Source organism: Larus michahellis, chromosome 1, assembly GCF_964199755.1.
Source record: "Larus michahellis chromosome 1, bLarMic1.1, whole genome shotgun sequence".
In the NCBI taxonomy this organism is placed as follows: Eukaryota; Metazoa; Chordata; class Aves; order Charadriiformes; family Laridae; genus Larus; species Larus michahellis.
Window position 1 is genome coordinate 164,943,923 of NC_133896.1, and position 61,202 is coordinate 165,005,124.

The 61,202-nt window shown below is 42.4% G+C and overlaps 1 protein-coding gene across 1 annotated transcript; it reads right to left on the minus strand.

Moving 5' to 3' along the window:
• Window positions 1–11,696: 11,696 nt before the first annotated feature.
• Window positions 11,697–41,977, minus strand: RAP2A (RAP2A, member of RAS oncogene family). Its single transcript, XM_074562666.1, has 2 exons — window positions 41,623–41,977; window positions 11,697–14,273 (listed from the first exon to the last, which is right to left on the minus strand). The coding sequence occupies exons 1-2, from the start codon at window positions 41,934–41,936 to the stop codon at window positions 14,036–14,038; spliced, it is 552 nt and encodes a 183-aa protein (XP_074418767.1). The 5' UTR covers window positions 41,937–41,977; the 3' UTR covers window positions 11,697–14,035.
• Window positions 41,978–61,202: the final 19,225 nt, after the last annotated feature.

The window sequence follows — 61,202 nt, forward strand, 5'->3', positions numbered from 1 at the left end:
AGGAAGTTGCTTCTAAAAGCCGTGCTCAATCAGGGAAGAGATACACCCTGCAACCTTGCATCCCATCAACACCGACTCAGCGCCGTGAATCTCAATTAGCACCGGCAGTGCTCACAGCAAACATTAAACGAGCATCTCCCAGACTGGGACGACTTGTTCAAAAGCTGTGGGGCGGGGAAAGGAGAGAGCACGTTGTCACTAAACTTATCACCCATTGAAACAGGAGAGAGCGACAGAGTCTGTGAGGGCTTCCATGAAAGCTGCTTTTAGCTTGAAAATATGAGGAGAAAAGGAATGTGGTAAAACTCAAAGCCCAGCTCCTGTCACGCACTTAAAGACACCCCTGATGGCTCTGTTTGAAGGAGGCCAAACAGGGAGGCCATGCTTTGCTGCTTCCCATTTCTAATAATTTTTGTCTGTGGGATAGGTGATGAGCGCGGGCTTTTCATGTGGCCTCAGAGGAGCTTGTACCCACCTTCGTTTAACAAGTTACAAACAGAACCATACTTGGCAGACGAGGCTTTCATCACCAGGCAGCCCCCAGAAGGGCCAAGCGCTGATGCAGATGGGGGAGCAGAGTCCTGGCCACCAGCAGAGAAGGTCCCCCGCGGTTATGGCCGAGGGAGGAGGCCCATGGCTGGGCCTGCCGCCCATGGAGGCAGCCGGAGGCCTCTGTACCTCCGCTGGCCCTGCCATGGTGCTCACCTACACTGGCCAGCTGGGACCTTGCAGCCATTCTGATGTTTCCTCCCCTTTATCTCTTTGTCTTCTCCCCTCAGGCCGGGGCCAAACCCTTCCTCGGGAGGGTTGGTCATGTCTCGCCAGGCCTGGCTTGACAACATCCAAACTCTTTCATGGCCTCATCTGGGAAGACACTTCTGTGTGTGCCATCCTCCTTGCCCAATTCAAAGATGCGCAGGGTCTGAAACAAGATTAAATTTCCTTTTTTTATTATTTTTTTTTTGCTCTCGGAGGCCATTTCAGGCAAACTGATTTTAGTAGGAGATGTCAGCTGGCTTCAGCCTGAAAATGTTTTTTTTTGGAAAAATTTGTTTTAGCAGCTCTAAGAAAGTGTTTCCCTATAGGTACGTGCCAGTGGAAACTGCCTGCTCGAATCACCTCAAAAAGGACCCTTCAAAGCAGCTCTCAGACACAGGCAATTTTGTGGTGAGAACTGGTATTTCAGCTATCGCTTTTGCTTGCCTGTTTAGAAAAGAAAGAGCATTTAGAGGGTTTTTTTGGTGGATTTCTTTGGATTGCCATCGTTTCTGTGGGGGAAGGTCACACGCTGACTTCTCTCCTGTAGCCATTTTCTTATTGCTCCCTCTTCCAGCTGCAAATTTCTCTATCGGTAAGAGCAGTTACCCTTATTACAAACTTTTTTCCACGTTTCTCCTGGGTTTTGCATGACAGCTGAAGTCTGTCTGTGGAATCATCCTTTCCTCAGTCCATTCAGGCTATCCAGTGCACTCATAAGCTGGAGCGCACCATGCTCGTCCCTTAAATAACTGGCTGTAGGAAGATCTGCTGCCCCAGGTGAGGGCTGGAGAGTCCCCGAAGGGGCTCGCTATTCGTCACCACGCTGCCAAACAGACTGGCGAGCTTGCTTGTACACATATAGCCTCCGAGATCAGGTTCACAAAGCATTGCTCCTTTTTTTCCCCTTCTCCCCCACCACTTAAGGATCAGGAAAAGCATTCAGCCTCTTGAACAAAGATATGTGAAAGGCATGAGTTCCCTCATTGCTTCCATCTTTCCCATCCAGCAAACCAGAACGTGAAGACTGCCCCTTCCCAAAAAGCATTTTATATTCCTTCTGATCACTACAGTTGTGAGCAGAAATGTGTAGTTACACACGAACACACCCTTCGTAGTTTATAACAGCCCTTTAAAAATATTTCTAGCCAATTTACTAGGCCTGACCTCCTGTTTCCCTGACATTGCAAAGGCCAGCTCTATTCAGGCTGTCTCCTTCCAGGAGATGATACCCCATTTGAGTGCTTGGAGTGCTTTTTGTCTCTTTTGCCACATCCAGCACTAAAAGGACTGGAGTAGACTTTATGTTTACCCAGACTACTTACAGAAGTACAAGACTTACAGCACTACTTCTTACTTCATTGGGATTTTTCGAACAAGGGAAGAAGAAAGATTGAAGCTCTGAGTTTTTATAACAAACAAAAATAAAACAAACTTACTTTCCTCCCCTGTCGCCTTACACTCTGTATGTGTTGATACACTTAGAAGCAGGGTGGTTTCAAACCCAGTGGTGTTTCAAGTTCCTTTAGTTTCAGAGTTTAGTTTTTTATTGTCATTTATTGTTACTACAGGAGGGAATTTCACTCAGAGACATGAGTCTGGGGATCTCTTTTGCCATGGAGCGCTCCTTTGGGTGAATAACTGTCTCTACAACTTCCTTTTCATAAGCGTGAAATGAGGATGTAACGCATCCATTTTACTCAAGAGTTTAAAGATCATTGCCCGAGAGCATGATACAAATATAGACTATAAACTCAACAAAGAGAAGCCAGAAAAATCATGGTTTTTTGAACAAATTTCATCAGAAAAGATTGTTAGGCCATTAAAACAAGAGGCTAATGATAAAGGTTACATGTTTGTCTGGATAAAGTACCAGTGAAGGGTCTGTTAAGTATCAGCAGAAGAAAGGCTTTCTTATTTCCAGACTTGAACACCACACGTGTGCAAAGGTGTCTCCCTGCTGCAACAGAAAAAAGCTGGGAAGGACAAGTCCTTTGAGATCCTTTGCCTCTGGGGTCCCGAGTTTAACTCACCTTTGAGGCACTCAGTTGATGGAAAAGCAAGTGCTCACCTTTTCCAAAGTCTTTTTACAATAGTTGTGCAGAAGAAAGAAGTCAGAAAAATCAGTCTTAGCTGGAAACTAACTTTGCTTTAACTGAGGATCAACTATTACCTTCTTACAAATGTTCAACAGATATTACCAGGGTATTTTATTTTTTACAGAGTTTTAAGATAGGCCTTCAAAAGCCTGCTTTTACCGTCAGCATCTGACTGGTACTGGCAGAATATTTTAAACGCTGGTGTACTGCAATCAGTAGATGAGGAGCCTTGCTAAGTTTCACTAGATTCTAATTTTGGCTTTTCTGTAGGAGCCTCAGAAACCCTCCGGTCTCCATGACTGTTCAGTTAACTACAGGAAAAACTTCTGTCCTGAGCTCTCAGCTAGTTGCCTCGGTCAGTATCAGGATAGCCAATATTGAGCATTTTGCCCGTGACAGCAGTAAGTTGTACCTATTGAGAGATGGGCAGGTAAGAAATAGCCCATCCTTTGAAGAACCTCAGATATGCTGGTAGAGAGGCATTCAGGCAGAGGGAAAACGCCCTGCACGCTACCCTGACACAAGATGTCCTATCACCTCCTGTGCCATGAGTGACTTGCAGGTGGCCAAGTCCTATTTTGCATGCCCTGAACACCTCTGAGTGGAGAACTGAATTCTGCATCTCGCTTGATATGTCTCTCTGGAGAGGGTCGCCCAAGACTACGATGTACCAATTCCAGCACCAGGACATTTCAGCTCTGGCTTGGACGCAGGGCAGGCATGCCAAGGGCCAGGGCCTGAGCCACCCTGTGAGGTGGTGCGGTCTGCAGCTCGACCACAGGCAGCAGCACACGGGGTTTGTTAAAGCTGTTGTCAGATGTGCAGGAGGCACATCCTGGAGAAAGCCAGCTGGGAATGCACCCACAGTGCAGCATCGCGAGTGTTTCATAGTGCTAGAAACCAACACAAGCAGGACATCACGCTCTGGGGCATCAAGCCGCTTTGCTCTTTGTGCAACTCAGCGAAATTAATGCATCCAAACATCCTAACGAATCTGACAGCGTGGATGCTGAATTACCCCGCCAATACAACTTTGGCAGCATGTTTATCTCGGCCAGTACACAGTTGCTTCATCAATCAGGCAACAGCCAGAGCTTTTGCAGAGTCTGTCCGCACAAAGCCAGTGCAATGGGAGGTCTGCTCCAAGGGGATTAGAGGGGATCTCTGCTTAATTAGTCTAAGAAGCCTGATCTCAAAGATTATTTCTTACACAGAGCAAAAAGAGCTACTGGATGATCTTTGGGTCAGTCAATTACTGCGCGTATTGGGCGATGCAACAGAAAACAGCACCAGTTAAGACTTTTGATCCAGAAGAAATCTGGTAGCAGAGATATTTTGGGACCATACCGACTTGCAGCTGCTCAGGAGTTAGCACAGACCATACCCCTCTCACAGGGTGGCAGAGCCGTGACCTCTGAAATCACAGCAGCCTGATTAGCCCAGCTTATCTGGAAACGTCATCCGTGGTGGCTTCTCAAGGCAGAGCAAGTATTCAGCATGCTTTACTTGTGCAGTTCCTGACCAACACCTTGAAGAGAAGGATGGCACCTCACCCTTCCTCTGTGATGGGCAGCACCTGAAGGTAGTTTTTTTAAGAAAAACACAGGTTTAGGAGCATTTACACAATCAGTTAAAGTAGCTGTGTGTTTCTAAACACACTAACGCAGACCAGCTGTGGTCTGCAGGGAAGCTTTGCTAAAGAAGGTGAATCTAGCCAGCTGCTGCAATGCTAATCCAGCACCATTCCTGGGGCATGCTGCTCGCCACCCAGTGCACATATGCAGTGGCAGACACTGTTCATTTTTTCCTGGACTTTTCTTATCATTACTGCCATCAAGCCTAGAGCGATCACCTGCTTCCATCATCTTCTTTTTGTACTTGATCTGAGATCTTTATGGATTATTTTGATATTGCCATCCAAATTCAACGCGCAGACGGAACCCTTCCTCCTCCCTCCCCCCGCAAGTCTTCCCTTTTCCTTCCTTTTAATGTGTTTCTGAACACATAAAGGTGACAAAGAGTAGCTGAAACTTTTTTTGTTGGAGTTACCAAGATGAGGAAACCTGAATTGGGCTTGCACTGCTTTCTATCGTGTTTGCTTGGTTTTTACTGTTTGGTATTTTTTGTTCATTTGTTTTTAAACTTTAGCCAAACATGCCAAAATCGGGAACAAATTAAAAATTTTAATGAGGAGGCAGCATTACAAATCTTTTAAAAGTGTGGTCTTCATAATTTCTTGGAAAACTTTGACATTTCTAAACAAGCAAACTAGGTTTACAGTTTTAGTGATACACAGCCTCTGTACACTTCTGAGTCAGAACGTCTCTCGAGAGCACGGGATAAGCGGCTTCTGCCATGAACTATTGATTCAAGAACACAGAGCGGCTGCTATGTGCGAAGACAAGATCAAAAAAAAAAAAAAAAGGAAAAAAAGGGGAAGAATCTCTCTTATCCTATGTGAAACAAGTTGTTTTCCATGCAGAAAAAAAAGCTGAACATGAGAACAGGATGCTCACCCAACGGCAGAGGTGACTTGCCTAAGGTGAAGAGCCATGTACCTTGATGAGCAGTATTACTTTCCTGTCACTATCTTTCCTCCACACTGAGAAACATGAAGTTTTTACAAATTAATGTTTCTGGACAAACCAAAGAGCTCTGAAACTGGGGCTGCCTTCTCCTGATGTGGAGAAAACAATGTCTATTACTCTTCATATTTCTTGTAACCATGAAAAGCGACGCAAAAACAAGCGTTTTGCTTTAGACCTGAAACAGAGATGAGAGCCCCCTGCCCGTTGTCATCTCGTATAGTTTGTCTCCAGGTGGACGTTGTCTTCCTGGATTAAAGATGTCCATCTGATAGGTTATTTCTCACTTCAAATGCAGAGATTAGGGATTATCTGAGTAAATATCATGCATGTCACACATAGCACTCCCAGGCTGAAAAGGGGAACCAGTAGGCAACATGCTGTAAATGCACACCCACACTTCATGTTCTCTGACTGAATAGGCATGTTCCCAGAGTAACCACAAATACCACCTTCATCAAGAAAGGGTGCTTGAGTTCACCTAATAAAGAGGTGCCAACTCTCATGAAGACTTCTGGAAAGCCTTGAATCTTCACAGCCATATATTTCCCTGAAAAATTAGGCAGAACTATCAGAGTTTTTTGTTATCTCCCTCCATCCTAAAACACAAAGCTAAATATGAAATCAATACTGCATCTGAATTCCTTTAAGGGTTGCCTTCCCCAAAACAAGTTTACAATAGAGCTACACAGGAAAAATGTAAACTTTAGGTAAAACATAGTGAGAGAAATACATAGATCTGGAAAGAATCCCACTCTGTTACAGCAGCACCAGATACAACTCTTGAGGCTTCATGGAGAACTTCAGAAGTGCGTTAATTCATATTACAGAATCACAGAATCTTAGTGGTTGGAAGGGACCTCTGAGATCATTGAGTGTCCTCGTCCATTTAGTTTCTATCAATAGGACACTTACACATCATCCGTTTTGCTTTGCAGAATCCCATCTTTGGATTAATCAATTACTTGTGTTCCTGTCATTAAACTCTTACGCAGTGAATACTGTAAAGGTTAGCTTATTGCTGCCTTACTTAAAGGGAGACAGACTTCAAAGTAAAATTACACTAACACTTTTGGAAAGCTTTTCTTGTGTCACTGCATTGGTCATGAGCTGTAAGGCAGGTTATGATGCTCATGCATTCAGACCAGTCCTCTACCACTGCTGTTAATGAAGTCCACCTCGGAATCTGCTCCTAAAAGACTTCACTGCCAGCAAAGCCGATTTCTATTTCTTGAACAAGATACATTAAGATCTACAGTTGGAAATCCTCCCTGCTGAACAGTCTCATCCTACTCTTTCCCACTCTGTTTCTCAGCCCCTACCAAGTGAATACATATATACACACACACACATATATATGTGTGTACAAGAACTGTGCCTTGCACCCAGCAGTTACTATCTATGAACTACAAAGGGCCAAGAGCATACCCAGTGGCAGCCGAAGAGTTTGGATGCAGACTTCTATCCCTCTTCATACTGGGTAAACCATTATTTTTCAAAGGCTTATAACTTGACCAAGTTTAGACCTCTGTCCTGAGATAGTGGGTTTTTTTAGGGCAATTTCCCAGTGGTTCAAACCAGAAAGGTGCCAGGTCATAACAAAACGTTTTCAAGAATTTAGCACATGCAGAATGATGCACCTTCCTTTGTTTTATCCTTAGAAACAGCTGAATCATTAAAAAAAGAAGAGAACAACCAACCACCCCCAAATCCGGGACACATAGATCACCCTGAGAAAACTGGAGCTCTACTAGACAGTTTGGAAAGCAACAAAAAAAGACTGATCACCTTGTCTCATATTGGTAAGTGCCAGGCAACCTTTATTCAGTTCTATTATCTATTCTACCTGCAAGAACAGAGGGTGAATGGTAAAAAAGAAGCTTTTGTAATAACCAAAAGAGCTGTAACCTAGAGTATATTCTCAGCTGTAAGATGAAAGCATGTTATGTTTTACTAAACTGTGTTGTATACCTGGAAAGCTAAGGTGCCGTGTCTCAAGTATTTGGGTATGACATTTGGGGAATAATGTCTTTCGGTTATTACGCTGTGCAAGGATTCTAAAACAAGAAAAAAGTCCAAGCGTTCACAATCTTTCCCTTCAACATCTCAAGAGGTATCATTATAATTCTTTCAACTGAAAGAATTGCCTTGTAGAAGGCTACTCTTAAGATCCAGTTCTCTGGTTTACCTACCATTTTTAGCTAATAAGTGTGTTTGTGTAGGAATACTCTTAATCTTGGTCTGTAACAAATGCTGCCTTTCTCCTGTTCAACTTAACACACTCTCAGTTTACATACCTATTTTTCCTGAACAATGTTTCAGTTTTATATTTTCCCCTCTTTGCCTAGATCCATCCCCATTCCCCTCCACTCCTGCCAGCCAACCACCTCACTTTCCCATTCTTCAGTGAGATTCCTAGGTGGCTGTCTGACCTTGCAAACACTCCTAAGAAGAGCAGGCAGGCGTCTTATCAAGTTGCCTACATATGTGGTCACTGCACCGTGAAAAGTTTGAAATAAATTCTCACTGCTCCCCAACCTGTTTTGTATTCCAGTCAAACCAAAATGGGTGTGCTTGAAAGTACGCACTAAAAAACAGTTCCAAGCAGAGTGGGATGAAGATTCGCCGTTAGCGATTCCAGCATCGCACGGTGCCTGGTTCACAGCAGCGTGGCTTTTTCTTCCACCCACTTCAATCCAGCCTGTAAATGCAACCCACTGTCTGAACGTCGGTGTGGGCTCTGCCTGGGCTGTGCCTCAGAGGCAGAACTGGGGCAACACTGGTTCCTGCTTCCAAGCTGGGTTGCTTTTGCTGGGCAAATAGGCACAAAAACCTAAGTAAAGCTTGCACAGGTACAACTCTGAATTCAGTTAGGGAGCCCAACCATTGAGATAGTGCTTTTATGGTCACTTTTCAAGTAAAAGTGCCCTTTGTAAATATTAAAAGACCACATGATGAGTGTAATTATAGGAGCTGAGGCAAAATAAATAAATAAATTTTAAATGTTACACTAACTTGACACTTTTTAATTCCAATGGGAGAAGGTAAGAAAAACGTTGTGTTGACCATCAGACAACCAAAGCCCAAATAAGTAATAACCAGACTCAAAATCCAGATGTATTCAACACAGGCATTAACTGACCTCCCTACAAATAGGTGAGAAACCTGCAGCTCAAAGCGTCTGCAAATTCCGTGACTGCAACTAGCACAGAAAACCAGAAAAGGTCTTTCTGCAGGTTTCATGGCAAAACAGGAATTATGTATAAGACGACTGACTTGGGCGTTAGTCCATCCAAACAGAGCCAGCAGAAACTGGAAATTTATGTTTGTTAAAAGAGAATGATCAAGTTGGAGCCTGCAAAAGGAAGACACGACTACATACCAAGTACATTTGTGTAAGCCAGACAGAGCAATGAAAACAGTTGTCAGCAGTTTCAGAACAATTCTTCCTTCTCTCAGAAAAAAAAGATGCTGTTTTGAAGGAGAAGAACGCACAAAGCAGCAGGTAAACAGCAAGGGAGTGAACGCTACTGAAGGTAGCTTAGGACAGAAGATGTAGTCCAGTGACTCCCTGGTAAAGCAATAAAAGAAGTGACCAAAGATTGGTAACCCCCGTAGAGGATGGATAACAAGACTTATTTCCAATCAAAATATTTCACAAGGCTTTCTCAGAGAGTTAACAAGTTTCCTGCAGTAGCTACCCAAAAAAAAAAAAAAAAGAAAAAAAGAAAAGGCCCAGAGAAAGCATTTGTTAAGAGTACAATATTCAAAGTTTTCTAGTCATTCAGTTATTTGAAAAGAGCACGTCACACATTGGCTTTTTTTTTTTTTAACTGTTCAGAATAGCCCAATGAATTCCCATTGTCCCTGCATAGGTACCCTGCATAGAAACCTTCTGTTTCGGGCGAAACAGAAGGATATTACTAAGCAAATGGGACTGCAAGAACCCATCAGCAAAAGTTCCCCTGGAACTGGTTTACAGAATGAATGGGCAAATCAAAAACATAAAATTAGCAGTATGTGTCAGCCTTCTATACTATCCATAGAATCAAGAACTTTTAAGATGTGCCAGCCTCAGGCTTCTTGTTCCTCCTGGCACACATGACATGAAAACAAGAGATCACCAAGCACCCATCATTACTGAAAACAGGGTATTTTAGTGGTAGTGGCATGACTAAAATGTAACTGCTGATCAGTGTCAATTAGCTGGAATAATCCTGTTAGCATTAGCTCAACTGTTCATTTATAAATCTCTGCAACACTAATTGTATTTGAAGTTCTTTCTAACACTAACTCCTTTTGTATAGTGCTGAAAGCCTCCAAAACATTCATCAATTGAACAGCTGATATAACAAACAATCCCTTTTTAACCCTTTGCAACCTCAATGTTATAAAAGTCATTCTGTGTATTAACTATATCACATATTGACCAAGTTGTACATAATTTTAGTGTATTTTACAGTAAACATTATTCTCTTTTCCATAACAGTAGCCTTATCTTATCAAATACTGACTCTTACTGATTGTTGTCAATGTATATCCCTCTAAGAAAAGAAGTAAACAAAAACCCCCTTTGCTATGGTTCTTTATCAAGCTTATACCTTAAACCACAACATGCATCCATCCATAAAAATGAAAGTACATTTGCTTTTTACTTATTGTTATGTAATTTGTACCAGAATAGCATTTTGGCAAGAAATACTTAGCTGAACCGTTGACAGTGTTGTTTGAAATTACTGGGTAGCCCTCGTCAGCTTTGGATGAACTTGCTGATCAAACCAAAACAGACAATAAAGGAAATGCAAGGGAGGTTTCATTAAATAAATTTATTTGTTAAAATAATTTAACTCCAAATACAACTGCTGAGTTTGCATTGAGTTCTATGTACAATTCTTGTTTTATTCGAAACATCAAGGTTTAAACAACTGACATTGTTACAAAACAAACTGTTGCCCCATTTTAAGTTGCCAGTTGTATTAGAGCTCAACAATTAACTGTGAAATACATTAATTCACCCCTAGGAAACTCCAAATCAACAGTGTTAAGCCTGATTCCAGAACCCACTTCAGTCTTTCTTCAAACCCTGATCAAGAATTAACAGATGCACAACAATGCAGATAAAAGCCTCCTGCAGTTGTCAAACATTTGCTTTTGTTGCGGAGTTTCACAATTAAAGCCTAACCAGTGCTTTGACAGCACACTGGTAAAAAAAATAAAAATAAAAAACAAACATGCACAAAACCCCCCAACCAAATGGCTGACATCTTTAGGCAACATTCTATACAGGAAAGCAAATACCAGTAGTTTTCCCACAGAAAAGTAATGGCAACTGTAGCACTGGGGTTAGGGAGAGGCTAGAACCAGAACAGAAAATTTTTTTGATGCTCCGAAGGGGCTGGCGGAGGGACGGACACAACAGGAAAAACCAAACCAAACCAAAACCCAATGCAGTTATGTTTAATACTCTTGATCTGATTCTGGTTTGTTTGCTTTGACTAGTTTTTGTGTGTATTTTTAAGGGAAAGAGGAAACAGTTGCTCTCACTATCATAGCTCAAAAGAATAAAAGTTGCAACATTTAAAAAAAAAAACCAAAACAACAAAACTGGAGAAATGCTGTCTTTGTAGAAAAGTACAAAGCTCTACAAGAACAGCCAAAGGAAAAGCGGGTCTTTGGAACAAATCATAATATTTTAAGGCATGTTATAAGAAACTTTCAAATACTATAATTGGTAATCCTACCAGGGTACAAATGAAACAGTGACCCAAGACCAATGACTCCCGCAGGGTGGCCACGCAGCTGCCGTGTGGCTCACATACCTTCCTTTCTGCTACCCCTATAATTTGAAAAAAAAAAAATCTGTCGAGTGCAACTGTCATTGATTCAAGCTCCACTATCTTCACATTAGTGGAAATACAAATAGTGCATAACTACTTCCTCAGAACTATACAATGAAAACAACACTTACGCTTCCCCCCCCCGCACTGCGTTGTGTGGTAGCTTACATACGTCCTATGCTTTTGAAAATATAAGAGCGTAACAAAGAAACAAGACTGGGAGATATTTTCATTAGTATTTTCTGTTAAAAATTTACTGTGCAATTTTTCCCATATTAAAAGCCCATCTGTTTTATATTATGAACTTCATGTTAGGCTGTTCATATTGTACTTCATGCCGTTTTCCTGGTTGATGAACAATCTGTGAGGTAAGATTTTAACATCTCTGTAAATAACATTGCATAACACACACTTCCAACTCAGTTTCAAATTTGGGTTTGGGATTTTTTTTATTTTTTTTTGAGCATTTATGCAGTGGATCTCACACTGACAAGCTGTTTTACAAATGGGGTGTACTGCTCAATAAACCATTTCCCAATCTAGATATTTTAGACACTGAAATATCAGTAATCCAACGTCTTATGTCTTGCTTAAGCATGGCGGCTGACACAGTGGGCGGGCGGAGGGTAAGAGAACATTCATACCATCTAGTTTAGGCATATAAGTTGTGTGACTCGGAGGACCAAAGTTAAAAGCCTAAGTTTACTATATAGTCAATGGAAAGAGGTAGGTGCCTCTAGGCGGGCGATTCAGAGCACCCAAAATGGGCATTCAGATGCCAGAAATAAACGGTGTGCCTATCTCCCCAAGAGAACAAAGTACAGTAACGAAAGCTCTGCAAGGTAGATGGGAAATGGGCTACATTTACGTTCTAGTAAGGCTTAATGTTTTGCGACATCTAATGCCCTTTGATACATTGGTTGTGGAAAGGTCTCGAAAGGTTAAGGGCAGAGATGGACAGTTCTCTTCTACTAATATGATTTCCTTTAGTTATCATCCATGGAACTGTAATTCACGATGTTAAGGATCTTTACATATGAAAATCTGCAAAGCGTTTTGTACTCAAGTTTCCTTTGTAGCAGATGAGAGCGTTTTTAGGAAGTTCTGCAGATGGAGGCAAAACTCTCGAACCTAACTCCGATTACAGCATTTCTAAGGGCCATATACACACACACATACACGCTCACCACACACACACACACCCCAGCACCCCTGTTTTCACTCATTTAAACACAAGGAACTACACTGTTACTGCACAAGATTGAAAAACTAATAAACGCATGGTGTTATTTAGACCACAGGCTCAGTGACTCTGTATTTTTATGGCCAATTTTACCTATAAAAGATCCAGCTCAAGACAATCTCTCCAGCATTTAAAATCTAAACATTGTGATTGAAAACTTTTCTATACTTTGATTGTAAGACTTCGGAATAGTATTTCTGTGCCATTAGTCATGCAAATGATAAATACTTCACTGCTATGAAACTAGCAAGTCAGAGCTCGAGCATCCTTTCAAAATAAAATATTTGCTCCCACCATTTAACACTCCAATAATTGGGGCAACCTTTGAACAGTGTGTCAGGCCATGAAAGAGCCATTTCCACACTCACCTAAGGAATTACAACCGTAACTATTTCACCTCTGAACCAAATGATTTCACATGATTATTCAATTTAAGTTTTCAACATTAAAGCTGTCAAATAGCAAACTTGATTTTCGAAGGTTAGTTAGGGATCACACCAGAGAACGTAGCCCTTAAAGGCAAGAAAAACCGTTGTCTTTAACAAACTTAAAAATGCAGGATGTTCATACTGTCCCACGAGGTTTCTGCAGAAGGGAACATATGGATGCAACATGGCTTAATTTTCCTTACAAGATGGTACTAGTTAATCTATTAAAGTGTTCCTTGTTAGTAAGGCTCAGCAATTTTTTTTCATCACAGTTGCTTCCTCCTGGATCAGTAAAGTGATAAATAAAGATGCTTCCTGCTTTGTAAACAGAGGGTTTGTTTGGCTTTTTGCAGACCAAAACCTGAAGCGATCCTCCATTTTTGAGCAGCAAAATTAAAGATTTAAAACATTCCAATGCCAGACTGTTTCTTCACCCGTCATTTGTTTTCAGATCTTGCCTCTCATTTCATACACTGATTCAATGTTTTCCATTTCAAGATGTGGGATAAAGTGTAGAAATAATAGCATCAATTTTGAAAAAAATCCAAACTATATAGGTCTCTGGTAGCCTCTTCCTCTAACACTGTCAGAAGTTCTGGTGAAATCAACATATTTGACTGAATGACCTTGGCCACAAGTGATAGCGCACGTCCTGAAGCGCGGCAATTAGACACTGAAAGACTTGGCTCTCCTTTCGCACTTATGCTAGTTGTGAATGCTCTTCAGAGACACTCTCTCCACCGCTTTTGTTTCCCATTTCCAAAAGTTTTCCAGCTTCTTCGGAAATAGTTGCTGTTGTTGCTGTCTGACATGACAACACATGTACGCTTGACTGGAACGACCCTGTAGATCAACTGGCTATGCCATAAAATTGCAGGTGCTCAAAGGGAAAAACGGGTGAGATGTGGTCATTTAACCCAATTATATTCAGAGTCAGTGATTGACTTTCAATGCTCAGCTCTGAGTTAATGTTGCTACTTCACTACAGATGTATTTCAAGTGACCCACAAACCAGGAAGTGAAGTAGACAGTTTTACCACCTTACAAAATTTCTGCAAATTAAGTCCAGGTTAGGTCATTTTTAATGCTATTGTATATTACATGCAGAACAGCATGGATCATCTTTGTCTGGCTGTGCTGCATAGTTCATTTGTCTAACAATTTCCGCAAAGAGCTCATCCACCATTGTTTTACTTTTAGCAGAGGTCTCCATAAAGGGGCAGCCCCATTCTTCAGCTAAGGCTCTGCCTTCACTCGATGATACTTCTCTCTCACTTTCCAGGTCCACTTTATTACCAACCAGAATTACTGGCACCTTCTCATACCTACAGTTTAAAAAAAAACAAACAAAAAAAAAACAAAACAAAAACAGCAGCAATAATTACATTTTTAAAATGGCATATATTTAAAAATTCTAAATGTAAACATCTATTTGCAAACAGTACAGACCCACAGGAAAGAGATATTTGGATGATCTTAAAATTTTATATTGAAAAAATGCTTGGCATATCTCACGTTCTAGCAATTTGTTGCACATCTCTTTCCCCGCCGAGCTTTCTTAGAGTTCTAGGGAATGCTTCCTCCTCTGAACTTCCTTTCCCACCAGCAAATCTGCCAGGAACACTTCCACACTACAAAAACCTAGGAATGTAGTAATATTTTCTACATTGGCAATCTCAGTTAGGGTGTAAGAACAGGATGGATGTCCAGCCCTCCCTTCAACATTACGTCCTCCTTCCCCCTGAACAGGTATCACGTTGAATTTCCTGCTTGTGATAAGGATGCATCACTCTCCCTTTCAAGGGTAAATTTATCTTTTGTTAACATATATGGAACTCTCAGATTAGCAATAAAAGGGAGAAAACCGAAGAGCCAGTAAATTCATTTGAAATTTCAGGAAACGTAGCCCACTTCAAGTACTGTATACACACAAAAGTACTGTTATATAAAAACATGTATTAGCTAATACAGAATATATAACTCTCCCTTGCAGCATTCACATCATTATGCCAGTTAAACAAGCTGAAAAGAAAAAAAAAAAAATTAAGTTCCAGGCAATACTAACACAGTACTGCTTCATAATCAACTTGGACAGCACAATAGATCATATAAGCTATGAAGGAATTTATTACTTTGCACCTCCTTGTGACGGGATGATTGCCAAATTTTTTAGAAATTAAAATGCCTGCCTTTTATTTTTTCCATCCTCACATGCATAAACCCTTCTTCAGACATGGAACTAAATAAGTGTTCAGTCAGGTTTTAAATTTACATATTTGCCATAGCAGAGGAGAAAACACTGGGCCTATTTCCAAAATACTCTTACACAGGCTTTCTCACGAAAGCAACAAGGACTGAGAGAGAAACAGATTACGGCTTTTAGCACTTAAACTAAACGAAGATCTAGGAGAAACAAGATGGTTCCTTCTTAATTTAAACCTGATTTTCTACTTCGCATTAGCTTAGTAGTACTGCCTTGAGTCAAATCACTCCAGTAAGACCGAGCTGTGGACTGACAACTGTCATAGCTGACACCTGCAGCAGTTGAAGCTACCACTGTCCTTAAGCCACCTATTACTCCTTCTTCATCCCTCCCACCCACCTCCCTGCCTCCCGGGCAGGGCAGGAGAGCAGAGCCGGTGCATGTGCCTCAGCTGGTTGAGGGAAACATCCACCAGCCATGCTGCAACGCAGCTGTCAAGACTCCGCACTGGAACAGTTGGCTCTACTGCAGGGACAGTGAGCTCCCACAGAGAGAATAAAAGGGCAGTAAATTCCCAAACCACCTCAGCAACTCTTACGCCACCACAGCAGTATCAAAAATTGGTCCAACTATGTCCCAAGATACAGCTGAAATACTAGCCTTTTTGTTATGTCTCTTTGCTAAGCGTGGGAATGTCACTTAATCCACAGTCTGGGGCTGTGGTCAATAAGAGTAGAGAATTCCCCTCACTTTCACCATTTATCCTATCCTCATTTACCATCTGAAGAGACACAATCCATTTCTCACTCTGTGGATATACAGTATTTAGCACAATGATACCTTTGGAACTCTTGCAAGAGCTAAGCTGCCATTAATTAAGTACCAAAATACACACAAGCATCTTGAAATCTGTCCTCCCGCATTTAAACGCATGACAGCATAGTCTTTAATTACATAAGATGGATGGCATTCAACAGATAAGACAGCAATCCAATATTTCTCTTTATCTTTATTGTTCAGATGCATGTGTCCTATTGTATTTGCTGTACAGCATTAAAACCCCTTCAATGAAAGTGGAATCAGGTACACCTTCACTGCATTTCTTGATATCTGAGGGCCCCAAACTTCCCCTCACCAGCTCCTCCCGGTATTCTGCCTCTTCTCAATTTTACCAGTGGGAAAAATTGAGAAATTCAAAGCAGCCACTTGAGAAACATTCGGTGAAGAAGCAGATGAGCCAGAATTAAAACACGAGATCCCTTCTCTTCTCATTCTGCAAGATCACTCGGATTTATTGAGAAACATATGAGGAAAAAAACTCCCACACTTGTTCCGGATTTATAGCCAGTTCCACTGAAACATTCAAGTGCTCAAAAAGGTTTAGGAACTCTAGAAAAGCTGGGCAATGAAATATCTGATGATCTGTTTACTATGAGTACTCAGCACCTGGGAAATGGAGCAGTGGAAACAGTGAACTTTCGTACTGCAGAACAAAAAGAAGAACTGATGAGATGACAGGATAGATGTGAACGGTCTAGTTTAATTTATTTGCACAGGACGATCTAGGAACTATTAGCTGGAACAGATAGAAGCACTTTTCTATCTGTACTGCTTTTGCCTCTTGCATTTACCCTGTTCAGCTTATAATCCATTTTCATTCAATAACCACTTTACAACATTAAATTGTGTACGAAAGTGTTTCTGCAAAACTCTCTCATTATGTCATCCTATCAAATACCTCCTCACAGGGCAAAAATAAAGTTGCTCTTGCAAAATACATCCTTGTATTACCTTTAATTTTGAATAGTCAACTTTACAGAGAAAATACTTTTTATATTCTGTGTGACATATTTTATATTTATATACATTTTATATAAAATATATATACTTATGCCTGCCGATAATATATATATATATACACTCACATATAAAAAGAGAGTCATGCAATTTGTCTTTCTACACAGAAAAGTCAGTATCTATTATCTAGAATAACGGAGGTTGGAATGTGGCAAATAATGGGAAAACAGTCCATGAATACCGAGTGGAAGACTGGCTCCAGTATGGGCTTATGAGCTCCAGTTCAGTATCGGTCCTGCCAGACCAAAGCTGAGTATGGGAGAGCCAGACCAGACATTTGTGTATTGTATTCTCCAGATACCAAGATGATGATGGATCGACTGCGTGGACAGTGCCATACATGAACAAAAAGGTCTTTACAGAAACTATGTGGTTCCATGTAGCGGTTCCAGCCCCTGCTTGTCTTCAATCAGAGTCCCTAAGGCTCTCCACACTGTACTTCCCAGCTTTCGAGTTCTGCTAACACACCGTGGAAACCCTAGCTCTCGACTAAATCAAACTTTACGAGCTCTAAAGTTCAAGCTGGCTCTCCACCCTTTACCTCCCAACATTGCCAGAATTTCCTGCCTCACTTAGTATCCAGGGCAAATTTACTTCTGATGATTACGGGGGAAATCCCTGTCTCTCCTTACCACGGCTGCTGATCTTGCTGGAGGTGACTTCTGCCTACCCCTGGAGGCTCCGCTCGCTATTCACAGGGCTTTGGACTGGCCAGATGTTGGCACACCCACTGCTGAGGTGATTTCTCAGATGTAGTGGAATTACATGATTCTAATGAAATTTGAAGGGAAGAAGAACATCTCTTCCTCACAGGCTTTTCACCCTGCTGAATTTCAGTGACCCAAGAGGAAAAGAGCTTCTTTACAAAGGAAAAAAAAAAAGAAAAAAAAAAGAGCTGCCTCACAATGCCCAAGCAGCAATGCAGAACACACAGAAATCAAACCCAGGAATTCACAAATCCTTCCAAAAGCTTCAAGCAGGATCTAACCTACTCACAAATACTTTCAGCAGGGCAAAAGGAGCTAAAACCCCACCACCTATGCCAGAGCCCTGAAAAGCCAGACTGCTACTGCCATTGCAGGATGCGTGAGGGCAGCTAAGCCCACCATGGGAGGTGGGCAGAGGTCTTGCCTTTCAGTGCAGCCCATCTCCCCCTGCCTGTCCCCTTAGCGCTGGAAGCGGCGCAGTTCAGCTCCTCGTTCCTGAAGCAGGAAAATCCAATTTTCTCGGGGCTGCTGAAAAGCTTTGAGCAGCACTGATCATTCCTAATGAAAAGCATGAGGGCCACCTGAAAATGAGAACTGCTGCCAGTTTCCTCAGTATCAGAGCAGCGCAGTATGTATTCTAGGGCAAACATCACAGCAGAGCCTGTAAGAAATATACTCAAATGCAGCACGGGAAAGCTTGACTTTTCAAGACCTCTTCAGGAACAAATTTTTGCAAGACCAATTACACATGTTTGCAGAACACGTTTAAAGAACAAGGTACTTCAATGATCTCACCATCTTAGAATATGACAGATACCGAGCAGCAGCAACTCCTGAAGAGATAATACGACTGCAGTCATTTATAGCCCCATGAAAGACACTGGTGCATAGTCAAATACCGTCATATCCAGGATATCACTACTGGCAAGATACAGTCATTGCTCCATAAAAGACAAGCAGCATGTACTTCACCGTCTCAGATAGCTTCATTCAGTGCTTAAAAACACCCTGTTATCCACTTTTAACAAGCTTCTGGGACCAACAGGCCACAGTAAATGACTCAGTTTTCCTGAGGATGGACAACATTGCCATGTGGAATCAATAAATACATGGACTTCAAATGTTTTATGTGGCCTAGCAATGCACCAACAACACGGCCTTACACACCACAGCGATAAATAGTTTCTATATTTTTATCTTACTTCACACAGCACACGTATCATCCACATTTCCGTTTAGATTAATATGTATGCTTTGAATAACAGTTTAAAACATTTAGAAGGCCTCAAGGTGGTACGTAAATGATCTTCAGGGATTTCTACCTCCCATTTTTTTCTATCTCCCATCTTATTCAGAAAGAGAAAAACATGGGCAGTACCTGACATCACATCTGAATCTCTTTTACAAGGTATTTTTCAAATTTCTCCTTAAAGCTCTCATTGGATAAAGATAAAAACAAAGATGACATTCAGTGAAAATAATAAAAATGAAGAATAAAAAAAACTGAAAAAAATTTATGTACACCAAGGCTAATAAACTGATCTGACACCCTTAGACAGTGCTAGAGATTGCCTAGTACCCCTAAACTAAGGAGGGATGAGGAGAAGAGAGCTGGACCAGTACAGGAGAAGACACTAAGAAGTTCAAATGGGCTCCTGCTTTCTTCTACCACATTCTGGAAATGTTGCATCTTTTCAAAGATTTTTGTCCGAGCTTCATATCAGAGCCAAACATGTTCAACCAAAACGCAGAAACTTTATGTATAATAAAAACAAATTAAGAGAGAAAAAAGGTGTATTCTTAAAGACTTTCTTATAACTAGCTTAAGTCCTGTTGAAGGTTAGGGAAAGATGTATGATTTATAGCTTTACATGTTAAATACTGACCACTGAAATGTAAGGTATATCTCCACCTTTATCATCTCCTTCTACGTGCAGCGTTTCTCCCCCTGCCCGTCCCCCCCCCCCTTTTTCTTTTTAAATGTATTTCTGGCACTTTTGAAAGTATTTCAAAAAGGAACAATTTTTCTTCATTTTAGACTTACAAAAAATTTGTGGTAAGATTCCTCCCAAAATGCACAGTAGAATAATTCTGGGTAATATGAAATAAAATATCAAAGCCAACAGTTAAATCTATCAGATTGTTTACCAATTCGTGCATAAATATTACTAAGCATTATTTTGTAACGTAATTTACAAACTTTGATTGTCTGTAGTAAAATCTGTCATAACTTGACGTTTCCTCATCTAGAGAAAGAGCGTATTCCAAATGTAACTATTAAGACCTTTTCACACAACTCCTTGGATGTTTAATGCAGAATCCTCAATAGTTAAAACTCACACAAGCTTCGGAGGGTAAGAAAAGATACACAGTGTTCCCTAGTCTGATTCTGAGCCTCTCAAACACCAGGACAAGAGGAAGCAAGACCACAGAATTGTCAAGGGGAAAACAAACAATCTTAACTCTTTGTTGAAAACTTCCAATTCTTGAACCAAAGCAGCAGGAAAAATACATACGTACTTCTAAATCAATTGCTATCTCGTCTTAAGGAATTTAAGCAAAGAGAACATTTCACTTTTTCCGAACCTTGATTCCTTGTATTTTGTTAGCTTTAAGAATTTTAGCATTATGAGATAAATCAACAACAGGGGCTCAGTCTGCAGAGCTACATCTTTTTCCATGGAGTCCTGCAAATATACATCAATGAAGATGTGCCTACACCTGTATACATGTATAGAATGTGTCAGAAGATAGATATGTAAATCTAAAAATAAGTAGGTTTCTGCAAAGTTTGAGTACTTTGCTTTCCAATGAAAGTTATTACAGCTTCTCAGGTAAATCCATACAGAACAGCTGTAAAACCCCCACCATTCTGATGCAAACAAGTCATTCCAGTTTACCAATTTATTGTATTCAGTTTTGTAAGTTATATTGTGTAAGGATTTAATTACTTAAGCAACAACTCCCAGATAAAAAAAAAAAAAAAAAAAAGAGTCTTAAAATAATTTTATAAATGAGTAGATGTTAAAGAGCTTACTGGAAGTCCCACTGCAATTAGGTGGCTGAGTCATGAATTATTTTGCTATAAAGAACAGTGTATGGCCTAATTGCAGGACTAGGGATCTAACATTTTATTCTACACTTTGACATGAACTCCTTATATAGCCTTTGGGAAACAAACTCTTCAGATGGATAGAATGAGGTATACAAAGGCAGGATAATTGTACTTACTCATCAGACAGCAAATTAAATAATAACTGTAAAACAACTCAAAGAATAATATTAGAATAATAAATAACCACCATACCATATCACTTTTGAAGAGGCTTTGGAAACTATCTTTGTTCTTGTACGTGAAACTTTCTGGAAATAATCACCTCAACTTCAATAAAATACTTTAAAGCCAATTCGGTTCTGTGGTTGTTGTAGTCCGCTTACACTTCCCAGTTTGATTCACAAGGTCTAGAAAAAGTGTCAACCGATGCCAGTGCTGCTGAAATTGTTTGGCAGGCTCACCTTTGGTACTGTGCTTGTAAGTAATTAGAGGACATAGTCCTCTCCCAAGCAAAAGCCCAAGAAACAACAACAACACAACCCAATCTAATGAAGCACTATATATATTTTGCTTCCCAACTGTTACTATAAGCACTTTTCAACCAAAACACTTGAACACATTATTTCTAGGCAGCTTACAGCTGAGAACTTCCAAGGGACAAGAATGGCGGATGGTAATGTCTGATACACATATTCAAAGGATATCTAGTAAATCTACATTTCTTTGCTGCAGAGGCAACAGGATGATGCACATCATTGCTGCATGAAGGACACTAAAGAACTTTCCAGGTTATTTCCAATCACTTCAGAGAGAAATTCTCAGCTATAGGGGATTTTCTGCATCTAAGATCTCATGGGGCAACTAGAATAACAAGAAACTCCTTCCATGGGACAACCTTCCATCCTGGTTCTGCAAGTTACTGCAGATAAAGCCTATCTTCAGCTCTGTCACCTGCTTAAATGGTAAACCAGTGCTTATTTAAATACCTGAAAATTCAATGGCCTGCCAACATGCCCTATGGGAGAAGAATTTACCATTCACTAAAGGGAAGTCCTGAAGAAAAATCCCTGATCATCAAGATCTTAGGTAGACCTTTCCTCAGCACATTTACAGAACACCATAAACGTTTAAGCTGCATCCAATGATGTTAGCATTTCCGCTTGCAGTAAGGCTCTGGCATAGGAAGCGAGAGGCAAACAGCACTTTGAGAGGAATAACAGCAGTTCTCATCCACTGCCATTTCAGATGCTCAAAAACCTTTGCAAACAAGAGGTTAGCGTTCACCTTAAAAAGGACACCTCTCCCTAGTATCAATAATTAAAACTCCTATCTAACACAATGAAGCCATATCTAACTTAACACAGCAGGTTTGCAGTGAGTGTATCCAAACAAGATTTTAATCCTTGATTTCCCTCTCCATGCCAATCAAAATTCCCTTCTTATCCAATCGAGCATCAACATTACCTTGGTGAAATCCTGAAGTTCTAGTCACATTCAGCAACTTAGAAACACTGGAATCTTCAAATAAGAATTTTCTATTCCTTGGAACAGCTTAAGTAGCAATAACCATAATAAAAGGCAAAGCAAGTGTTTTACCTGACTTTTTCCATCATGACTAATTCTCTTGTTTCTAAAAGCAAGAGGAAAATCAGAATGCCCTACAAACCTGAGATTCTCACAGGTGCATTGATTTCTTTTAGTTGCTCTCTCTATACTCAGCTTGCATTGAAAGAAGTCTAGTTGTCCAGAAAACTATGAACAGATTATGAGGCACAGTATGGTTGCTTAAGTACAAAATTCTTGCTCAAAACTTCCAGACGCTAAAGCCAAGCATCTAATTTTTCAAAAATTGCTGCTACTAACTGTAGGAATGGCTCAACATATTGAAAATTGGGCCTCATATTAACTATTTAAACTTTGGGTCCATAATTAAAAATTATTCTTAATGAACATATTAGTTTTCTGACCTTAAATATTTTTCTAAGCCATATGCCATGCTAATATATTAATATTTATTCCAGTATAATGAGTATGACTAGATGCACCAAGGTTTTCAGTGCTTACCAAATGCACAACATATGGAAGATACTAAAATTAAAGAGACTACCATCTATCTTTTAATTGTATCTTAAAAAAAAAGGCAATTCTTCAAAATGAGCATTTTTTTTCAGACATAACCACTTATAATTACATTTTATCCTTTGATACCTTGCAGAAAACACATTAAACATCAAGCGAGAAGAGTGCTGACACATGACTGAAGGGATGTGGGTTCAGTTCCATACCCTGCTACAGACATAGTTTCTAGTAAGTCCCTTGAACTCTGTATCTCTGTTCTCCATCTGAAGAAAACAACCGTCATCTGATTTAACCTCTGAACACCCATGGCATGTAAACACTCCTGAGGTCTTCCATCCTTAGCGATGGAGGCAACCTGAACATCTTGAAGGATGTATTAGCAGTTTTGCTCACTCTTGAAGAGAAAGATATCTCACATTCAGGCTATTCTCATCAGTAGGCCACGTAACGCCACAAATCTTTGGGTCTTCTTTACAAGTATATAGAACAGCTATGTTAGGGCAGGTTCTGTGCCAACATCAAGCTTGCCAGCAGAAAGAATAAAGCTATTGGATTAGGCGTGCCCCAGAGCAGGAGCAAGAACACCAGCATGAGGGACAAAGCCAAGGCTGTTACCTTAGTTCAACTCCACCGGCTTGAGCAGAAACTGTAGGGGCTTACAATATCTTAAATCATATGTTGACATTGAAGGATTTCTCCTCCTCCTTTCTTCTCCATAACGAACTTCTACAAGGCCAAAACCCCCGCCTATTCTGATGATGTGGGATTGAATAGGTCCCTTAGCAAAAGTAATGAAAAATACAGATACCTATTGAAAGCAATATAAGCCTCTTGCACGTCATACAGCAAATCTACGGATTCTAGCTGTTTGGTATTTTTAACTTATTACATTGCTGTGTACAAAGAACAGTGACCCTAACATGCATTACCATTTATCTATCAATACATGCTTTGTCTCGATAAATTTCTCTCAGAAGCATATCTCTTGACATGCAAACCTTTAGATGAATTACTGCAATATTTTAAAATATACTCTAAGCCTACTACACAAGGAAGCATTGACAAAAGTGGGGAGGAGAAGAAAAGTGACCAAACAGATCTGTACCGATTCAGATGTATCAAAGTTTATGCCTGTAGCTGGGTTAAAGAAAAAAAATCTGAGACACACATTGTTACTATTCCATTTGGAAAAGCTGAAGCAACATCCAGCTCTTCTACAAAGCAGAGTCTGGCAAGTAATTTATAAGGACAACACTAGGTCTAGCGTCTTACAGACTTGGTCAATGCTGATATATAAAGCTCCGATTCTTCCCTTCTGCCTACAGCTCTTCTCCTTGCCATTCCCCAGTCCATCATTAGGGTTGAGCACATGCCACAGTTCTTTCCACAACTAGAGCACTAACAGGGTCTCTTTCCCACCAACAATTCAGATAGAACTTAATCATTATTTAGATTTCTAATTCATTCCAGACTTTAAACCACAGAACCACTGGGGCGGAAAGACACCTCAGGAGGTCACTAGCCCAACCCCCTGCTCAGAGCAAGGTCAGCCAGGAGATCTCAACCAGTTTGCTCAGTGCTATGTACAGTTTAGGCTTCAAAACCTCCAAGGACAGACCTTCTGCAACTTCTTTGGGAACTTGTCCCAGCATTTAATTTAGTTTAACTTTGCCACAGAATTCAAAACTCACTGGCAGGTAATGGGGGAAGATGAGACAAGCACACAACTGAGTTGCATAAGGCTTGTTTCCATAGAAAATGGGCTGAGAAACAAACACCAAAGCTATACAATTATTTATAGCTATTCGTTTATGTAAAGGAACTGATAATCATACTTACAGGACTCAAGATAGACATATATCCTAGCATTACGAAAGTGCAGCGAATTACCAGATTTTACAGAATTAACTAAAGCATAAGTTAATGACAACTTCAATCTCTTTATCCTTGTTTATTTAAACTATAGAAAGTGAAACATTTTAGTGGATTCATAAAGTAAAAACTTTGGCTAGCAAAAATAGTCAAATGCACATGGATTTTAAAAGGGCTGGAAAACTATAGTCCTGTAAGGTATTATTTCACTCTTCAAAGTGAACACACCCTTATATTCCTTTAACCAACTTATAATCACTGATAAAAATCCCACTACAAAACTTATTTAAACTATTCTAATAGGATTTTCTCTAGCTCATTAAAATTACACTTTTACAGTCTTCAAGAATAGGCCTAACAATTAATTCAAAACCTTCTTAGCAGCATCACCTGCTTCCAAAGGATTAGAGTTCAGGAATGATCGTGTCGTGCCGTCCAGTCAGAACCACACAAAAATCAACAGCTTCTCCTCCATGTCGAGGTAAGAGCCTTCTGACTGCAAGAAGTCAGAGGTCCTGACTTTCAGAACTGCACAGACATAGCCTCTGAAAACAAATGCAAGCCTGGATCACAAAATTCACCTCTGACAATTTGATTGCCACTACCTGGTCCGTAGAATTGAGCCTTACGTGTGGATATGAACTGTATTTCCATAGTGGCTGTTATTTATTTACTTTTTAAAGAATTTGACCTTTTGCAATGAGCCTAGCTTCAGGACACTTAAGAAAAAGTAAAATAAAAACAATGGGATTAAGAGGCAAACAACCTGTCACAAATTTATGCTCTCTCATCAATCCCTGTGTAGAAGCTAAGGCAGATAGATACCAGAGTTTATATGATATCGCATAGCCTGAAGAGAATTTGTGTGTCTAGCACAAAGCAGAGACTTCTTTGTTGCCCTAGTAACCAAAGAAGAATACAGCTTAATGTCCTTCAAGCTAATAAAAATATCCTACAATGCTTACAAGAAAACTTTGCAAAAAATGCTCCGTTGAGACAGATTTTCCTCACAACAGTACAATCAGGTTACAACTCTGGGTATTTTTCAGAAGACAGACTGTGTTACAGAAGCCCTAAACCAATGGCCACGCTGGTACAGTGAACCAATTTAGGAGAAAATAGTGCAAGTTCTATCATTTTCTCTTTTACTTCAGAAGTAGTATTATGACTTCATATCCTTTTGGCTATAGTCAAGCCCTCTTTACCAAAATAAAATTTCTTACCAACAAAGAAAATACAGACTTGAATCTGAAAGTCTTGACTAGTTTTATTAGCAGATGCTGTGAAAGCCTCTTCACTCCTGAGTTTCTACCAGAACATTTGACTTCTAACTTGGGAAAGAAAAACATTCTGCCATGACCTCAGAAAGATGATGGCACTTATTTTACAGATTTATCTAATTTATCTTATTACCATAAGCCTGGTTTAAATAATTGGAATGCTTGAATGAACAGAGCACCAAAAAGGTTTTCTTCTCCACAATTTTCAGAAGTGACCTCCATCTTTAACAACTCAACTCTGTAACTCCAGAAATTTGATTCAAAAAGAGCACAGCAGCTAGTTAAGCAAAACTGTTTCTGTATCTAAACATAAATATTCAAAAATAAGAGCTTCCAAAGTCATGTGGGTTTTTTTGTGGTTTGTTTGTTTGTTTTTTTTAATTTTTTATTTTTTAACTAAGTTTTGGTTCCTCTTCAAGTGTAAGATACTGCCTCCAAGCATACTACCTCTATGCAGCAAATACAAAGTATGGTTTACTGATAGCCTCTCTTCTATATTGAGCGTAAACTTCAGAAATAATTTTCTTAGGAACATTTTTTCTTTCTTCCTACAATAAGACAGGTACCAATTACAGAAAAAGCAGCCAACAGACTACTTCATTCTCAATCAGCATCCTGAATATACTGGAAGAGTTGAAACTAAAGTTTAACCATTCAGTATCCAGAATTTTCCTAGTAAGAACTTGTTTGTAAAATGACATCAGGTACAAGGTATCTAGTACATTAAACAGTAAATTCTAAACATTTCATTCTTCCTTATGTGTGTGTGTATGTATATCTCAAATCCAGTATTTGAGTAACTATTAAAATGAAGCCAGCTAGAATGAAGAGCTCAGATATTCTCATCATCTCGGATGTTGAGCTATTTGTATTTTAACTACTGTATAAATGTTAATTTCTTTGGGTCTGCTCTAGGTTAAAAAAAAGCTCCCTTTTCCCAGAAGAGTTTCACTAGCCTGTCTGACAGCCATTTTATTGTCCATGAAGACACTGTGGCACTTAATCACCTTGAAGAATGCTTTATCTTGCACACGTTAACCCTATCAGCTATTAGGCATCAGCAAGGTTAGCCTCCAGGACTCCATCACCATGCAGCTGCCCACACCGCTGCACCTCTGGGGCTTTAGGCACCTGGCTGCTTTGGTTGGTGCCAAAGCTGTGTCAGCAGCAGAGCAGGTGCACCAGGGTCAGAGCCCAAGGCTCCCAGCTGGCAGCATCCCTGGAGTGCCTCTGCACCGGCATTTTGCCGGTGGTTGTATGCTGGCTGATGGCCTGTGCCACCCAAAGAGACGGTTACTCAGCTGAACTGACAGAAAGGATGGGCTTTGCTAGCTGATAGAAAAAGCAATGTGTGCATGCGTGAGATAGAGTGAAAAAGAATGAAAACCTTTACAACAAGAGGTTATGTTCCTTACTGACATATTTTTTTTTTCAGAGGGAGAAAAACAAACAAGTAGGCAGGCAAATCTAAATAGTTTCTTTAAAAGACTGCAAATTCCCACACGGACCCCAATTTTAATATTGCTTAAACTAGGTAGGAAAACCAATGCAGCTTTACATTCATTTAACCAAACGTATTCAGAAAGTAACTCAGCAACAAAATTTTCATATGTGGACAAAGCCTATTTTAAACATTTTTAACTAGAAGATAACTGCAGAACTGGGTGAAATCCACATTTTTATTTTTGTCCTGGCTCCTGACCCCATAGGCTGGAAGACTGAAAAACCCCTCTACACATATTTGTATGTACATTTTAGCTGTCCCTCTGAGAGAACTTATTTTTAAAGGTAGGTAACAGTTTATGAAAGGTGTTAAACTATAATGTACTTTGTTTTATTCTGAGAAACAAAACATTACCCCAATATTTAAGTGTCTGTCACATTCTAGGTACAGAAAGGACAATAATTTGTATACTTAACCCTCAAAAGCAATAGTAACAATGGTAAGAAAATATTTGACAGAGTTTGATTTCTTTTAAGGAAGAGCCTACATTTAAAGGTACCACACACCCTGGTGTCCATTACATCTTCTTCATTGAATCAGTAATTGGTAACTAGAATTTCCTGAAAATAGTCCACTAATTATTTTTTCCACATTAAGTTGTCCTATGCAGAAAGGCCATTTCAATTAATATGAAGGTGTGTACAGGGGTGTGAAGCCCAGACTGTTCCCAGTCCTTTTAATCTAACCACATTTCTTGCTGACAGACAGAAAGTCTTTCAAAGGAAGGCGTTTTGATCATCTCTGGGAGAAGAATGTAGACTTCAATTACCAGTCCAATTATCCCAGCTAGGAAGGCAATACAATTGCTTAATTTTAGAGTAATGAGGGACTTTCAAGGTGTGCCTTCTCAGCTTTCATCCAAGATTGAGCTTTCCATTGTCCCTCTCTGGCAGATGAAGCTACCATGATGGCAGTCTCTATTTCGGAATAAAAACCATCTGGAGGAGAATTCAACATACCCAAGTTCAATGATTTCACACCTTTAGGTGATTTGTTTTCTTTTTTGAATATGCTCATCTCTTTAAAAAAGGATGCTTTTTTGTATATTTTAGCCAAACACAGTTCACAAGGGTTAGAAGAAAATAAAGAAAAAAGCAGTATCCTGCAATAAACAGCAAATCATATTGAGTGACCAAGTTCTTGAGAATCCATGGAAAGAATACAGGGTAAACTTCCCCCCCCGCCCCAGAAAAATCCTATTTTCTTTCCTATTCCTTTTCTTTGCTAGTATACAAGGTAGCAATTCTTCCCAGAGGCGAGAACTTTGTAACCACAGGTTTTTTCCTCAGTGTGTCCATTCCAGGCCAAGGGATACACCAGCAAACCCTGCAATACATGGTAGGCCCCTCACCCTCCTTTCCTCTTCCTTATGTTCCAGAGCAATCTGGACCTTTTGAGTTCAAGTATCCTGAGCCTAGCTTTCCATATATTTTATTTTCCTTTTCAGAACACAGTTACATTGTCAACTTCAGTGGGTAAAAACTGAATTACGTGGATTTGTTTAATCTCAGGTTTACAAAATGTAGTAAGAGCAAGCAGTCAGGAGAAACCACCTTTCCATCATCACATCAGACTACCATGATGATTAGCTTCTTGTGATATAATTTTTTAGACAGGTAATGGTATTTTGAACACATCTGCTACAGTTTAGTAGTATGACTGAAGGTTCATATTGTCTGCAAGTGCCAGTCACTTCCTTCCCTTGACAAAGGGCTCTGCTTGCAGTGAAGACATTCGCATCGTATGTCCTGTCTATAAACCATTATGTAGCCCAGTAGCTGAACTATGGGCAATTACAAACGTAACTGACAGCGTAAATCAAAAAAAGACGGAAAGAACAGTAGCTCCGCTCCACGAGAAGGCTGTCCAAGGACTGCGTTTGCTCACTCTGGTTCCTGCAAACCACCCTCTCACAGATGCGGAGCAAGTCCACCAATCCTCCAATTACGTGCTCAGTGCAGAATCTGAGGCATGGGGCCTGATGGCAGCAGGGCTATTTCCACAGCACCACCAGACCTTTAAGTAAAAACTGGTACTCGAGTGATAATATGAAAAGCATTCCTTGCCAACAGTTGCGGACAGACTCATCTGATGGGTAGCAAGCATCTGACTGTGGTTGCTATGAAATCTGGTTACAGAGAGCACTAGAAATAAAAGGGTTACAAGAGGTTTGACTGAAAACTGCTAGATGGTAAACAGACTGAGAGATCTGCAGCAGCTACATAATAAGACAGTGATACTGTGGCAAGTAAGAGAGGTTACGCTATCCCAGATGAAACAACTGTAATGTATATAGTGTCAGACTAGAGGCAAAACCATTAGAAGATAACCATTCACACAGTCCAGGCAAAATTACCATCCGATCCATAATGTTACCTTTAAAGGCAGCAGAGGATTGTTCAAAACTAATCCCATCAAAACACAGCCATTCATTCGCCACGCCAACAGGCAGCCTAGCTTCTCTGCAATCTGAATCAAATTTGGGAATATTGGGACTGAGTGAAATTCCAGAATGTGCCTAAATTTTCCGGAACATCGTGAAGGACCAAGGAGCAGAAGGCTATTGATTCTCTCACATAGCCAACATATAACAACTACGGGAGAAGCAGATGATATGAAGACAGCCTGCCAAGCATCCACTGCTTCTAATGTTAAGTGAGGCTGCAGACACCTGAACTAGGGGAAACACAGAAGAGATATCTACGAAGACTAATTAATCAAGTTTCTTCACATTTGATATTTAACATTAAAACTCCATGGACTCTGGGCAGGCTATCTTCATATCATCTGCTTCTCCAGTTTCTTCCTAGTAAAGAGTCCATCATCCCGCAGACAACTATTTGTGTGAGGATAGCCACCTAAGCAGATTCTACTCCAAATATAATGCCATAATCAGCAATATAATATAACCTGTGCATAGAACTTTTTTTCAGAGAAGACAGACATCTGACGTACAAGACTTGTACTACACTAGGATTCCAGAAGAATTTAGGGAGCCATGACCAAGAGACTGCTCAATAAAGTCTCTGCCTACACAATTAATTTCTTGACAGGCCGCATACATCTAAATTTTTTTGTCAAAACAGGTTAGCTGCCTGAAGGCCTACAGCTGTGCAAGCCCAGCTGAGCCATATACTGGAGCCCCAACAGGGTCACACACCTAAACTCTCTTGGGATTTATAGATGAGGCATGCAAGCAGCCAAGTGCCTTGAGAGGCCTAATTCACTAAACTTTCCTCTGCGAATCTAGGAAAACACCAACAGCAAGATACTCAACTGAAACCACAACAGATATCACTTCCACAGAAAGCCATGGGAATAAAAGCAAGTAGTGGCAACACTGCTTCTCACATTTAATGTATCGGCGATTACAGTACTGATCAAGGAGGTGAAAGACCTGCACCATACACCTTTAGTCACAAGAGTCTCACATCTGCTTTTCCCAGAAGACTGCTCTGACCACTAAGCTATAAGGCAGGTTGAGAAAATACTCTTCAGTCTTCCTGTTGAAGATGTGCCACTACGAAGGCAAATACAAACACATGAAGGCAAATTGACAAATCCTGAGGGAACAACAGAAAAAGATCAGGTGTACAAGCTGAAGAAAGATGCTAGGGACTGAAACACAGGGATTTCTCACAACTGCTTATTCATTTTAGTTTAAGTCACTGCAAAAACGCAAAATCAATATCCCATTCAGTGAATGGTCACCAGAAGACTTTCCTAGTCCAGGTGACCACAACATTTCAGAAAAGGTCAGTTGTTGCTCCATGATGACATAGTGGCTTCCATTTTTCTCTCATTCTTTTACAATTTAAGTTTTTTGATCAGTGAAATGGCCTGCCTCTCAAGAGGAGAGTTTCTACATAAATAAGGAGATAGTCCAAATGGTTTGCTGCAACAGGACTACACACCTCAGAGCAAAGCAGAGTCCTAAAGAACTGACACAGAAAAGAAGTACTAAGATATTTTGCAAGACCCATTTCTCAATGAAATGCAAGAAGAGAGAAGGCTGACATTGGGGAAAAAAACCTAAAACACAACAACAAACAAACCAAACACTTCTCCTCCAGTGCATTGCGTGTTCAGAAGATCATGCCAGGATTCCCTGCATCCATTCTGCTTTGGACAGCATCCTGCATACTTGGTACAAAAACGAAACCAACCTCTCCTAGCTCAAAACCCCCACTGTATACCGAGGAGGTTATCTGTTACAGAACCCAAGCAGATCAAACAGATTTAAGTGGTACTACATTGACCCCCACTACCACTCCTCTCCCCAGATCTAACACCCCACCCGAACAGGTGAAAAAAATGGGAGAATTCATTCCGAATTACTGCTTGGATTTCGATTGTGGACCGCAGCGTTAACCCAGAAGGTGACTCACGTTTCTCTCTTCCAGGCATTGTAGGGTGTAACCTGCATGTCTGCTACCAAGAATCTAACTGCTTCTGAGACTAGCAGAGCAGATGCCTTCTTTAAAGAAGGCGGTGAGATGGAGAGCCTGGATTTGATCGGAGACTGAGAAGCACTCAGGCTAGTTAGATTTCTATTTTTTTGAGGGTGGGTATGAAGGGCATCTGATAAAATGCTCCAGAAGAAATAGTTCAATGTTAACATCTTCAGCCCTCCTAATTATTTTCAAAAAGAAATTGAGTTACTACAGTTAAAAAAAGCCAAACAACTAAACCACAAAAAAAAAAAAAGGTCATTTGACTGGTTTCAGCAGAATTGTTACAGGAGAAGAGGGGCAAATTTTGAACATGGAGATGGAAGATTACTACTAAGAAAACCCTTTACAACATCCAGTCCTTTCAGCAGTAGAAAGTAATCCACAGACTGAAAACACAGCTTCTTAAAAACAGCGTACAAATAGCAGTATACAAGTGAGGACTACTGTCATGTAGTTCAAAAAATACACAGGTCCAGGATTCTGCATCATGGCCAAGTGCAACTAAATAGAGCTGGGTGATTCTTTTTTTTCCCCCCACTCATAACTTTGGGGGAAATTGTATAAAACCCAAACATTTAATATTCATTGTTTTGTTCTGACAAAAACAACAAGCTTCTAAAATTTAAAAATTAAATTGAAAACATGGTAAGGAACTGTCAAAAGAAAAGCAATTCTTGAGGAAAGAATTTATGCACTTCGAGATAGGTCTTATAAGGTTCGTGGCTTTTTCAAAAGAAAAAAAGCCTTCCAATTATTTGCACATTTATAAAATGTTTCAAGTAAGATTTTGTACAGTAGTTACAAAGATATTATAGTGATGTGGGAAACTGCAACCAGATCTAATCAGACAAAGTAGGTTGATCAGTCCTGACTTATCCTCTATACTGTAAAATATATTAAGAGGGCAAATAGTACAAACATTCTCCTACCAAAACTTGCTTGTCACAGCAAGCGCACATATAGCCCAGAGGCAATCTACGTGGTTATTTCTTGAAAGCATCTTTTCTTGCAATTAATCAGAAATCCAGGACCAAAGCTGCTCTTCACAATATTCAGAGCACTTCAAGTTCAGTGCCTTTATCCAATTCATTTCCAGTTCAAATTAAATTGTAGTTGAGTTGATACTCACATGGGAATCTCAAACACTATTAATGTTTTAGTTAAGGTGGCTACCTGTTAACCAGAACAATAATGGGAAATTATCAAACCATTCTATAACGTAAGAGTTCTATTTTATTTTACCCCAGACCACTACCTAAGCTATTACATTCTAATATTTTAAAATGCTTTAATGTCTGCCTCATTACCCCGACTTTTTGCAGAAGATAATAACAATATTTTAAAAGATGTTAAAGCTCTATCTACATGATGAAAGTGATGTTTCAAAACCAGCTAATCAACTCTAAAAACACTTCATCTTTTTTTTTTGTCCTTTACCTGATTTTTTACCTAGTCTAGGCCTAATCAAGACAAGATTAAAATATTGTCACCATTGCATTTTTAAGAGTACAGCACTAACTAATTGAGCTAGCCCATGACATTAACACTGAGAAAGGATAACATGCTCATATCGCACCTTTAATTCTCTTGTCTAGACTAGGATTTAAGACAACACAGCTGCTAAAATGCAACCCATTGACAAAGAAAGTGTTCGAGTTGCACTCATCATTGTATACTCTACCTAGACTATACTGTTTGCCTTAGTGCAGCAAAACCTAAATACTAGTCTTGTATTGGTAGCCTCTGGAAGAAAAAAAATAAAAGAAACACCAACAAAAAAAACAAAAACAGAGCAACAGGAAGCTAATGAATAAAAATATGAAGAAGCAGATAGCTATAGCTCTCATTACCTTAACAATCACATAAATCTTTGTACAAGTCACTATGTGCCTGGATAATTTAGCACTGCAGTCCCAATTGCTTCCCTATTCTCTCTTAAAACGTTATCATCACATACCACCTACACAATTTACAAGAAGCAAAAAAGGAAAAAAAATGTTTGAGCAACACTTCCAATATTTCAGAAATGAAATAACCAGTAACCCCAGGTTTGTTCTTAGGTGCAAAAACTAAAAGCGTGACACTGAATTATTAAGGGGAAAACTAGAAAAGGAATGGGTTTAATGATTTTTGGGAGAGCCACCCATTCAGACATTTCAAATTTTATTTGTCTAAAAAACTTCCAAACACCAAAGAATGTCTATTTTTGAAATTTCAGTCCAAAAATCATGCCTGCTAACATAAGAGTTTCAACTAAACATACTGCTACCAGGAATGTTTTATGTATGACCAAACAACAAAATTTGTTTCTATCCACATACTATCCAACTGAAGAGTAGAGAATCATGGTTATTTTGAAATAAAAGATGCAAGTTACTGCCAACTGTGTTGGCTATAAAAAACAGCATTTAAAGAATTATTGTCCTCTAGGCAAAACAGAAATTCAAAGGCAAAACAGAAATTCTAATGAGCAATGATTCTTTTTTTGATAAAATTTTCCAAATATTCATTGCAAAAATCTGTGTCAAAACAGCTTAATGAATAGCAAGATAGAAAACATTCAACCCCAAGCATTAATGATATATTATTGTGCTCAACTACGAAAGCCATTAAAGTCACTGTTATATTGGGTCTTTACCACATTAAATAGCGGTTTTACCACACAGACACGACCAAGCAACACTGCACAACTGAAAACAAATTTAAGAAGTCTTGCCACATACTATTCTACAATTGTAGCTATCCATATTTATTCACACACCTCTACAACAACATGAGCTACAGGAGCAATTAAGACCCGAAAAGAGAAGATGATGCTAAGTGATACAAGCATCATAAAAAAATATGCCAGCACATCTAAACTAGCACAATCTAAACTAAACATGCATACAAAAGGAGCTTGCCTACCTGGCTTTTTCAATAAAAGTCCAAAGAACACCTAAAAAGCAGGAGGGGATAAAAAGATTTATTTTCAGTGCCCACATAGGGAAGCTATCATGTCACTTTTACCTTACAAAGAAAAATAAATAAATCTTGGAAAGTAATACCACTACAATTAGCTGGCAGGGGTGGGGGGGGGAGGGGAGGGGCAAAGCAGCCAGAAGAAAACCCAAACAAAACATTAGAAGACTCTGGTTATAATCATTGTCTCAGATTTTCACGGTTTCCAGAGAAAGTAACTTAAAGTAGCACAAATATTTCACGTTATCAAGAAGGGGGGGGTGGTGGAAGGGGATCAAGAGAACTCTGCAAGTATGGAATTTAATTCAAAAGCTTCTACAGGAAAACAATAAAGGTAACATGATCCAAAGATGCCCGAGCACCTTGAAATAACCAAGTTTAAGACTAAACCAAGCAACTTTAAAATATTCTTCTAATTCTTCTATAGCTTAAAATTGCACACTGTCAGAGACATTTTTTAGAGGCTTGTCTCTGTATGAATTCCCCAGTTAAATCAAGAAGCCTATAATTTTGTCTGACAGAATTAGTTCATTAATCTCAAATTAAAACAAAGGTAGATTCACTAAAAACAAAAAAGATCTAAACTCTATAGAGCTGTAAAGAAGTGTTGTAAAGTTATTTTAAAAGCATGAGAGCACAAAGAGAAACTAAAAATCTGAGTTTAAAACTATATAAATTTTACAGTAATGTCCTGTACCCTGCAAACCTGTACTCTTTTTATTATAGACACTTTCTAGGGGATGGTCTACATATCAGTTCCCCAATAAGACACAGGAGATGGCCACAGAGCTGAAGGGTCTGGTGTTACATACAAGGTCAATTTGATACGACTGACTACTTGTGTTTACCAGATCTTTATAACTCTAGAGATGCTGAAATTATTTGCATTTTCTTCTTGTAAATCAATAAGGTTCTCAGCTGAGAAACAACTACCCATAGGTGTCCCTTTAAAAAAAAAAAAAAAAAAAAAAAGAGGCCAGTATACCTCTTAAATATTTTAACACGATGGCTGATGTCTGCATTCAGGTTCCTACATTTTCTAAGAAATACGTACATGTGTGTGACAGGATTTAAAATCCACTGATCTGTTCTTGCAGTAAAGTGCTAAATTTCATCTGATGGGTGCACAAGAGTGGCTGGCAGCTTGGGTAAGAAAAAAAAAAACACCACCCCTTGCTAAAAAAAGATTTCACGATTTCAGTCTGTTCCTATTTCTAACATCTCTACGTGTCTTGCTAGCACCTATGAAAGTCCCTAGACTTTTGTCAATCTTTTGCATACAGTACTTCAGAAGGAATTGCATTTTCCAGGTTTCAATTCTGAACACTTAGGTATTTCTTCCTGGAAGGTTGAAGGCCCTTTTGTGGTTGAACGTGTCACAGCAGTATTTATGAAGAATTCTCTAAATAGTTCTCAAAATCAGAAAAATATTTTCTTAAAATAAAAAAAAAAAAGAAAATAGAAGAAACGCATAGAATTTCAGAAAACTGGTAAAATCAACCTTGCTTGAAGAGTACTTATTACAATGAAGCGCTAAAGAACAAACTAAACTATTTTATTTCTTCAAAACTCTCACTCTACGCTTACTGACAGTCGTCTGTATGATCATATTATCTAGTTTTCATGACGATCTGGACTCCAATGTGCTAAATGGTCTTTGAATAAAAGCCACACAGTTTTCATAGTACTTGGAAAGCAACATTTTCAAACCAGACATTTGAGCAATTTGTAATTTCAAGTATAGTTTTTTCAGACTTAATCATCATTAAGTCACTAAATACATCAATTATCATTGACTCAAGATGCTGATTTCACAATTAATAAATTTCAATAATTACATCTCTTGTATGTTTTAAATTACCACATAAAATCGCTAGACTGGGAGGCAGACTTTCAGCCTGATGATAAATCCCACCACAAAAAACATTCTCGATTTGGAGACACATTTCTGTAATATTTCATATCAATACACCTGTATCATTTAGGTCTGCATTTTCAGCCAATCTAAATTAATAAATTTTCTGGTCTTTGCTTCCTAAAGAAAAAGCAATGGATCAATGAAAAGTTTTTTTTTCAATACTTGAAATAAAGCATTTCTCAAAATTTCTGTGCTTTAGTTTTCTGCTTGAATAGAAATAATAACGCTTTTCTATTTCATGAGGTTCTACTAAAAATATATACGAAGTCTGTAGGACAGTTTGAGAAATTACATTATTGAAGGCTATGTAAGCATCTAGGATACATACCCATGGAGGTTTAAACATACCTTCATGGGAGAAAAACATTGGGAAAGTCATACCCAAAATTAAAATTCTGTATATGGTAAATATCAGAAGATTCTCTTCAGAGAGCTTTCTAATCACACAAAAGACACACACAAAAGTGTCAGAAGTTAAGTCTTTTTTCCACAAAAAATAAATAAATAAAAAAAGTTACACTGATTAATCTGCGTACTCACTACTTATTTCTAAACCTTGATATCTAACTGGGGTGTACCACTTCCAATCTGTTTCATTTGACAGCTTCTGTTCTTCCTTCACTGCAGGCCTTCACTGGCATGGGCCCACGCATCCAGTTTAGCTTTGGTCTCACAAATAAAAGGTTTCTCCAGAAAACAGCTCATCCTGAAACTACAGTGAGTTCTGTCTGCCGCATAAACAGCGGACAGTTCTTTGCTGCCAAGCTTGCAAATCCATTTTGGAGGGAAAGAAGGTCACAGAGTTGTGGCACGTACAAAGGCACAGATAACATAATTTTGTGTGGTATCTCACTAAGAGGCAGTAAAGCAGCAGTTGACTTCCTTTATCGGTCTTGTACACGGAAAATAAGGAGTATCCTTTAAGCTATCACATGGAAAATATTATCCTTATATACACTCCATCTTCCCAATACTACAAACCCTAAGCGTTTGCAAGAATCAGAAGAAAAAAGGCTTAATGAACATATTTGGCACACGTGGGATCCAGAAACTGGTACTAGGTGCCTGAAACACTAAGATCATGGCATTGGAACAATGCATTTCAGATAAGCAGTCAATTGTACTGTGAATAGGAGCTCCCAAATTGTTTATTTAGCTATCATCATCAGCGATAACAGCTTCAAACAAGCATGAAGGCACTCTCAAGTTCCTAAACCCTTATCAACCTTATACCCTTGGCCTCATTCTGCACAACCCACCAACCACTCTGTCCTCCTACCTCCCGATTACACTCCTTACCCAGCCAAACGAGGCATCCACAGCTTCACTCTCCTAGGGCACGTCCCCCTTCATGAGTTTCCTGCCCCCCACGTACTGACACTAAAGCACACATTCCAGATAAGCAGGGCTAGTCGCAGGCACTGCGAGAACAGCTGACTGCAGAAGCGATTGCTTTGTACAACACAAGCTACAGCCAGGCCACTCCTTGGGTAGAAATTATTGTAAGACACAGCATCTGGAGGAAGAAGAACAGCAGCTGTGATTTTGTACCACCAAGATCCTTCATCCAATGCTGGCAGCATTCCGTGCAGTAGAAAACTGGCCCAGAGTACAGCGAGTACTCCTGAAACCTTTTCCTTCTCCTCACCCTGTGGCTAGGCAGAGCTGCTGGGGGTGCACCCATCCACTCAAAACTGACAGGGCTCCCTTACTGAAGGTAAAGCACCTTGACTCATTCTTCAAAAGATCTAGACAAAAATGTTTTACTTACTTTGAAAAGAAGAATACAGTTTACATTTAAACCATTTCCCAGGGAAGAGCTTTAATTACCTGTTTAAAAGCTATGGAGGCATCCTCCGCTCTTGATAAAGCTGCGCACCATGACTGAAAGGGATGCAAGGCTGCCACACTACGCAGGGAAGCTTGGCTTTATAGTTTTGCCATAAGGAGGCTTCTCTGCAAACTGGGAGACCTGGATTTCAGTCCTGTTTCTAAGTCTATTTATGCATTTTTTAATATTAAATAGCTATTTAATGAGAACAGAAACTCTACTGGCAAGAGTGATCTCAACCTCTTCTAGCCATTAAGCTTCTAAGAGTTAAGTAAAGGCCCACCGCTTTCCTCTCTTTCATTCATGAACATGTCATTCATTCCTATAAAGTAACTCAACTTCACCAGGTGGAGCGAAGGACACCCTTAGCTTAGTTTGGCCTGGTATGTGGTACGGTTAGACCAGGGAAGCAGAAGACTCAAGCGCGTATCCCTTAACCTGAAGAGTGAATTTTACCGGGCTTTTCTACTTCTTGGGAGAATAATTAAAATTACTCTCTAATTATGTAGTAACACAGGGATTCTTCCATTAAAAAAAAAATAAATAGCAAGGACAATGTGTAAAATGCAGAGGTACCAGTTAGAGACCCGGTCAATTGGTTTTCAAATACAATGAAAGTTCAAAGATTTTTAGATCATAGTTTTGTGTTGTTATAACCATACTGTTGTTGTTTTCAGGTACATCTCATCCAGAGTCCCTATGTAAACAGGACTATGACTATTTGCCTCTCAACACGGATTAAATGCATTTGCGCAACTGTAAATTATAATTTAGAAGTCCTTGTACGTATTATATCTGTAAATACATATTATATCTGTAAATATGCATTCTTCCAGTTAAACTAGTAAAAAGGATTCAAGCTTAAGTCAACAGCGCATTAGGTCTTATACTGCCTGCGAACCTAAGTCAGGTTCCAAAACATAACACCACCACCCACAAATATAAGATGAGGTTCACGAGGAAAAACCTGGTACACTTGCTGAAACTACACCTTTTTAATATTGCAAGTCAACAGCATATCCCTTTCAGCTACAACTCAAAGTTTTGAGGGCTTGCTAAAATTTTCAGGATTTCAGCTGCTTTTTTATTACTTTGCATAAGTGAAATTTAGGATTAAAACACTGCTCGTATGTCTTTCACAAAGTACCTAACCAAAAGCCAAAAGTTGAAGTCCTGCAGTAAAAGAGATGGCAGAAGAAAAATAAGAGCAGCATTTAGACCCACTCTGAGCAGTGCTGAGTCAACGTAACTATGGAAGTGTAAGTTGCTTCCTATTCTGCTTCACCTACCTACAGCTTGTCAGCTGGGGTCTGAATGCAGACACTCCACTGCAAGGCACAATGCAAGCTGCAAAAGCCACAGCGAGGGGCATTCAGAGACCAAATGAATTTATAGCACTGATTGAACACAGGAAAACCAGAAGTGTTTATCAATGAATAAAGCCTACTCTAACTGCTTAAAGAAAAACTGTTCTTCTATAAAATATGTGTGAACGGTAAGGACCACAAGGATATGGAAAGTGCATTTTCCATAATAGATTCAAAATAACTTCATTACATTGGTCTTTAGAAACCCCCAGTGAAAAAGTTAGGATGCACATTAAGAAACACCTACTATGAGAAAGTTGCAAGTCTCTAAAAATATCAGCGCCTTGTCTCCTCCCTCCCCTTTCCCCTACTCACCCTCCTCCCCAATTTCAAAACACATCTTCCCCAGGCCTTGGCTCTGGAATGGTAGTTCCTGTGAACAGACCATACCCGACCATATGATTAGCCATTATCACCTTTTATGGTCCACTCCACATTAAGATGCAAATCCAACAGCTGTGGTCCAACTAAGTTATTTACAAGGGTTTCCCTTTCAGACGCCCAAGCCAAAGCTACAACCACTTCTGCGACATAAGTACAACCTCCCTCCACGGGCAATAAGAGATCTCGGTCTGCGACGATCTGGCCAGCGGCATTTTCTCATCCACGCTGTGGCTCAAACGGTTGCTACGATTTCAAATGGTGCATCTACCCTTCTTTCGGCGTGACTGGCTGCATTTCAGCGGCTGACATCTGACTGATTGACGCATATCTAAACAACGTAGTGGTTATACAAACAAACTGGCAGTGTGCACCGGTGTTTCACCACTGTGGATTCGCTCCTAACAGAGTGGCTGGCAAGGCGACCGTGGGAAATTTAAGAGCGACACTGGCATACAGAAGGCCTAACGCTCCCAGCCATCATCTCTTTACCAAGAAAAGGGGGTTTTGCGTTCTGCACTTTTTAAGAGGAGGGGGAAGTTCACGGAAATAACCACGCAGGTATCCGAAAAGGCAGATCTCTACCTGCCTCTGACAGCATGTGTGCTGCACGGAAACACCCGGGCACTTCCCTTTGCGGATCAGCGACGGCACGTCCACTACAGAAAGTGCACTCGAGGGCTGACCCCGTACAACGCTCGGGGAACTGCTCCCCGCCCCAATCGCCCCCCGGTTCCAGCCTGCACCCAGGCCGTCTGCCATATTTCACGCAGGAACACCCCGAACTTACCGCACAGGGGTGGGGAAGGAGAGAGGGAGGGCGGGAGAGCAGCGGGACCCGCCGGAGCCCCCTGCCCCGGCTCCGCCACCCCTGCGGCTGAGGCCAGCCCCCCCCCGCCCCCCACCGCCACGGGGCTGCGGGCGAGGCACCGGCGGGGCTCACCGGGGAAGGAGGGAAGGAGGCGGGCGGGGGAAGGAAGCCGCGGGGCAGGCACCTGAGCGGGAGGGCGGGCAGGGCGTGGGCAGCCCCCGGGCCGGAGATCCGGGCACCGCGGGGCGGCCCGGCCCGGAGGAAGGAGGGGACGGAGGCGGCGGGAGGGGGGGACGGGACGGAGGGGCGGGCGGGCGGCAGGCCCCGGCGGGCCGGGCCGCAGGTGGGCGTCGGGCGCGGCCGTCGGAGGAGCGGCGGCCGCCGGGCAAGTCACCTCTTGACGCGGATGATCTGGTCGCGCATGGGTCGGATGTCCTGGAAGCTCTGCTGGTTGACCAGGCTGTAGACGAGGATGAAGCCCTGCCCGTTCTTGATGTAGAGGTCCCGCATGGAGGCGAACTGCTCGGTGCCCGCCGTGTCCAGTATCTCCAGGACAGAGGGGGAGGCGTCCACCTCGATCTCCTTGCGGTAGAAGTCCTCGATGGTGGGGTCGTACTTCTCGATGAAGGTGCCGGTCACGAACTGCACCGTGAGCGCCGACTTCCCCACCCCGCCCGAGCCCAGCACCACCACCTTGTACTCCCGCATCCTCCCGCCGCCGCCAGCGCGGACCGCCCGCCCGCCCGACCCGCACCTGCCGACGGCCCTTCCTCACCCCCCCGCCATGGGCCGCCCCTCCCTGCCCTGCCTCGCCCACCGCCGCCCCCGCTCCGCTCCGCGCCCGCCCGGCGGATGCTGCCGGCCGCGGCGGCTGCTGCTGGGCGGCGCTGCCGGCGGCGGGGCCGCGCTCACGGGGCTGCGGCGCGGCCGAGGTGGGGCGCCGGCCCCGCCCCCTCCTTCCCCTGTCGCCACGGCAACAGCCAACCGGCCGGCGCGCGGCGGGGCGCCGAGGAGGAAGAAAGAGCGGGGAGGAGGGCGACGCCCCGTCACGTGGCACCTCCCTGCGTCCCCCCCCTCCCCATCCTCACCGGAGGGCGCCGGCCAACCGGCGGGCGCGGCAGCCGCACGTGACGCCGACGGCAGCAGCGACGCGGCGGGCGGGCGGGCGGGCGGCGGCCCAGTCCCCGTCCCTCGGCCGGCGCTGTCGCCGTGGAGACAGCGGGGCCCGCCCCCCGCCCCGCCGGCCAGCTCCGCCGCACGCGTCGCCCGGCGGGCCAACCGGCGTCCGCGCCGCGGTGACGCGCCGGGAGGGGCGAGCCAATGGGAGTGTGGGATGGGGGGAGGGGAGCGGGGTTGGGCGGAAGTGCCTGTCAGGGGCTGGCGGCGGCAGCGGGGCCGGGGCTCCGGGCCGGGGCAGCCGCCGAGGGGGGAGCGAGGGCGGCGCGCCTACCCTGGGAGCGGCCTGTAGCCCGAAGGGGAGCTAGCGTCGCCCCGGGGGAGGGTAAAGGGTGGTCGGTTGAAGCGGCGGCCCCCGCGCTGCCCACTGTCCCGGCAGGCGGGCGTGAGGGGAGGAGGGGGGAAGAGGCCTATGCGAGCCGCCGCAGGGGAAATCCCCTTGCGGGCTCCCCGGTCCCGGTTGCCGGTGTGCCGCGGAATGGGGCTCTGGCGTCGTGAGTTCTTGCTGTTGTAAATCTGGGGGTTCTCCGGTGTCTGCGGGGGACCCGGGGCCACCCCGTTAATCCCACTGATGTATGCAAAAGTAAAGGGGATTCATAAAATTTAAGGCACGGCTCCTGTGAGCCGTCCCTCTGGATGCACACGTGAGGGACACCGTGATCGTTACTAACGAGAGCCTGCCTCGTCGTCCCCTTCTGACAGATAGACTGCGGGCCAGGAAAGATGGTGGTAGAGTTTGAGAAAAATACTCCGTATAAACAGTAATGAAAATGGAGATGATCGATGAGAAGACATAAACAGTTTCTCACGGGAGCCAGCATCACGCTGGAAAGATGCTCGCATTTGTGTGCTTGTCTTTCTACTATGAGACAGACTCCTTAAGCCTTTTTTTTTTTTTTTTTTTTTTCCTCAAACGTCCTTGGTTGGAAAGATTTGATATAGGGAGACAAGACTTTTATTTCCATTAGAGGCTGAAGGTTCAGCCAGAGCGGTGGCTGAGCAGTGGTTTAAGGTTCAGCAGAGCAGTCTGCTGTTCAGATGCTTTCTGAAAGCTGTCAGGAAAGGAGCTTGCTTCTGGGGTTGCATTTCTTACTGTGCTGTTCTTCCTTCCGCATTGTCACATCGTCATCTTAAATGAGGCCTAAGGTGTCAGCCTGCTTTCTTAGGCAAGTCTAGTTCTGCTTCCTTGTTGACCTCTTTTCGTGTTTCTGAACATAACTGGGAATTTTTGGGTGGCAGATGTGTTTCTGGCTTTTTGGAGCTCGTTTGTCCTCAGTCTGAGTCTCTTGGATAAATGCTTGCCCCATGCAGTGCTTTGAACTTTCTAGTGTTTTTCTTGGGCCTTGTGCTGTTACAGTTTGGCTTTTCCTCTCTGTGTTGCTTGTTTTGGGGTGGTGGTTTTTTTTGAACTGCAAAGCTTCAAAACAAATCTGTCTTAGTAGGATGCCCATAGCTACGGTCTGTCTAGAAGAAAGAAGATTATTCGCTGGCTTCTTGCAATGCCCATGTAGGCAAGAACCACTAAAGCAAAACCAGACCCCCCCACGTCTGTGTGATGTAAATACAACTCAATGCCAAAGAGGTACATGGAATTTTTTACAGGACTGTCAGAATCCATTTGTAAATGATGCAGAGCCTGGTCAGTCTAGTCAGAAATGAGTAATAACTTCAATGAATAATCTCATTGGTGACTTGAGACCTTCAAGCAATAGAAATGAGCCTACAATAGCACGTAATAGCACAAAATGCAAGATACTGCATGTATGGATTAATAAGTATTTGTTGTATAAATCTGGGAAGCCTCCAGCAGACTAATAGGAAAATACCTGGGTTTATTAGTCAATGATGAAAGGAAGTTGCTAGTTTAATACGCTTGTGAAAAAACATATGACTCTGGTGTGCACACAGTCAAGCTTCTGGATGACTCGTGAGACATTACTGTGTCCAGTCCTTAAAAACCATCTCCGGGAAAGAGGAACTTGTACAGAAATACACCCAAGAAGGTTACTGGAAAAGAACAAAGCCTATCTACAAGAGTACACTAGGAATATTTGTCTGATTAACCTAGGAAAAGCAAATGCGGAGGAGGGTTATGAGTAACCAATAAGCCAAGATAGAGTAAAGCTCAAGCGAGTTGGCATTTACACTAATGAACAACGCTGATAGAAGAGCATGGATCTAAACTGATTATAATCTAGATAGCTTTTTCCTATCTCAGAGGACTGAGGGTTTCACCTTCCGTTAAGAACAGTGAAAGATGAACATGTCAAACAGGCTTTAAAATGCATTGCACTTCAGAACAGGAAGATGATGTGCAATCATACAAAATCTATCTAAGTGATCTGTGTTGAAGGGAGATGTGGGCCTCCCTTCTTACTCATCCCGAGACTGGAACAATCTCCTGATGTTCAGTACTTCTCAGAAAGAAGCGGTTGACTCCCTGGTTTGTGATGGGGATGATGATCAGAGTCAGAAGGCAACAGTTCATGAAGTAACAGGAATGCTCCCACTGGAAAGAATTACGCCAGGTGTTCCGTCTCGTAGGTAGCTGAGTTTGATGGGCAGCAAAGCATTATTTCACTTAATGATAGTGGGGTGGTGTATACAGGGACTAAAGAGACATGTACCAAACCAAAATATAGAGGGACGGTATATATAGCACGGAGGATGGAAAATAAAAGGCAGGATGGTCATCCAGAGGGGGTGCTGGGTGCCTTGAATGGATGACTGTTCCCAAGGATCTCAGCCACTTCACTTGAGAGGCTGAACACCTTACTGTTGCTCTGTTTTTCTACCCTTCACCTTTGGTTGATTTTGATTCATCTGGGGAAAACGACAACATTGAAAATTCAGCTGATACATGCTGGAGGCTCAGCCCTAAAAACAAATACAGTATCAGAGCCCTAAAAACAAATAGACTATCAGTTATGTGGACTTATTTATAGTGAGGTGGAGAACATGGGGCTGTTTAGGTGCTGCCAATCTTTCTTTTATGCACATTGCATATACTTCTTGCTATTCTCTACCAAAAAGTGGAGGGAAAAAAAGAAAAAAATCCAGTGGAAGAGAAACTTCCTTCCACAAAAGACTGAACGGGGCAAGGCTTGCCAGGCCAATGTCTCAGCCCACAGCATAGTTTCCCAGCGTGACTTCCTTTGCAGCTTCTCACAGGAGACTCGGGAGTCATGTAGTCCTTCTGTGTTGTACACTGCCAGTTTTTGCCAGCTTCCTAGGATTTAGAAACTTCAGTTTTATTGCTCACTTCTCAAGTCTTTTTGTGTCTTTTTTTCGAACTGTCTCATTTCAAGCTTTAGCAGTCTGTGGCTAGCCCCACTGTCTTATGACAGGCTGGAGTTTCTCAATATATATAATTTATTTTTATCTTATGCGGAAACCAACATACCATTTCATAAGGCTTTTGCTAGCTATTGTAGGCTCTGACTGCTCGTTAGGGTATGTGTATGAAAGAGGAACGAGGCCTTTAACATCTATTTCCATTCCAAAGCCAGGGTTTGCTAATTCTTCAGTGGTAACAGTATCAGTGGCAAGATGTAAACCAGAGCAATACAAAAAATGGGGAAATCTATAGACCCCTCCCTCTGAGAGCCGATGGTGGTCTCCTGACACAGAAGCACAAGAGAATGTGTGAAATAGAGCCTGTCTATTCTACAAACTATTCTAGTGTATGCTTGTTTTCCATGGTTAGGAGCTGTTTTAAGTGCATGTTAGTAGAATAACAGTGATTTCCTGTCCTTGCTTTCTGTCAATTTTTTACTTTCAGGCTGTCAATGCGGTTCTGTCATCACATGGATTGCTCCTAACCATGTGTCATTACACTATTTTAGGAAGTGTAACCCGTGTTAAGGATTTAGATTATGTTTAGTCTTTAGTATTTCTTGCTAAATTAGTTGTCTTATTAGAACTGTCCATAAAGTTGTTATGAAATTCAGGATGCAAATAACTGGAGGGAAACATGACTGACTTTTCTGACCCTATCCTTAGCATTTTCAGGTGATCACAGTTAATTTCCCTTGCATCCTAGCAGTAGTATTGTCCCCTTTTTTTACTGATTGCAAAATTGTAGGTGTTTGATATCTTTGTTCACATGAAAACAGCAGCTTTCTAGAGGAGAGCAGGAACCACCTGAGTGCACTTGTAAAGGCAAAGGAGGTTGGACTTCCTCAGTCCTTGTTGGCAGCTCTGATCTCCCAAGAGCCTGACTGGTGAGAGCAAGCGCCCTCTCCAGCCTGGTGGAGGGTGTGGAGTGGGATCTAACTTACTGCACTGGAAGAGCGTGTTATGGAAGCTAGGTTTCATTAACTTCACTGCTTGCAGGCCAGTTTGTGTTTGTTGGGATTTTTTGGTTTGTTCTTAAGGAAATCTAAACGCTTGGTTTTGAAGGTGTAGTAGGTATGCTTTTGTTTTGTAGTGGTGAAGCCTAGGGTGAGCTCCAAGGGAGATGATTTTTGTGTTTGTGTTAAGCCTCACTGCAGCCAGGGGAGCCGTGCGCAAAGATGGGGTGGCAGCTCTCCATAGACCTCATTGTAAGATCAGAGTCCGAATTCGCAGTGATGAATTGCAGTCATCAGTGTCTGCACTGCTTGGGCTTAACAGTTCTCTAAGTGTAGAGAGTTGCCCATGTACCATCCTGGGCTTAGCACACAAAGCTGGTAAACTAGGGTGCACGGAGGCTGAAGCTCAGCTGTTCCACTGAGTGTAGTAAGTGTGACGTTGATCAGCATTCCTGTGCTTTACTTCTGGTACCTGATTTTGGGAAGACAATTCACAGAGCTGAGGTAGGCGCTTGGAAATTCTTAGCAAAATTGAGACTTTAGCACTTGGATTCCCAGTGGTCAAGCATGCTGAACGGGGAGATCTTAAACCAGCTGATTGGAAATGTTGTGTGGGCAGCTCTTTTCTCCGTGGTTTAAATTGCTTATAGCCTTCATCTGAGCGTATTTAGAATCGGGGAGCTAAAATCTGAAATGGTCTCTTGCTGTGTTAGCTCCCCAACCCTGCCCAGACCCACTCCGCCTTTCTCCCTTTTGCATCCATGCTGGTGCTGCCGGCCCCTGTGCTGAGCCAGTTCAGCTCACTAAGTTTGTAGAAAGCAAATCCAGACTAGAAATGCAAATTGTTTTATAATTGCTAGCTGCCAGAGACTCAGTCATGAAAGAGGAACAGAGTTAATGCTGTCCTCAGCTTGAAACAGTTTAAACCCTCACCTATTGCTTCCCGAGAGACTGTTTTGTGTTGTGAAGGAAAACAAACTAGATTTCATTCCAGCAGAACGAGATTCAATTAATGCGCTTTACCCTACAACTAGAGAGGACAACTAGTGTGAACGCAATTACTGTGGCTCCACCAACAGCTACTTATTAAGTTGCCGTACCTGCCACCTTCAATTGTGTGCTCCAGTCCCCAGGGTTTAGGTTTGTTTTGGTGTTTTGTTTTGGTTTTTTTTGCTTGTTTTTTACAGTTTGAAAGAGATGGAGATAATAGGAGTAGGCATACCATAGTCTTCTCTCAGACATAATTTAATTTTCTAACCAGAAAGGAGCATTAAGGCTCCATTCCCATGGGTTTATTTCAGAGGATGGCCAGTTTGGTAGCTCTGCAAATCGGGACAGCTTTCTGTTGTTATCATCTCATTAATGTTCTTTCCTGGCATTGCAGATTAACTGTTCAAAGGAAGGGGATCACCCATTGAGAGCTGATGTTTTTTAACTACTTTATGCAGTCAGATAGCCATCCCTGTCACGTAATAAGGTCGTTGTGTTTAATCGAAGATGGTGGTTAAATTTAAAAAGAATAATTGCTCCTGGTCCCTTTTTTTTATTAAGAGTGAAAATTTGATTGAACCATTCCCCAAAGCATCAAGAAATCTAAGTGAAAATATTAAGGTTTAGCACATGACCTGATTTTTACTGTTTTTAGTGGGGTTTTGGTGGACTTCTGCTCATATATTACGGCATTTCACAACAAAGTTTTCTTTCCTTCCCATAAAAGCAAACAGGAAGCCTTGGTGGTGTTATTAATTTTAACGAAAAGCTTCCATTGCATGTCCAAGTTTTGTAAGAAATTCTCATCTGTCAATAAAGTTAAGTTAAATAGCTGTCGTTCAGATGTAGGTTCAAAACAGGGGAAGTCAGTTTCAGGATATAAAAAACCACAGTAAAATAAACTAAAACCAGCTAATTTATTATTCCATTTGACTGTTTCTTTCTCCTTATGATGTTCAAAAATAAACCAATTCAATCACAAGACTTAAGAGAAAGTGAAGATAATGAAGTCTGTTTTTATTAAGGTACAAAAGTCTTGCAATATCTGTCACAAGTCACATAGACATTTTTTTCCTAAGTCAGACTTGAAAGGAAATAAGTTTAACTCCTTTTTAATAACTGGAGTATAAGCATCAGGGTCGTGTGTTTCACAAGCATTAGATTTTGTAGGCATCAATACAAAAATAGTATTACAGTTACAATAATATTTTCTTTTCAAGTGGTTATTTTTGAGCAAAATACTCAGAACTGAACTAAATTGTAAGATGCCTTGATTGCTGTAAATTAAAATAATGCACTTGTCTTGTATTTATTTCTTATATATGCATTTTCTTAAAAGGGGCAGCATTAAGTCTTCATCTCATGTGTGATCGATTCATTATTCTTCAGTACGTGTCCTAAAACTGAGTTAGTCGTTTTGGTGCATGTCCGAGTAGACACATTTGTTCTGGATGTTTTGATTTACGTCATCTTTTCTAGGCAGTGAATCTAGTTGCTCCATGGAGTATCCGAAGCAAACCCCATCAGACCCCCTGAAAGGTCCCTGAAGAGAGGCAGATTTTTAAGGGCAGACCAGAGAGGTAGGTGTTAAGGGGGTTGGCCACTGCCTGGGTGGCACGAGAGTCCCCAAAAAAGGCTCAGCAGCCAGTTTGTCAGCAAATGCTGACCCCATCTCCATACAGTAATAGTTGGACACGTGCGCCCAGCTCAGGCGTGGGCCCACGCTCCCTCCCTCAGTGAATGCGCAGATGTAGATAGGTAGTTTGGGGGTGTGGGTGTGGGGAGGCAGGTCTCACCTGTAGAGTAACTTGTCTCTTTCTACCTGAAGGTCTTCTGGAGTTCCTACTTCTGTGAGTTTGTTGAGCCCAACCTGTAATTAGTGGAGCTGGAAGTTTCAACAAAATGCTTCAGAATCGTGAGTTTTATATATGATCTTTATCAGCATAGGGGTTGCTCACCACTGGCCTTCAAAGATAAACACTAAAGGCCTGAAAACCGTGAGGGTTTGTGTCTCAACGTCGGCTATTGGGTTTGCCTTTTAGTCTTTAGATATCGTTGCTTCTTTTCGCTACTTCCTCATACATTAAACATTCGCAGTTTTTTAACAGAAGCCAGGAGTCCCATGTTCTTGATTCTAGTAGCTGATACTTTAATATCAATGAATTAATGTCATAAATTCATGATAAAATCAGAAGTTTTGGCAACAGTGACTACGGATGGAGTAAAAATAGGTCAGTTTTCATTCTGAGCCGGGAGAAAAGATTCATGCAAGGGAAAACCAAAAAGGAACTGAGTTTGTGAGGTGCACTAAGCTCATACTCTTCTTTAGGTTTTCAGTGCTGTACGTGAATGCAACCCTGTGCAAGTTTTGAGCAAACTTTCAGAGCTGTGTTATTGTGGGAGGCCTATCCTACAAGTGCAAGATACGCATATGCTACTTTAAAGAGGAACCACAGCTCATTTGCTTGAGGAAAATAGTACAAAGAATTAGCTACAGCCTCTCTTTGCATTTCCTCTTGGAACTTCAGCGAGGGCTGATACAATTGCAGGTAGATTCTTGCAAAATAATTTGTGAGCAACTCTGAACACACCAAACAGATCCATAAAATCGTGTTTCCCAGAATTATTCAGGAGTTTTCATATAGATCTGGTCCCACTGCACAGAGCTGAGCTTTATCAGGATAGCTTTTCTGGGGCAGATTCCAACAAGGTTTCCTCATGGGTTTGAGATGAACATAGTGGGCCTATTAGACGACTGATGAATCTGCCAGAACTTCTTCTCAAGGCGGTAAGTGTCTGCTTCTTTGTGGTTCCCCTGTCATCTTCCAAGTCAATGTTTTTCTTGGATCTCTTTTCCAGTTACTCAGCAATGGCAAAAAAACCCCCATAGCATTTTGTATTTAGTTAAGGAGAGAGTTTGATGCAGCAGTGCAGCAAGGGCTTTATCTCTTGGTTGTTTTGGGTTTTTTTCATGGTGTCACAATTCCTGGTTCTACGCTTGCTGCAAACTTCTCTTCCTCATGTGGCTTCTTCTTGGCTTCCTTCTCTTTTTAATTTAGTGTCCTCACAACTCCTCTTCCCCAGGGCCATGCTTTCATGGTATGTTAACTCTGATGATGACCATATTGCTACTCTCTCCCCTAGCTACTCTCCATATCATCCCCCAGTGGTGTCTCACCCAGTTAGCGTAGAGCCTTTGGGCTCCAACACACCATTGCTCCTCGGGCTTTAACACACTATTGCTCCTCCTTTTTCAGTCACGGCCTGCGGGGCTATTGCTGCAGTTTGAGGAGTTGTGGGAAGAAATCAGCTCTATTCTGGTTTTCAGTTGTGATTGCATTTACGTGATTGGTATTTTCTACCTCTTGGTACAAAAACCCAACCAACGCTTTGATTCATTTCAGCATTTGCAAATTCTTTGGCTGTATCACATCCTGATATCCCAGCCCTATAATCATTCACTGGCTGGTATAGCTCTCAGTTTCTGAAATCACCCATGAAAGGAGTTACTTCCATCCCTACAGAGGGATAGCAACACAAAAAATAGGCTGATGAGTGTATTTCAAGAGATCACGCTCTCCTGTGAGGCAGTTTGAGTGTATCAGGGTCAGTCCTGATGGGCATCTGCACAGCTGCTTCCTGAAGACCTCATGCGATGGACGTGCCATGACAGCCCTAAACAACCTATTCCTGTGTGTTCCTGTCTGCACTGTGTTAGTTTGAGGTTCAACTTGAATCTCCCTTTGTGTAGTTTAACCCTGATACACCTTGTCCAGTTCACTCAGGTTGTGAAGCTGTGTGTCCTCTTTTCAGCAGACTTTTAGGAACTTTAATAAAATCAGATTTTCCCCTTGGTCTTCTCCAGGATAAAAGTGCTGTGGTGTCATGGTTTCAGTTGGGATAACTTTCTTACTAGCAGCTGTTATGGTGCTGTGTTTTGGATTTGGGATGGGAGTAGCGTGATAGTGCACTGGCGTTTTTGGTTGTTGCTAAGCACTCAAGGCCTTTTCTGCTCTCACACCACCCCACCAGCATGTAGACTGTGGAGGGCACAAGAAGTTAGGAGGAGACACAGCCAGGACAGCTGACCCCAACAGACCAAAGGGCTATTCCATACCATATGACATCATGCTCAGTATATAAAGCTGGGGGAAGAAAAAGGGGGTGGCGGGGGGCATTCGAAGTGATGGCGTTTGTCTTCCCAATAACTCTTACACGTGATGGAGCCCTGCTTTCCTGGAGATGGCTGAACAGCTGCCTGCTGATAGGAAGCAGTGAATGAATTCCTTGTTTTGCTTTGCTTGCGTGCACAGCTTTTGCTCTACCTATTAAACGGTCTTTATCTCAACCCATGAGTTTTTTCTCACTTTTACTCTTCCGATTCTCTCCCCTGTCCCAACTAGGCTGCATGGTTCTAGCTGCTGGCTGGAGTTAAACCACAACGCATGGGCAACACTGTCTAGACCTCTGATCAAATTTGCATCGTCCCTGGAGTTTTTCTGACTAGAGCATTCTTTTCCTGAAGCAGGGCATCCCAGACTGGACACAGTACCTCAGCTGAGGTCTTCCCAGAGCTGAGTTGGTAGGACGCACTCACCTTCTTGGCAGCATGGGCTTCTGTTTGTACCTACCGGTATAACCTGGAACTTCATTTTACAATAAAACCACAGTGGAGTTAATTCCTGTTAAGCTTGTGATCTGTAATTAGCCTCTCCCGCCCAGTTCCTTCATGAAGAACTTCTGCTCAGCTAGTTGCATCTCATCCTTCATTTGTGAAGCTGATTATCCTTACCTAAGTGCAGTACCGTTCACTTGTCTTCACTCAGTTACATCATAGTTTTCATACTGTTTTTTCCCCAATTTGTCCAGACAATTTTGAATTCTAATTTTGTCCTTCAGTGTACTTGCAGGTCCTTCTCAGCTTTGTATCATCCTCAGATCTAATAAGCATCATCTGTTCCAACAGATGTAATACACCAATAAGTGACTGGTTGCTGGATTGTTCCCTAATCCAATAAGTATTTGTTATCTTTACTGTTACTACATAAGAAATCAGATTTTAGTGTGTTCTGCAGCAACATGTTATTGGATACAACCTGGGGGTATCTGCTCTGTGACCACAAAAGTGACAGCAATGCAGAGTACAGAAACCTGAACTAGCTAGCATAGATAGCACATAAATACTCACTAAACTTGAAATAGTAATTAGTAGCATGATTTGCACTGCTCCGTCTAATTCTCTAGGCAGTGGTTGGTTTGTTTTTTTCCTGAGAAGCTCATATCTGCAGAAATGTGCTGTCTGTTTAGATATGGCTGTAGCATTGATCGTGCCACCACTGAAAAAAATTATTGTTTAGGTAAAAATTGTGACACCTCAGCTTTTTCATGGGGTGGGACATAATTCACCTCAACAGCCGTATCCCATCTAGGCAGCTCTTAGTGAAATGTAATTGTTTAATAAAAAAGCCTAATTAATAATAGATGTTGCCATATAATTTTCTTACATTTACTTTTGTCTCCTAAAATTTTCATCACTTGTGTCATGAAAATATACTCCTGCATCAAAGTTGTGGATTGCTTCTTGATTTACATCCACACAAAGGAAAGAAGATGCTGAAAAACTGCAGAATTGTGTTTACCACGGTCTTTGGATAAAGATGCAAGACTCCGATGGAAATACCCAGAGGCCATGGAGACCTATGGGAGCCCTGTGGGAAACTCACACGGAGTCTGAAGACCTGGAACCATGGTATTCAGACCCCTACACTTGCTCCAACTCTGTTGGTTTGGGGCCTGGAGCCATGCAGTGGTGCTTGCACCGTGCTAAGGGAGTAAGCGGGTTTGTGGAGGTCTGGTGCCACACGGCCATGGTGCTCTTTGGTCTTCCTGTTGTTCCAGGCACTCATCAGTGCTCCTCACCTTGGTGGGACCTGAAGGCAGAGACAAGTCCACAGGCAGTATCTGCTGGAGACTGCGCAGATGATCTGTTGCATTACGTCAGTCATTCCTTTGAGTTAAAAACATTTTTAGTGGGCCATTCTCAGTAGTTTCAGCTAGGAAGGCATCAGATAATATGCAGGCGGCAGATAACCTGGAGAGCGCATAAGTATCCAGGGAGGAATGGTGGAAAGTGGTGGCCCAGAGAGACATCGTCATGTGTACAGCAAATGAGATCTGCTTGTTGGATGAGAGCTGGCAGTAAATCGATGCAAATTTGAGCTGGGAGAGCACAGGGTAAGGGCCACTTCTTTCCACACAGCCCTGGTGTGGAGGGGTCTCCTGCAGGACCACCCCATGGCTCTTGGCCCTTGGTGCCTAAATCACCTGTGAAGGTGGTTCAGGAGACCCTCTGTGTCATTCAGGTGTTTGAAAAACAATCCTGTAGATCTTTGCGGCTACAGTCTCTAATGGAATGCAGCAGGGAATTTGTGTCCCTGAAGTAATTTAAAAGTTGTTTGGAAAAAAACCCAGAAAATAACCATTTAGGTCTCCAAAATAATTCTTTACAAGAAATAGCTGCAGTTTAACGTGGGAGGAAGAGAAACCAAGGCAGCTGTAGCTCCAAATCATCCATGAACAAATGTGCTATGTGTCACCCGGTGATATATCCAGAACAGCACTATACCTGTATGTCTCTGCTGTGGTGTAGGTATTGCTGCAGTTCGTATTAGGGCCAACTCCACATGTGGGGACCGTGGCAGTGCAGCCTGGCACGCGTGTGTGTCCGGGGGGGATAACTGTGCGTCCCCCTGCTCCCCACAGGGCTATATTCAGTGAGCGCTGAAGCTCTGTCTCATTTGATGGTGAGGTGGGTGTGTGTCTGTTAGCTGTGGTTATATATATATATATATATGTATATATATATATGTGTATAACTACCTGAAAGGAGGTTGTAGAGAGGTGGGTGTTGGCCTCTTCTCCCAGGTGAATAATGACAGGACCAGAGGAAATGGTCTGAAGTTGCGGCAGGGGAGGTTGCGATTAGACATTAGGAAGAATTACTTTACTGAAAGAGTGGTCAGGCACTGGAAAAGCCTGCCCACGGAGGTGGTTGAGTCACCATCCCTAGAGGTGTTTAAGAAACGTCTGGATGTGGCACTTCAGGGCATGCTCTAGTGGCAGAGATTGTAGGGGTTTTTTTGTGTGTGTATGGTTGGACTCGATGATCTCAAAGGTCCTTTCCAACCATGAAGATTCTATGAGTTTATGATTCTATATGTGTAACCACTCTGCTGGCATGCCCCACGCCCATATCAGAGAAAATACATTTCTACCAGATAACCTTGGTATTTCTCTCTACGCAGAAGGAGATATGAGCAGCAGAAGTTACTGGTCACTGTGGGCCTTAGTTTTTGCCTGTTTTAGCAGGAAATAATATTTTCTCAAGTTCTAAATTAGATATCTGTCCAGATAAAAATGATAATATAGTTAAGACACACAACCACACCCTCCACCACCACCTATTTACAAAGAAAAGACAAAGCATCATGTTTTGGTTAAAACAGACTATTTACAACTCTCTCTCTTTGCACTTTTTTGTTTCCTTTATTTTGGTATTTTAGCTAGTGCCTAAGAAATGGATTGTCTCTGATGCTGATATGTTGTTACACAGAAACATTTGGTTAGAAGAAGAAACATCTATTTAACAACATATAAAGAAAATTAAAGAGCAAGAACAGTCTTAGCTGCAGTATTTTCCATGGTCTTGAAAACCTTCAGCCAGAGTCTCAGCTGCTATCTTAAAGTTGCATTGGTTTTTGCGACACAAAGAGATGACCTCTGGGATTTGTGGGACCACTGTATAAATACCAGAGCTTTCAACCTGCCAGGGTTGAAATAAATAATGCTTTTGGTCCAGTCCTGGCTCCATGCTTACGTATCGCTCCTCGATTTAAGCAGCATCACGTGAAGCAGCAGAGGGGAGAAGGGAGCCTTCAGCAGCTCTGCACTTCTCCCCCACCAGGGTGTTGCCGTTTTCGTCTTGCAGATGATGAGGAAACTGATGAAGAGAGAAGCTGTTTCCTCACTGCTGTGCTAAAAAATGCACTTTTTTTGTAGCCGAAAGAGGCAGTGAGAGAGCTTTCCAGTACTAAGTGAAGGGAAGACCCTTCTCCCGGGGAACGTCTGGCAGGGCAAGAAAACTTTGTTCCTCCGAGCTCCTCACTTGTCACTGGAGTGGAAAGGGAAGTCAGCGGAGAAAAGCGGAACAACAGCATCAATGTTCGTGTCCTCTAGAGGCTAAAACAGAAGGGGCGAGGTGCTGCTCTTGCCGTGCTGCAGCACTCCCCTTGCGCCCACACAGATGCTTCATTCCTGTGGGGGCAAAACAAATGAAATGGTAGGTGACCTACCAGCTCTACCTATGCAATGGTGCCCATCTGCAGTGGGTGAGCAGTTGGACACACAGAGACAAGAGCGGGCAAGCTAAATTGTTAAGAACGTAAATGCCCGAGAAGTGGAATTTTTAAATTATTTTTTTTCCCCCTGAGATAAAAGAGGCAGTGATGAACCCAAACCCTGGGAGCTGAGGACTGGCAAAAGGTGCCAATGCGAGCTTTATCAAGAGGAAAAAGGCAGCGGTCTGTGAGGTGCCAGGGATGCTCCTGGCAGTGGAGCACCCGGCAATTCCTCCCCATGGCAGGCGCAGGAGGTTTGCTGTACCAGCAGGCGTAGCTGCAGGCTGCTATCATCATAAACCTCCAGCTATTTTCATTTCATCAAAACAAATGCAAAGTTAGCCCTTAGGCCAAGTACAAAATACTCTAAAAGGGTCTTGGGCTTTTCCTAACATGGGAAAGACGCATCAAGCCAAGCCCCGTGTCTCGTGCCTGCACAGGAAAAACATGTGGAGGGACGCCAGGAAGGGCTGAGGAGCTTGTGCTGGGGAGCTTGATTGGAGCTGGGTGAAGTGCTGAAGCCGCGAGCCTGTGTCACTAGCATTAAGTTAGCGGGACGGTTGCAGGGTTGAGGGCCTAAGGCACACGAATCCGGACAGGTCTCCCTTCTGAAGGGGCAGGAGCTTTGGCAGCACCTTGGCTGCCAGTGACAATAGCGGAGCAGATGCCATCAACAGCCAAGGGAAGTTCAGGGCAGGTGCGTTGCAGGCAAGCCTTGTCTCACCTCAGCTGCCTCCAAGGTCTGTGTGTACCCTGTGAGACCTAATTAACCTCCCAGGCCCTCAGCTTTCTCAATTTTACTCATTTAAAAATAGCTTCAGGCTCCTTAAGGGGCTGCAGCTGAGGAGACTCCCTCATAAGCTAGCTGGCTGAACAGGCCCTGTAAAACCCCCCCGCTACCCCAGGTCCCCCGCAAGGGCATTTTCCAAGTGTGGTAGAAACAGACATTTCTACATTTCTGTCTTTGCATGTGCTCTGATTCCCCTGTGGTTTGCAGGAAGGAAACATGGCAGAAGGGGATGGCTCCAGGGCAGCCAGCGTTGGCATCCACCAGAGATTTGGCAGAAGAAATCCCAGCGAGGAGGAGCCAATAGAACTTACTGCAGAGGCCACAGACTTTCCTTCTTCATGCTTACTAGCTTCTCAGAGGGGTCCTGCTATTGCTACTGCGAAAGGTTAGGGGACTCTGGGTTTTATTTTGGGGAGTGATGTTATTTTGCACGCGCAGGAACAGGATAGCCGGTGAGGCCATTAGGATTCTGCCATGGGGATGTGCCAGACTGTCCAGGATAAAGACACATGTCCTGGGCTGTGCCTCTGAGTCCCCTCCCTCTGGGCCATCCCGTTGCCTCCAGCTCTGTCAGGAGACTGTAGGACAGTAGATCTAGTAACCTGGTTGGTGGAAAAAGCTGCTCTGTTTTCCTCAGGCACCTGAGGAGACCTTCTGTGGCTTTTTCATGGCCAACCTGGTTATCCATGTGCTGATTGCCACAGACAGACACCTTGGGGTCCTGAAAAAAATTTATTGTGCTTAAAAAAGATGAGATGCTTGCTTCCATTTCCAACACCCAGGGCGCTTTTCACTGCAGAGCAGCTACCCACAGTTCCCGCAGAGCACGAGCGTGTGGGCAGTCTCCATCAATCCACATGCCAGCATATCCCAATACCTTGCTCAAGTAGCCCAGCCCAAGTTTACTCCCTTCAGCTGCGCATCCATCTCCAGTAATGTTTCTAATCCCAGTGAAGCCCAACTGCTGCAGGTCTTGCTGCTGAGGAGCCCGGCCATGAACTCTGGCTGGTTGCTGGGAGCTGTTACTGGGAGCTCCTGATACCACGACGCTGCAGCACGTATTTCTAGATAAAATTCACCTTGGGACATGTTTCCATTGCTGAGGAGGATAAATTCAAGTTCTACAAATACCACATCTTATCAGGGCCGTTTTCTTTATGCTTTTTATTGCAAATTGGCTCAAGTGTATGGACTGCTGGAGCATGAAACCACATCCAGCTACGTCTTAGAAAGCTAAAAAATACAGGAGAGGCAGCTGTTTCTCTCTGCAGTATTCATGGGGTAATAATAGTAACAATAAAGGGAAGTTAAATAGAGCAGTTTCATTGTGATATTTTTAAAAAGTAAGGATTCAATTGAATATAAAATGATCATTGATTTTAGGCACTTTGACAGACTAACGTTTGATTCTAACGGAGTCATTTTCTGAGAAGAGCAGAAAGAAAGCTGTGTCAAGAGGAAACAACCCTCACTTTGTATAGAGAGGTGCTGCTGAGTAGCACTGCCGGAGTCCTTTATTTACACAGGAGTAATTATATTGCACAGGAAACTTGGATTTGAAAGCAGTTCCTCTGATGATTACTCCTGAAGAGGAATGTATCTGCCGCATTTACCGAAGCGTGAAGGCTGGTCTCTTATCACGGAGGATAATCTGCATTATCGCTAAAATTAAAGCTAAGGGAGAGAAAACTAACAAGAAAGGACATCAACTCCCAAACAACACGTCCATGCAAAAAAAATGTCCATTCTACCAAGAAGTGGTGAACATCTCTTGGAATGAACATCTGATATAGATGGAGGTGAGAGGCAAATAAGAGAATTATGCTGCGCTTGGGTTCCTTTTCAAGTGGAAACCCTACTGGCTTCTCATCGTACAATGTCCCCTCACTGCTCTACACCTTCTGCTTTCCATTGGGTTTCCACCATACCTGTGAGCTGTCATCAAAACCTTTCCCATGAACAGCATTCACCGTGAAAGACTGGCAAATTTGTCTGGTCAAATAATTGTAAGTAGAGATCTGCTTCTGCTGGGGAAGCGAGGTTTGTTTGCAGCCAGTCTGGATGGCAGCCTGCCCTCTCCATCTTCTCCCTGACCTTCAAACGTTGGATGGAGCAGGTGAGGCACTGCGTGCATGAAAGTTGGATCCTCTCCAGAACGGTTTTGACCACTCTACCTTCCATGCAAAGCAAATCCGTAATTAAACAATGCTTTAAATGCTCAGACCGTTGTGGTTTCCTGCTTTGGTTATGAAAATGAAGGCCGCCTGGTCAGTCCCACTGGAAGTGACTCTCACACAGGCTTTCGTAAGCTTGCAAGGAACTTCTCCATGTCATCAAGAGCAGTGTGGCTCTCAACTTGGATCCAAGGGTCTTCTAAGGAAGGCCAGCGGAACCAAGTGGGTGAAGATAAAATTCTCCACGCACAGGTTAAAACGGATCGGCTAGTGCTTCTCGTAAGTAGCAAGAGGATATTTTCTCCTGAAGTTTCTCTAAGCAGTAAAGGATTCGTATTAATGTGCATGTGTAGTGGTGGGGAAAGGTATTTGATTACAGCAGAACAGGTCACTTACAAATCATCTCCTTGCCTTTCAGGCAGCATGCTCAATCTGTGCTGGCAAGACAAATAAATTCATTGCAACTAATGGGCATAAATGACCCGTTAAAGCGCTGCGATGGTGCAAGGACTGAAACGTGCTCCTCAACCACATGACAGTAAAAAAGCCTATGTCATTTCTAGAAGGAAAGGAAGAAAAGAAGAACAAGATGCTTTAAAAAAACAACCGCCCTTGGACAAACATAAAGGCGCAGAAGCTGGCAGGCAGCATGGTGTTCCCATGGTGAAGGTATGCTCAGAAGAGAAGCTCAGGTGAAAGCCAGAGCAAGGATCTGGCGCTCTGGGGGCAGGAGCCCCTCGGAGGAGGGGCAGGAGCCTGGGGGCACAGCACCTCGCTCTGTGCCCAGCTCGACTTAGGAGGGGGTCACCCTAGACATCTCCATAGGCAGCTGGGCTGGGCAGAAGAGGCAATCCTGCCTAGAAGTTGAATGTTGTTGCCCTCTGGCAAAGCCTTGGTCGGTCTCTCTCCACTTGCTTGTATGGGAATTCTGAAGCTGAATGCAAAAGGCCTTAATTTTGTGTGGTAAAAATATAGTTCTGTTCTGTTCTGCCTGCATACAGAAAAGGATGCTCAGAAGAAAAATATTGCTGCTGTTTAAGCAATCCATATAGATTCTGTGCTACATCTGGCAAATAGAGTGGTTGCAAGTAAGAAAGTGCAGAGCTGGCTGACAATTTGATGTGATTCGGTTTCATTTGCCTTATAGGCTCTCTGAATAGAATTATAGAATCATAGAATAGTTTGGGTTGGAAGGAGCCTTTAATGGTCATCTAGTCGGACCCCTCTAAAATGAGCAGGGACATCTTAGTTGCTGAGGTTGCTCAGAGCCCACTCCAACCTGACCTTGAATGTTTCCAGGGATGGGGCATCTACCACCTCTCTGGGCAGCCTGGGCCACCATTTCATTACCCTCATTGTAAAAAATTTCTTCCTTATGTCTAGTCTAAATCTGCCCTCTTTTATTTTGAAACCATTACTCCTTGTCCTATTGCTACAGGCCCTACTAAAAAGGCAGTCCCCATCTTTCATGTAAGCCCCCTTTAAATACTGAAAGGCCAGAATGAGGTCTCCCCGGAGCCTTCTCTTCTCCAGGCTGAACAACCCCATCTCTCTCAGTGTGTCCTCACAGGAGAGGTGCTCCAGCCGTCTGATCGTCTCCGTGGCCCTCCTCTGGACCCACTCCAACAGGTCCATGTCTTTCCTGTGCTGAGGGCGCCGGAGCTGGATGCAGTACTCCAGGTGGGGTCTACGAGAGTAGAGTAGAGGGGAAGAATCACCTCCCTTGACCTGCTGGCCATGCTGTTTTTGATGCAGCCCAGGATGCGGTTGGCTTTCTGGTCTGCGAGGGCACATTGCCGGCTCGTGTCCAGATTTTCATCTACCAGTACCCGCAAGTCTTTCTCGGCAGGGCTGCTCTCAATCCCTTCCTCCCCCAGCCTGTATTGATATCAGGGGTTTCCCCAACCCAGGTGCAGGACCCTGCACTTGGCCTTGTTGAACCTCATAAAGTTTACATGGGCCTCCTTCTTGAGCCTCTCCAGGTCCCTCTGGATGGCATCCTATCCCTCTGGCATGTCAACTGCACCACTCAGCTTGATATCATCTGCAGATTTGCTGAGGGTGCACTCGATCCTGTTGTCTGTGTCACTGATGAAGATATTGAACAGTACTGGTCCCAGTATGGACCCCTTATCACTGATCTCCATTTTGACATT

Bases quoted from the DNA above. Each gene is read 5' to 3' on its own strand.
- RAP2A (XM_074562666.1), bottom strand. From the start codon at position 41,936: ATGCGGGAGTACAAGGTGGTGGTGCTGGGCTCGGGCGGGGTGGGGAAG. The intron at 14,274-41,622 runs GTGACTTGCCCG...TTTAAACTGTAG, and splicing joins CAGATCATCCGCGTCAAGAG to GTATGAGAAGGTGCCAGTAA.